General features: G+C 37.3%; 20 protein-coding genes across 20 annotated transcripts; 11 read left to right on the forward strand and 9 right to left on the reverse strand.

Annotated features, from left to right (window-relative positions):
• Nucleotides 1-241: 241 nt before the first annotated feature.
• EV154DRAFT_486856 (uncharacterized protein) lies at nt 242-758 on the reverse strand (the record flags this gene model as incomplete). The annotated part of the gene is made up of 3 exons (XM_051598904.1): nt 242-506; nt 569-615; nt 699-758. The coding sequence occupies 3 exons, from the start codon at nt 756-758 to the stop codon at nt 242-244; spliced, it is 372 nt and encodes a 123-aa protein (XP_051452017.1).
• A 6728-nt stretch (nt 759-7486) lies between these two features.
• On the forward strand, nt 7487-10003 carry EV154DRAFT_555976 (uncharacterized protein; the record flags this gene model as incomplete). The annotated part of the gene is made up of 9 exons (XM_051605319.1): nt 7487-7502; nt 7559-7621; nt 7650-7748; nt 7830-7939; nt 8131-8161; nt 8182-8321; nt 8766-8841; nt 9034-9104; nt 9461-10003. The coding sequence occupies 9 exons, from the start codon at nt 7487-7489 to the stop codon at nt 9560-9562; spliced, it is 708 nt and encodes a 235-aa protein (XP_051452018.1). The 3' UTR covers nt 9563-10003.
• A 552-nt stretch (nt 10004-10555) lies between these two features.
• EV154DRAFT_430295 (copper fist DNA binding domain-containing protein) lies at nt 10556-10854 on the forward strand (the record flags this gene model as incomplete). The annotated part of the gene is made up of 2 exons (XM_051596531.1): nt 10556-10600; nt 10675-10854. 2 exons carry the CDS (start codon nt 10556-10558, stop codon nt 10852-10854), a joined length of 225 nt encoding a protein of 74 aa, XP_051452019.1.
• Nucleotides 10855-11432: 578 nt separating this feature from the next.
• Nucleotides 11433-12349, forward strand: EV154DRAFT_526999 (uncharacterized protein). The gene has a single exon (XM_051603448.1). The coding sequence runs from the start codon at nt 11486-11488 to the stop codon at nt 12074-12076; it is 591 nt and encodes a 196-aa protein (XP_051452020.1). The 5' UTR covers nt 11433-11485; the 3' UTR covers nt 12077-12349.
• Nucleotides 12350-12472: 123 nt separating this feature from the next.
• Nucleotides 12473-13299, forward strand: EV154DRAFT_83275 (calmodulin). Its single transcript, XM_051607795.1, has 4 exons — nt 12473-12497; nt 12558-12778; nt 12848-12963; nt 13023-13299. The coding sequence occupies exons 1-4, from the start codon at nt 12495-12497 to the stop codon at nt 13145-13147; spliced, it is 465 nt and encodes a 154-aa protein (XP_051452021.1). The 5' UTR covers nt 12473-12494; the 3' UTR covers nt 13148-13299.
• Nucleotides 13300-15590: 2291 nt separating this feature from the next.
• Nucleotides 15591-18192, reverse strand: EV154DRAFT_527002 (Sodium:sulfate symporter transmembrane region-domain-containing protein). The gene is made up of 4 exons (XM_051603449.1): nt 18076-18192; nt 17155-18019; nt 16000-17094; nt 15591-15927 (listed from the first exon to the last, which is right to left on the reverse strand). The coding sequence occupies exons 1-4, from the start codon at nt 18135-18137 to the stop codon at nt 15724-15726; spliced, it is 2226 nt and encodes a 741-aa protein (XP_051452022.1). The 5' UTR covers nt 18138-18192; the 3' UTR covers nt 15591-15723.
• A 7-nt stretch (nt 18193-18199) lies between these two features.
• Nucleotides 18200-19373, reverse strand: EV154DRAFT_83288 (Adenosylcobalamin biosynthesis, ATP:cob(I)alamin adenosyltransferase-like protein). The gene is made up of 8 exons (XM_051607796.1): nt 19247-19373; nt 19117-19179; nt 19027-19057; nt 18905-18968; nt 18770-18842; nt 18590-18693; nt 18410-18534; nt 18200-18331 (listed from the first exon to the last, which is right to left on the reverse strand). The coding sequence occupies exons 1-8, from the start codon at nt 19275-19277 to the stop codon at nt 18256-18258; spliced, it is 567 nt and encodes a 188-aa protein (XP_051452023.1). The 5' UTR covers nt 19278-19373; the 3' UTR covers nt 18200-18255.
• A 656-nt stretch (nt 19374-20029) lies between these two features.
• Nucleotides 20030-21497, reverse strand: EV154DRAFT_545962 (mitochondrial carrier domain-containing protein). The gene is made up of 4 exons (XM_051604679.1): nt 21108-21497; nt 20765-21047; nt 20501-20709; nt 20030-20441 (listed from the first exon to the last, which is right to left on the reverse strand). The coding sequence occupies exons 1-4, from the start codon at nt 21405-21407 to the stop codon at nt 20190-20192; spliced, it is 1044 nt and encodes a 347-aa protein (XP_051452024.1). The 5' UTR covers nt 21408-21497; the 3' UTR covers nt 20030-20189.
• A 1392-nt stretch (nt 21498-22889) lies between these two features.
• On the forward strand, nt 22890-25546 carry EV154DRAFT_527007 (WD40-repeat-containing domain protein). Its single transcript, XM_051603450.1, has 3 exons — nt 22890-23322; nt 23386-25121; nt 25183-25546. Exons 1-3 carry the CDS (start codon nt 22969-22971, stop codon nt 25235-25237), a joined length of 2145 nt encoding a protein of 714 aa, XP_051452025.1. The 5' UTR covers nt 22890-22968; the 3' UTR covers nt 25238-25546.
• A 194-nt stretch (nt 25547-25740) lies between these two features.
• Nucleotides 25741-29023, reverse strand: EV154DRAFT_527009 (6-phosphofructokinase). Its single transcript, XM_051603451.1, has 4 exons — nt 28594-29023; nt 28199-28505; nt 28073-28140; nt 25741-28005 (listed from the first exon to the last, which is right to left on the reverse strand). The coding sequence occupies exons 1-4, from the start codon at nt 28861-28863 to the stop codon at nt 25900-25902; spliced, it is 2751 nt and encodes a 916-aa protein (XP_051452026.1). The 5' UTR covers nt 28864-29023; the 3' UTR covers nt 25741-25899.
• A 4566-nt stretch (nt 29024-33589) lies between these two features.
• EV154DRAFT_555983 (uncharacterized protein) lies at nt 33590-35401 on the forward strand (the record flags this gene model as incomplete). The annotated part of the gene is made up of 8 exons (XM_051605320.1): nt 33590-33637; nt 33666-33680; nt 33864-33923; nt 34122-34386; nt 34443-34499; nt 34557-34670; nt 34739-34989; nt 35041-35401. Coding segments are annotated over 8 exons (1170 nt in total), but the record flags the coding sequence as incomplete, so codon positions are not given.
• A 4270-nt stretch (nt 35402-39671) lies between these two features.
• EV154DRAFT_555984 (uncharacterized protein) lies at nt 39672-41069 on the forward strand (the record flags this gene model as incomplete). The annotated part of the gene is made up of 7 exons (XM_051605321.1): nt 39672-39705; nt 39804-39858; nt 39914-40178; nt 40235-40291; nt 40349-40462; nt 40531-40784; nt 40836-41069. Exons 2-7 carry the CDS (start codon nt 39808-39810, stop codon nt 41067-41069), a joined length of 975 nt encoding a protein of 324 aa, XP_051452028.1. The 5' UTR covers nt 39672-39705; nt 39804-39807.
• A 2407-nt stretch (nt 41070-43476) lies between these two features.
• Nucleotides 43477-44426, reverse strand: EV154DRAFT_527023 (uncharacterized protein). Its single transcript, XM_051603452.1, has 7 exons — nt 44357-44426; nt 44274-44296; nt 44155-44215; nt 44019-44090; nt 43900-43956; nt 43748-43839; nt 43477-43693 (listed from the first exon to the last, which is right to left on the reverse strand). The coding sequence occupies exons 1-7, from the start codon at nt 44407-44409 to the stop codon at nt 43617-43619; spliced, it is 435 nt and encodes a 144-aa protein (XP_051452029.1). The 5' UTR covers nt 44410-44426; the 3' UTR covers nt 43477-43616.
• A 767-nt stretch (nt 44427-45193) lies between these two features.
• EV154DRAFT_430323 (uncharacterized protein) lies at nt 45194-50148 on the forward strand (the record flags this gene model as incomplete). Its single annotated transcript, XM_051596533.1, has 6 exons — nt 45194-45396; nt 45460-45698; nt 46124-48690; nt 49348-49788; nt 49856-49859; nt 49880-50148. Coding segments are annotated over 6 exons (3723 nt in total), but the record flags the coding sequence as incomplete, so codon positions are not given.
• Nucleotides 50149-50584: 436 nt separating this feature from the next.
• EV154DRAFT_578307 (kinase-like domain-containing protein) lies at nt 50585-52402 on the forward strand (the record flags this gene model as incomplete). Its single annotated transcript, XM_051606553.1, has 6 exons — nt 50585-51322; nt 51384-51493; nt 51548-51614; nt 51675-51763; nt 51828-52227; nt 52320-52402. The coding sequence occupies exons 1-6, from the start codon at nt 50590-50592 to the stop codon at nt 52400-52402; spliced, it is 1482 nt and encodes a 493-aa protein (XP_051452031.1). The 5' UTR covers nt 50585-50589.
• A 12-nt stretch (nt 52403-52414) lies between these two features.
• On the reverse strand, nt 52415-55230 carry EV154DRAFT_527029 (uncharacterized protein). Its single transcript, XM_051603453.1, has 8 exons — nt 55025-55230; nt 54919-54950; nt 54581-54857; nt 54408-54503; nt 54109-54350; nt 53871-54025; nt 52750-53785; nt 52415-52690 (listed from the first exon to the last, which is right to left on the reverse strand). The coding sequence occupies exons 1-8, from the start codon at nt 55169-55171 to the stop codon at nt 52423-52425; spliced, it is 2253 nt and encodes a 750-aa protein (XP_051452032.1). The 5' UTR covers nt 55172-55230; the 3' UTR covers nt 52415-52422.
• Nucleotides 55231-56421, reverse strand: EV154DRAFT_451965 (mitochondrial carrier domain-containing protein). The gene is made up of 4 exons (XM_051597258.1): nt 56330-56421; nt 56096-56248; nt 55383-56027; nt 55231-55320 (listed from the first exon to the last, which is right to left on the reverse strand). Exons 1-4 carry the CDS (start codon nt 56402-56404, stop codon nt 55288-55290), a joined length of 906 nt encoding a protein of 301 aa, XP_051452033.1. The 5' UTR covers nt 56405-56421; the 3' UTR covers nt 55231-55287.
• A 1059-nt stretch (nt 56422-57480) lies between these two features.
• On the forward strand, nt 57481-59300 carry EV154DRAFT_569687 (uncharacterized protein; the record flags this gene model as incomplete). Its single annotated transcript, XM_051606150.1, has 10 exons — nt 57481-57560; nt 57637-57706; nt 57778-57798; nt 57860-57952; nt 58013-58164; nt 58237-58394; nt 58454-58573; nt 58636-58720; nt 58790-58865; nt 58929-59300. The coding sequence occupies 10 exons, from the start codon at nt 57481-57483 to the stop codon at nt 59298-59300; spliced, it is 1227 nt and encodes a 408-aa protein (XP_051452034.1).
• Nucleotides 59301-60073: 773 nt separating this feature from the next.
• Nucleotides 60074-62131, forward strand: EV154DRAFT_430334 (uncharacterized protein; the record flags this gene model as incomplete). The annotated part of the gene is made up of 8 exons (XM_051596534.1): nt 60074-60121; nt 60373-60493; nt 60777-60903; nt 60997-61288; nt 61319-61446; nt 61522-61625; nt 61759-61919; nt 62060-62131. 8 exons carry the CDS (start codon nt 60074-60076, stop codon nt 62129-62131), a joined length of 1053 nt encoding a protein of 350 aa, XP_051452035.1.
• A 779-nt stretch (nt 62132-62910) lies between these two features.
• Nucleotides 62911-65294, reverse strand: EV154DRAFT_430311 (pseudouridine synthase; the record flags this gene model as incomplete). Its single annotated transcript, XM_051596532.1, has 6 exons — nt 62911-63603; nt 63791-64016; nt 64307-64568; nt 64628-64717; nt 64796-65146; nt 65225-65294. 6 exons carry the CDS (start codon nt 65292-65294, stop codon nt 62911-62913), a joined length of 1692 nt encoding a protein of 563 aa, XP_051452036.1.
• Between the last annotated feature and the right edge of the window lie 10 nt (nt 65295-65304).

A 65304-nucleotide genomic window follows, 5' to 3' on the forward strand; every position in this document is an offset into this window, starting at 1 on the left:
AAAGTTACTGTTGCTGGCCAACAACTTTGGTATATTATTCAACAAGTGTTGATTGCTGATTTGTTTATCGCTTCTGGTGTCACGATTTTTCTATTCTCAACCAGACATTTGCTCGGCGTTTGAGATTCATTCACGTCATTTTGTCCATGTTTATTTTTATTTCTATTTCTATTTCTATATTTCTTAAAGGTTACTCGCATTCCCCCATCTTTGAGTATAGCAATTCCCAAATAATGTGACGCTATATGACTGTGTAATAATTTTCAGCCATGGTGTATTGGACATGGCCAACGTTACAAACGATATCTTTGAAGCGACAAATAACATTCTTATGTTGATCAGGGCGACGTAAGACCACCTTTGGCATGAGCCTGTTGTATTCTACCACGCCATGTAATTCAACCACATCAGTTGAGACAAGAAAATCATTCACGCCATCAAATGTCGTCTTAAAAAAGAAGGTGTTGGAACCGACATAACGTAGACTCGTTAAATTGTTGTAGTGGCTATAAAGGTTCAAAAAAATTGTCTGTACAACTAAATAATGACGATAAGCAACCAATCTTACTTTAGGTGGGATGCAGCAAACAAAACATAGTTATTGCCTCTTCTGGGCTCGTTGATATGATCTTTGAAAAAGAGGAGATATAAACAATATCATCAAACCAGGTCTGACCGGGCATTGACTACACCATTACTTGTTTTGACAAGCTTGTGAGAACCGGAATATGTTCCGCGGTACTACTGTTGTGAAGCATAAATAGTTGTCTTTCTGATACACTAGATAGAATTCGGATTTTAGGTCACAAAACCAAATAAAACTGGCGCAAGCCCAATATTTATTTTTTACATTTTCTTCCTTTCTTTCTTCTTAAACTCACTTAAAAAAATACTAAGGATATATGGTAACTTTATTTCCCAATGTAATATGTGTGTCTATTAACGATGCTGGCTTTGTTTTTAGCTTCAAGAGGACCTTCTATTAATAACCCCAACGTGTTTCTAACGCTCTTTGCATATATGTAAGGTACTGAAATAAGAGTATGCGAGTAGTATTGGCGGGATAAAGAGTATTTCTTTAAATAAAATAGGGTTTAGTAAAGAAGGTCCTTATAATTGCGAGTTGAGTGAGCACCACAGCTAGTTTAAACAGAAGCTGAACTGTTAGAAAATAAATGGATTTAAGTATAGCTTATATGCTTATAAATAATAGATACGATGATAAAAATGTAATCAAGGGATCAATCAGAATGATAATAGAGCTGAATAATATATAAAACTAATAAGTCAAAGTGTTGAAATATGAGTAAAATAATAGATGAGGATTTTTATTTAGGAGAGGTCTTATGGATGCCTATTTATAGTGATGGACGTATAATCCAGTCACTGAAATTAAAGAAATTGGGGAAATTTATAGAAGAGATTGAGGTAATTGCGCCTACTAAGAGGTCACAGATCTGAGGATAAGAAAAAGATGAAAAGAAGTAGTTTTGACAGGTGCAAACCCGAAGAGGTGTATTGCACTTTAGTAGGTGTTTAAAAAGAAAGAAAAATTGGAAATGCGCTCGATTTGTCGCATAACAGTACTCAACTTCCAATTTGAAGCGTCCTGTTTTGAGTTTTTGTTATCTACATAACTAACAACGCTTCTCACTCAGGTAGTCTCGTAGTAGCTTTTGCTCTTTATATAGGCTGCTACTATACTCCTTTATCTCTTTTTAAAAAAAGAAGTCGTACTTTAGATAAAGCTGTAAGTTTTCTCATATACTTCCTAAATTAAAAGACTAATGTGGACCACCTCAATTATTTTTCTAAATTAGAACACTCTTTATTTAAAGATGTTATGGTATGTCTTTTGAACTTATATATCGTTTTAATAATCGGTCACATATTGTTTTATTATTTTTTTAAGACCAACGGTACGTCTGCTTTATCATGGACGGTCAAAGTAAGGTTGATATTACTCTAGATCGCTTCTTTGTGCTTCTAATTTTGTTTTTTTAGAGGATCAATACATTCATATGAAGCACTCTTTCTTGGTTTTATGTTTCGTTCGAGGTCGGGTGCAAAAGAATTCAAAGTTTATTAAATGTGTATATGTCATCCATTTTTATATAGAGATTATTAGTGCCCTATTTGCAGTTATTCCGTCTATCAGAACGAATGTTAAAAAATACTATTTGCCTTATTATCATTAAAGATATTTCTGCTTCTCAATAGCCATTGTATATACGATAATAAAATCTGTTTCATAGTTTATCATGGGTTTTATATAAAATAATGAATGAATGATAATGAAATCAAGAACCATTGGTTGACCTCTTCGAAATGTGGGTGATATAGTAGGCGAGTCTAGTCAGTTCAGAAAATCGGATTGACGCGCTTGATTCCAGTAAAAATTGGTGTTTACTTAAAGCCTGTTGTCCAGTCAAAGAGGTGGAGACATCACGTAGGTTATAGTTAAAATTCCCAGTGATGATTGTTCGAGAGTAAAGTTCAAGAATTACTAGATACGTTGTCGGAGGGAGTATCTTCTCTGGAACGAATTATAGGCATCTCGACGATACGAGAAACAAATTGCTGACGTTCAGAGAGTTGTGCCGGAGCATAAATGATAACAATAGTTATAGGATCAAAGGTACGTCGAGAATGGGATATAGTACACTTTATCACCTGTTGATCAATTTTTATGAAATCAAGTGTTAAAACAAACAACGTCCCCAATGCTTGCTCCAGACTGTTTGTTTAGTTTGGAATAAACTATCCAGAGCTAGCTTCAGTTTAGTAGTGGAAGCGTGTGTTTCTTGTAAAATAATAATATCTAGAGGTGGGTTTCGTTTACGCAGAAAACGAATAACGTTTTGACGACGAGAGGGATCCTTGATTTTGATAAGACTGCGACAGTTTAAAGTAGCAATCCTGATGGTAATTGAAAGGAAAGAGTGGGCCAAGAATGGATCTTGGTTAATTGGAGGAAGAGGAGAAGATGTTGATCCTGTTGTTGTAGTAGGATGAGGATTAGTGGTGGTTGTGTAATTTGAATTATGTAAATTCATAAGTAATATAGATTTTTTTTTTAATCTGCCCCCTCATCAGGCAGACGTCTTCCGAGAAGAAGATGTCGGTATAGAGGAGGAAGGGTCATATTTGTCAAGCTGCTTAAAGTTGGTATTTTGTTGTATAAATACAAAGATAACTTATCGCTTGAGGACTTTGAGCAACCCAATTTTGCAATTTCTGTAAATAGAGCTAATTTACTTGCTGCAGTACATTTCATCTGTTGCTCGAAAATTCTATTCTTCTTGATATTACTTCCAATAATGCTCAACCCACTTCAAATGTTGCAGATTCAAATGCAACAGTACCCTCAAGAGTACTTAAAGATGCATTCCATTTGTTAGACCTCATAAAAGTATCTCCTCGACGCGGTTTAAGCAATGATTTTATCCGTAGATTTTGTGACACTTTGTTTGTTTTTGACAGTGACGATAGACATAGGGTAGAAGCATATCTAATCTCGATTGGTACAGATTGAAATACTCGTTTATTATTTTGGATCGTGTCAGAAGATACATCCCCCCTCCAGCGGAGCTGTATCCCATTGTCAAGCTAATTGTGTTCAAGAGTTAGCGCTGCTTCATAAACTAACTGAGTAATCAACGCATGCGTGATGTGCCGTACGTCTCTTTTTTCTCTGGATCATCCACGTTTTAGTCTTTATACGTATCAATTCATCTTCAAGTAATAAAATATTAATAAATCTTATTTTGAAATAATCAAAAAACTGCAACCGAATTTTTTTTTTAACGAATGAACGTATTCAATGATTAAATGTGTATAAATACAATTTTTAATTTGGTTGAAGGCCGAGTGGAAGAGCTGATTTTTTCTTGTGCACCTGCATAATTATGTATTCAATTCATCTTAACAGGTAAATGGGTATACGCTTACTGAAAATTCGTCCCAAAGGAGTAGAAAGGTAAATTTACCTAATCCGTTTTTACTGAGTAAATGGGTAAACACTTACTAAAAATCCGTCAAAATGGATGGATTAGAGGAGAAAATCTAGCTTTGATGTTTTCCTTGGCCGCTTGTTTTGTAAATGTATAGCACTCACACTTGTATAAATCGTATCGTGTAATGCTGCAATCCCTTGTTACTGTTTTATTGTAACCTTATGTCATGTTTATAGTACTAGCTATCTATATTGGGAAAATGATTACTAAATCACGCCTGATATATATATATATATGTCATGTATGTAAAAATATCTATTGTAGCAATAATATGACAGATCACCACAATCACACTGGACTTTCTTGCGTTACTTAAAAAGTACGTTGTATCTGTACTAATTTGTGGTTCTATTATAGAGTGCAGATTTTATTGTTTATAAACACCTACAGTAACAAGAAAAAGACACGTTGTCATTATGCGTACGCTACAATTTTACTAATACTCGATTTTGTTTACTGTACAGCTGTTTGTTTAGCATTAGTTGCTTGAATCAACTTTGAAGATTTACATTTTTTTTTTTTAATTAGTTATAAAAATTCAAAACAAAAAAAACTTGATCTCTCTTCAATCGTTTTATAAGACCAGTCGAAACATGAGCCTCATCATTTTCTTTATCAAACATCTCTTCGGAACAAACAGAAAGCGGAAGGGGGTCGACTCAGTTACGGGAAAAACGGTAGAAGTTTTTTTTTTTCTGAACAAAGAAGACCAGTAGCAGAAAATTTGGTCCACTTCGAGGTCCTGACTTCTTCAACCCAGTCCAAGTGGAACTCAGTAGTTTTCAATTCCAACAGCTTAACCAAGATAGTCGACTCGCACTCTCACAACGTGAGGTACCATTGGGTATTTCACAACTTTGTTATATTACAACAATTAAAAACAGCGAACAACCCAAAACCAGCAAAGTTCATGATCTGTACGAGATCTGTTCCACAGTCTTCCAAAGAGATCATTCTTTTATGCTCACTTACTGAAAGCGACCAAGATGCATGACGACCAATAAAGAGAACTCTGTTACAAATGGCTGCAATTATTTTCACAACTCGGGCAAATAAACCATGATTATGCGCATTATTATTCCACAAGACTGCTTCTTCTACTGTTTCTAATTGACTGATTTTGGTGGTTTGAAACCCCCCCCCCCCCATTCGCTTGATCCAGTTGTTCGTGAAAATTTGTTTTTTCAGCAGTTCTTGATCTCACTTAAAAGTTTTGGGATGTGTTGTTACTAAATCAGTTGGGGAGGTAAAACGGGGTAGAGTAGTTGAGGTGGGAGACGAAGCTGTTGATACAAGAGTTGTTACATCTTGGGATGTTGATGCTTAATGAACTACCGAAGGTCGAATTACTCTCGAAGAAGGGGTTTGCGTTTTTCCCAAGAACCCCCTTGAAAAACAAGCGATTGCTCTTTTCGACATTAAAAATTCTCTCTATCGTCCTTGTCAATAGCTGTGTAAAATATCAGAATTGAATAATACTATAAATAATCAAAACAGTACTTACCAATCGCTTTGAGATTTCTTTCCAAATAACTTTCCCTCAACGACGGCAAGACCAAGGTTTTGGGTAATTTCTGCGGTATACAGCTCAGGTTCTTCTTCTTTCTATTGTTTCAAGATGCCTTTGATTCCATACTTCATCCACATGAAATCTATTTCGGCAAATCGTTAGCGGTCTTCGGTATTGAGCATCTGGCATAACAGTTGGTTTAAATATATTTTTATATTTACATTAAAAAAAACACGAACAGTAATATTAGAAAATATGAAGAAAAGAAAAACTTTTTGCTGTATAAACAGATCGCACAAACAAAATCATGCCTGATAAAACTTTGTGGTGTATCTAAGTTCGCTCAGTGGACTTCTATACACTACATACAACAAAAAATAAAAGATCAATAAAATACATAAATAAAGCAACATGAAAAAACAACATTTATTTCTAATCTAAACGTCGTCTCTTAGAAACAATGGTGTTTCCAAAGGAAAGGAAGAAAGAGGTTTAACCACCCCTTCTTTAAACTTTAAGTCACCAATTATGGGTGACACAGACCCATCAAGACCACCAGAACCAACATCCTCAGTGATTGATGAAAAATCACTGGCAACAGGTCCCGAAGACAAACAACCAACAACAGACAGCGAATCCACACCAAGAGGTTATTTCTCTACTTAATTCAATCAATAAAAATGTAATGCAAAAATTAAAAAAGACAAATGTATAAAAACATGCAGCATAACATTTTTGTCTGTTAAGGGTAAAATCTTATTTTCCACCAGACCAGATTTACTGTACTTAACCAAAATTTTATAGAGTGGGATGTACCACTGGTAATTGATTTCGACGTTTTTTAAATCATCTCTATGAACTTTTTGAAGTTCATTTAAAAACTCTTGCAATTTTTTTAAAGGATAATTCTTTAATTTTTTAGTCGAAAACAGGGCAAGAACACCCAAGCCAGCCTTATCAAACATCTTGAAAATGTCAACTCAAATTAATTGTATATCTATGAAATATGTTCAAGTGTGCTTTTCTAAGATCAGAAAGATATCGACTTTTATTGAAAGCACCGTCTAATTTCGCGATAGTGTATGAAACAAAACAATCAAGTCTTGACGACATTGAAAAAAAGTAAGCCTGTTGGCAGTTTGAATCTGCAATTTTCATGTTACACAAAAGCTTAATCAGTGCTGGTTGGCTATACTTTTGTGGCTGAAAAGATTGAAAGGTCTACCCAGGTACGTGGCGCAAAAATTCCAACTGCTTGATCAAAGAATCTTTTGTGAGTAAAGTCAGCTCTGTTTCTTCAACATGATAGGCTTGATAATTACGATTGCTGTTAATTGAGGCTTGGAGGGAAGGAGAAGAAATAGGAAAGCGAGAGGGACTGGCAGCAGGAGATAGACTGGTAACAGGGAAGGGATTGTCAATAGGGGAGGGACTGACAGCACAAGAATCACCGGCAGCTTCAAGAGTAGCGACAGAAGCAGAAGTCACTTCTTGTGGTGGGGTGTATCTTGACGGCGGGAAATGATAGCAGTGGTAAGGGCAAGATCTATTTTTTGAAGACATTCATTCAAGAAACTCATGCTAAACACAATTACCATGAATTTTTTTTTGCAATTCAGCAATACGTACAAAGACATCAGAGGCCTTGAAATCGATTAACAACCCAGAACTATTTCAAGTACGAAATAATTACATATTCTCATTCAACGTCATTACTTTTTGTTGGACAAATTCTGGTTCTACAGGTGTGCGTGTTATATCACGCATTGTTTCCTGAATTTAGAATAACCAACCTTCAAAGTTCAATTCGAGGAAAAGCATTTCAAATTGAATTTTCTTGGCAACGCGACAAGAAATTGAGGGCATGGATATCGAAAAATAAAACATTCGAAAGAAAGAAATAAAGTACACACTTAATTTGACGTAAGATCTTAAAATCTCTACTCAAAGAAAAGCCACAATGCCTAACATGTTTGGTGAGATTTTGCGACAGTCAAAAGATTGCTATATTGATATCTTTTGATGCTTTTAGAAAGTCTGACCGATGTTGAAGGGCGTCTTTTTAAGACCATCTCAACTAAAACAATGACAGACAGTAATATTGCATTTAAAGCTCCGAATAGAGTGTCCTTCGAAGGATCAAATGTTTGTAACTCACAACCTGTCTGTGTCTCTGTTACGAGGACAAAGATCTTCTGCAGACAAATTAAATCCTGAAACAGGTGCGTCACCATTTACTTCAAGTATCAGGGTATCGAATGCATAAGTATAATGCTCCCTTGTTCTTTCTTAATAATGTGAAGTACCATCTGCAATAACTCTGACGTTGAAAAAGATGGGAAAAAACAAAGTGAAATTCAAAGGAATAAATTCTGGATACTTTAAACTCATTTACGACCACCAAAAAGGACAGGTAAAGTTAAGTTAGTCGCTTGTGTTAGATAGTGACGAATTTCGAACACCATCCGTAGTTCATTTCTGGCATAATATCAAGTTGATCTATCTGTATACTCTCTGTATAGAATACATCGATCTGTAACACATAATACCAGAAGTATCCTTGTTTCCATTTTTCTTGAAACATACTATTCTATGACATGTCAGTATGCAATAATTGTAATCTTTATTGAAGCAGGTATGTTTTTGGCGAGCAAGGGACATGGACATATATTTCAACACAGATCTGGGCAGGAAGTGAGCATCCAGCTGTTTATTCTTGGCCCAAACGGAGAGATTACCAGACAGAATGTTATCGTCTGCTTTCCTTGTCGGTGATACGGTTAAAGAGCTTTACAGTAAGGAAAAAACTTATAAATATCCATCTGTACCTTGTCTTCTTTTTTATAATAACCCGTCCAAAAAAGGTAAGGTCATGTTTGAATGTGAGTTTTGATTCGTCTGAATAAAAAAAAACTGATTTTAAAGTGTGTCCCTGATTTTATGTATCCAGGCTTTTTCGCTTTAAATCAAGTCAGACTACTTGAACCCAGAATCAACATAGTAAATATATTTCTTCTTTTAAAGCGACCTGCAAAAGCTGACTGCTTAAAGAAAAGCTATGCTGGAATTTGCTTGTTACCTTAATGAAACGCTGGCCTTGCATTGCTGAGACATTTAGAGCTTCTCAAATCGAGGATTTTCTGTCGTGGATGTGTACCCAAGGGAATTTTAGCCTAAATAAAAAGAGTATACTTCTGTCATTCTCATCATCACCGCATTTGTAACCTTGCTTATAACAGCCCGAAGAATGCATCTATCGGTACAATTATGGTCTAAAATCTGTAAATTGGAAAAAGACTAAGCGTCTGCAAGGAGGTTAAAGAAAGAAAGAAAAAAGGTACTCAGTGGCCGGCTGGCTGGGGGACGGGGGGTTTTAATGAGGACTTGAAAAATGTAATCTGTCATAAAGTATTTCTCTTCTGTTTCTTCCTATTTTTCTTTCGCAAATTAGTCGTGATAAAATACATACTGTACTTTTGTTAGTGAAACATCTACATTGTATATCAGATGTGTTTGGCCCTTGGGCCCTGGCGGGTACGTATAATTTTAAAGAAGCGGCTCATCTGCAACCCATTAAGGTTTTTTTCTTACTTCTAAAAAAATGCCTCATTCTGTATACAAGAAAAAGATTGTTACTCCATCTTTTTGTAACAATTGGTTATGTCAAACACAAGTTTAAACAGTTTGAGCTCCTCGCAGTAATTTTTTAAAAAAAAAGAAGACTTATCGAGCATTAACAGCATCAATAATGACAGTAGCAAACTACGGTTGCCACGGAACGCCGGAGAGTTAAAAAGGCTGATGTGACATGAAAACTTTTTTGTGTGTCTGTGTTCAATTGAACAACAATCCGAAATTGCCTCATAAGCACGGTGCCTCCGATAATTTTTTTTATTTTTTTGTTAAAAATTAGTGAATTCATTGATCGCAATAGATGGAAGAGTGTAAGGACTCTCTCGTGTGGGAAGGACGCGTCTTTTGGGATGAATTGGGGTGGGGGTCAGATGTGACTTCGTCATTTGTGGGACATAAATAAAAGAAGGTAAAAAAAAAAAATGTGGACATGGCACGACATGTTGTTGGTTTACTACAAGATGTAGGAGAGTGAATTCAAGTGATGCACAATCAATTTGTAGCGGAAGAATGCTAACCGTTTTATTTTCTCAATTTTCCTTTTTTTTGTCTTGTAGACATTAGTCACCATGACAAGAGCATTAAGTATGGAAACCGAGTGTACGGGCTCGCCGTCACGCTCCAAAAAGAAATAGCTTCAAGTCACATTCGCACACGTGCAAAAGGACAGTATTTATTCAAGGAGATACTCCAACTAAAAGCGAGGGATTGCGGTGATATCGCCATTGAAAGGCATTTTTTTAGGGGAGATTTTCCATATTTTTTAATTTTTTTTTTTTATTCTTTATTATGTGAGTGATTTTAGCCGGTTTAAATTGTACTTATCATATAACGAATTCTCCTTGTTGTTGTTGTTGTTGTGCAAACTAATTAAACTCATAATATATTTATTTAGTAATAAAAGGGGACCCAACATCATCATCACTCTAAATTCTTTTTTATTCGCCTTAAAAATACATTTTAGCATAGTTGATCGACGACGGGGAATCTTATTTAATCTCTCTCTTTTTCTTTTTTTCTTTTCTTTTTCTCTCCCTCTCTCTCACTTTTCAATCCCATTCTCTAATCGATAGTAGTTTACTCTCATTGTAAGTGTTTATTTGCTCTTCCTTTTTTCTTTTTTCCAAAAAAAATCCCCAAAAAAATAGAGTGTTTAGTGATAATCATTCTTTTATCACTCTCCTCGCCACCCTCCCTCTTCCGTTTTCCTCCCAAATTACTATGATATTTGATATATTCAAATAATACAGTGTGTATTTTTCCTTCTCTCTTTCTATACTCCATACACCAAAAAAGAAAAAAAAAGACCCCTATATATAAATATATACATATATAAAAACCCCAAAAACAAGAATATAATCTCATCAAGATTAAAACCATCATCAACAATAACAAAATGCTTATAAACGGCATTAAATTTGCATGTAATACATGTGTCAAGGTAATACAAAATCAATCTATACAAGTTTTTTTTTTATTTTTTTTATATATTGCATGCTAAATAATCTTTATAAGGGTCATCGATCTTCCAGCTGTAACCATATTGAACGTCCTTTATTCGAGATACGTAAAAAAGGAAGACCTGTGACTCAATGTGCCTTTTGTAGAGATTTGAGAAAGACCAGACAAATCCATATTAAATGCACCTGTACAGATAAAACAAAAAGTAAATACTCACAAACAAAAACAAATTAGTTCATAAACTCACCCACTTGTTGTTCATCTAACAGATATTGAAAATACAGCCATACAATGCTATCAATGTCCATCTACTAGCAAAGTGCTTGAGGAACAAGGAATAGCTTATTCTGATTTAATCCAAAATTCCATCCTCAATAATAAATTAAATCAAGATACTGCCATTCAATGTACTTGTCATGAGGCTGCAAACAAGATATTACAACAAGAAACTTACGCTTGGCCTACCACCACCAAAAACATCAGCACCAACACTACGAATGCTAGTCAAACTCCTATTTTACCTGTCAGACCTCGGGGCATGATCATTGAAGATTCTTTCTCATCTAAATCATCACTGCGTTTTTTGGGAGGACAAACAAAGAGTCCCAGAAGAAGATCATCCGCCGGTAGTAACAAAAAGAGATCAAACGGACATCAAAAACAGGATGATATGATGGTAGATATGCAATCCTTTTTATTTAATCACCAACAGCAAAGCTCGACCGAAATGGAAACCGAACGTCCAGTTGCATTTCCTTCTAATTCCACTTCTTCTACAAGCACGCCCAACTCAAATTACAATCACAATGGCATTTTGGCTGAGGAAAAAGAAAATAATGGATACAGTGATCACGATATTGGATTTATGATGAGCACAACAAATACAGATGAATTAACTAGCTTATTGAATAATGTATTGGATAACAGCAAGAGACAAAAGGAGAGAGAGGAAGAGGAGGTCATGAATACAATGGATGCAAGCACGCATATCATGGCATCCGACATGGCTAGATCAACTACTACCAATTCATTTTCATCCTCGTCGTCTACTAATGCAGGTAATTTTATTGTTCCACAACATCAAATTGTTTGCGGCAGTTTTACACCCCATTCAAATTGCTCTCCAGCCATCGATACACAAGGAGAATCGGTTGTAATTACCATTACGCCACTATCTACCTTGTTTACATCGGATGAAGAACGACAGGATAAGATGATAAACCAGTCAAACAAGCCAGTGACACGTATTGTAACTTGTTATTGTGGTAATTCGTGTATTTGTCCTGGATGCTTTGTTCATCCAAATAATTACATTCAACAACAACAATACAATATGCAACAGCAGCAATATAACATGCAGATACAACAAACATCATCTAATTCTTCTTCTTATAGTTCAGATGATGAGGATCAGCATCATTTAAACTATTCTGCTACCAATTATTCCCTTCTTTAAAAAAAAAAATCTCATATGCAGCTTGTTATTATACTACGCAACTCTCCTTTTTTTTTTACCCTTACAAAAAATGTACATACCCTAAATTTTTTTTTTTATACTATATTTCACTTTAAACCTATGCCCTTACTACCATCGTATTATATATAGAGATCATTTTTTAAACCCCTCCCCCATGTCCCCCACTACTTTATCCTCGTCTCGAAAAAAATAAATAAATAAATCCTTCTTTATGCATGACGTGCTAATGGGCTCATGCAATTAAAAATCTAATTTTATCTTGGAATCGCGACAGACATGGTAACACGTACAGTACATCACGTGGGCATCTTCAAAACGCCCTTTTATATATTTTTTTTCCAGCCCTTTCTTTCTTCTTTCTTTGTTTTTGTATACAACACAAATATATATAAAAAAAATGGTAAAAAAAAAAAAAAAATGCATAGAGACAATGTATGCATACTAACAAAGAATTATCTAGGCCGATCAACTCAACTCTACACAATTATCAGAGTTTAAGGAAACTTTTGCATTATTCGATAAGGATAACAATGGTTCAATCAATATTAGTGAGCTTGGTGCCGTGATGCAGTCTTTGGGTCACGATGCTAGTGACCAAGAATTAAAGGATATGATTTCCGAAGTTGATGCTAACGGTAACGGAACTATTGACTTTGAAGAATTTTTACAACTGATGCCCAAGTACGTATATATTCTCCTTTTTCCCATCTTTCTTGGGGGTGAACCTAACACTTTTTTTAAAAAAAATAGGATGTCCGGTGCTGCTGACACGGAAGATGACTTATTAGACGCTTTCAAAGTGTTTGACAAGGATAACGATGGATTTATCACCCACGATGAGCTTCGTCAAGTGATGAAACAACTCGGTAAATATATATCATAAAGGCATAGCGTGTGCAAATACTTATTTTCTCGTCTCTATCAGGCCAAAAATTATCTGAAGAAGAAGTTAATGAGATGATCAAGGAGGCTGATGCCGATAATGATGGAAAAATTGACTACAAAGAGTTTGGAAAGATGATGGTAATAACGGTCAATCTACTTGTTTGATAATTTTTTTTTTTGTGTGTTAAACTTTTCTCTCGTAGGCTCCCAAGTAAAAATTACAGATAGAAGATTCAAGAATAAAAAAAAAATAGCCCAATCAAACCATTTTGGACAATTGACGCGCTTCCCCAAAAAATATTTTTCTTTTTGTGTGTGTGTGTGTAATATTTTTGAATGTTTACGTAAAAAACCGACGGAGATCATATTTATGACGTAAATGTAACATCAGATGAGTTCCTGACTGGAAAATGATGCATTTTATGCAATGTTTCGTTCCTAAAATTTGAAGTTTCCGAGAATATGACCTATGAACAAAAACGGTAGTAACACCCCGTCATCCTTTGAGATGTTCTCTGCTAACCCCCAACCTTACAAATTTAACCTTCTCCATAAACGTTCGGGCATTCTTTTAAAAAGCTTACATAGGATCTCAAGATCTTTTGGACTTGCGGTGATATTATGCTTTAATTACACCAATGGAGATATGTGTCAATTTTTTAGGCAAAAGCGTCCCAAAGTTTACAGGCTATCTCTTTTTGGAGAAATATAGCTATCGGTTAATTCCTTGGATCATACCATATGCCATAAACTATAATGTCATACTTCTTATAGATAACTTGTATGGCTATACTGTTAGAATGTCGATACGATAGGACGCAAAGATGGTTATAAGACCATGACAAAAACGCAGAAATTGTGGCAACAAGCAATGTAAAAGTAGAACCAGTAGATCTAGAATTAATGTTTTTAGATTTAGACTCGTTCTTACATATTAGTTTTATAGCTCATGACGGCAACTTGATTTCAATGACGGGATTCATGAACTCTAAAAGTTAAAAAGTTAATGACGATGAACAAGCGGCAAAATGTTTTTAATAAATTATCGAATTCTACGTATTTTCCATACAAATAGTTCTTTATCCGCTGTCTTCAGAAGAGGAAACATATGTTTCTTCTAGGCGTATTCTTTCGAGCCTTTCTTTTTCGGCATACTGCTTCTCGAGAAAAGCTGTGAGATTATCATTTTGGCGGCCGATCAAAAAGTTATTTAAGACTATACAGACACGATAATCCAGCCACTTGCATATTTAACATCCAATTTTCCTCCAATTAACACGCTCATTTTATTGAGGCTTAGAAAGCGGGTCCTGAGCATATCAAAAGCGTGTTCAACCTTGATCCGCATCTGTAAGATGTAGTTATTGAAGCGTTCGGTATCACTGTCTTCAGTATTCTTGCTTACGGGTACCAGAAAGGGATACGGAATGTAGTTATCATCACCAAGGACATATTCGTCATCTTTAATACTCACTGTCAACACCATATTTTTGAGAAAGTTTGTCTAACGAGGTGTTAATACCTTTAGTACCTAATCTTTTAAGGACAACTGTCATTTGAAGTCTAATGTCTATTTGAGGTTTTTGGTGTGTTGATTGGTCCTCGATTAATTAGAACAACGCCTCAAACGAATCCCTATCCATTCTAATTTCGCTGACAAAATTGTCATTGTCAACTTGAAATAAAGATTTCAATCTATTTTCCCTTAGATTTGGCGTGCTTCCCAGAAACTATATATCTTAAACTTGATATATTTCATCAATTGTCTATCGACGTAATGCTTTAATTAAATTTGTAGAAACTCGTCAAAATTATCGTAGTCGTTGCCACTGTGAGAATCCAAATAAGCTATTTCTTCAATGAGTGAGGATTTTTTGTATGTGATAACGCTACTTAAAATGTCTGTATGTTTTCTGCTCGAAAGATTGACCCTTCACTGTCCAGCTCTTTTTAAGAGCAGGATCCTTTTATGCGGGGTCAAGTTCAGTGTTCACCTCTTGTTTTTCTGAGACGTTTGTATTATCACAAGTGAGTACTGGTTGTTCAATAATGTATGTAATGAGAACAAAAAGATTGAAAGGTGGAACTGTCACTTGAGTGTATAGAGCTGTAATTCGTTTAAATGGAAGGAAAGCGACTGTTACTATACTTCCTTCCCACCTTCCAGAAGACAACGGAACAAACAATCTATTTTTAAATGACAATATTTTATTTCAAACATGATAATTCTGCCACCCGAGAACTTTATTGTTTCACTAAAGCTACATATGAAGAAGTTAGTCTGATATGAAGCATGTCCTGAACACAAAATATTTCTTTTTATAATTATACAAATACATATGCCAACACGTCTCTTGTAAGTTTTTGGATTTAGTAATTGAGCAGACTTTGGCTCTACTTATTGCAGTAAAGAGCCCTTTTTTTGTACATCTAATATCATTTCCGGCAGCCTAATTTATTACAGTCATTACTTTCCTGCATGATCGTTTGTGCATTTACCATTTAGAATAATAAATTAAACCATACAGCACGTTTTCACTTCAGTTTCTGTTAAAAACCTCCTTAAACTTTATCTCGCAGTTGCAGATTCCCCATGTTTCATAAAAGAGCAATTAACAATGAGCCATTTAAAAAGTAGGTGAAGGGGGTTGTATTCGAATATCAAGCAATGTTAAAACAGAATACATTAGGTAATACACACATACGTCCTCAATGTAATTAAATTTATTCAAGTAACACACTTAAATGCCTGTCAATTCCATTAACACATAACCTAGTGTGACAATGCACAACATGATTAAAATACTACAGGGAACTCCGTTTTTAAGGAAGTCCTTTGTTTTTAAATAAGGTGTCCCCAGTGCGTTTTCTTGTGAAATGGCAGTCATGTTGGGGAATCCAGATACAGGTAAACCCATGGCAGCAGAACAGACAAAGGCAGTTCCCTACAATGATTTGAATAAAAATAAAGAAGATCAATATTTACGTGGGAGATGGGAGATGAAATAAACATGTACCATAATTAGCAGTCTTGGATTAGGGTCCGTGAGATGCAAGCCCACCTTTGCAACAATGGGTATCACAATCAGAGCTGCTACCGTGTGACTAATAAAGGTAGCAATGACCAAAACCAAACAGCTAAAGATAAACAAGACTTGGAATGAAGAGAGACCCATCACTCGCTCAGATATATGCAGCGCAATTGTATGCAATAGACCAGAACTCTCCACTGCTTTTCCTAATGCAATACCTCCCATTGCCAAGATAATTACGTTCCATAGGAAATTGTTAAATTCATCCTTAGTCAAGATGCCGGTACCAAAAAATGCAATCAGGGGTATAATTGCAATTACTCCCATATCACCTAAAGTGTCTCGATAGGTGCGGGCAATACACCACAGTAGAATAGTAAACAAAGTGACACACGCAATGTAAATCTGAGTCGGAGTGATTTTGCCACCATTGTTTGTTGTTGTTGTTGTTGCTGCTGTAGGTATCGGATTTTCATTTTTGATTTTGTAACTTTTTAATAACCAAAGCCAAACAATAAGGTTACCTAATAAACAAAGAGGTATTGAGACGCAAAACCAGTCCGCCCAAGAAGGGGGTGGTGACATGTTTTGAATAGCTATCACATTTTGAGGTGAGGCGATGGGAGAAGCGATACCGCCTAGATTTGAAGCCAATGCGATTCCCATAATTAGACAAGGCCCAAAAGAAGAGTCAGGAGGTAAAGTCCGTAAAATAGGCTGGATTAAAGAGAGACAAAGAACGGGTGCGGCTACGTTACTAATCCACATACTTGCCATAGATGCAACCAGCATATTAACAATCAAAACATTTGAGGGGCGCGAGCCCGCCTTTGACAGTACGAATGATGCTAACGATTTTGCTATACCGTATTTGTTTAAGGCCGCTGCAATAGCAAAGCCACCTAGTAGCAACATAATGACTGGGGACAGCATTGACGCAAAAACTGTCTTTGAAGCTTCCATTGCACTAAGTCGGGTATAAATTATTCTTCCGTCGTCACTTTCATCTTCTGATCGAATGACTCGTAAAACAATCACCAAAAAGGGGACAAGCAACGCTGTAACGAATAAAGGCATCAACTGATACAAACAATTTTTTTGTTAGTCATTACATAATAACCATAATATATGAACACCCACCTCTGTTGCCCATAATATACTAGCAAAAACCAGAACAGCAAAGCATCTTGTTTGTTCCACTTGTTCGAATAATGAGCTATTTAGTAAATAAACAAAAATAGTTACACTCATCAATGCTATTCCAATAAAGGGTAACCTGTCCCTGGCTTCTGTTCCAGAAATTGAGAGATCATTGAATTTCTTTTCTTCCCTAATTCTGTCCATCCAAATCATTTTTTGGTCATTGGTCGCTTTTTCAGTCAGTAAAACTGACAAATCGACAACCCCGTCTTTTTTGTTGCTGTTGTATATTTGTTCCACCCGTCCAATCAGATCGTTTAAATAATCGCGCGTCTGTGCTTGAAAAGGATAAGCTTCTGTTACCTTGCGAAAGATGTAGATTTGGCTTTGTTTAGTGTCCATCACCTTGTCATATTTTTTTAGAATTTTTTTAAATGCAGTCAAATTTAAAGAAACAAATGATTTAAGCTTGGATAAATAGATGTAAAGATCGATCAATTTCGTCCTTGCACCCGCCATTAGATCTGGATCATCTTTCAGGTCCATTGTAATTGAAGTGGCGGAGGATCTATCAGTATCTGTAGTAGAAGAGGAGGAACCATGCGGAAGATCCGGATTTAAGTCCTGAATTGCAATCATCGCAGGCTCTGGCGGATAAAAACATGTCAAAATATGGTCCAATTCGACATTGGCCTCGCATTCTTTTTCAGTGTAGAATTGAATTATCTTTGCCAGCGAATCATCCAATGCTTGTATAAAACGGCCATGATCAGTATTACCAATAGGCAAAAGTGCAGTGGATTCATTCAATGAGGATTTTTTCTCTATTTCTAATGTGTAGATCAACGCCTTGAGCTGATGGTATCTAAGAACCGAACAAATAAATACATATTTTTTTTTTTCGAAACCAAGAATACTTACTGCAAATAATATTCAGACCACTCGGGAACAGCAGTGGATTGAATATAACGTGCAAATTTCATGTTTTATGTAAATAAATAGAAAGGAAAGAAACAAATAGAAAGAAGAAAAAAAGGGATGCAAGTTTCTTTTTTAAAGTGTTTTGATGTTGGTTTTTATTAATAAACAGTGACATCAAATCTACTTGTAAATTCTTTCGGGGATTCCTTGAGATTGCGCAGCCCATCTAGCGGCAATGAAGAGGAAATCACTTAATCTATTATTGAAAGCATTAGAAAAATAGATGTCATATAAACAAACAAACAACATAAAAAAAATAGAAGTTTCTTCTTACCTATTTAAAAAGATAGCAACTGATTTATCACAAAGACGGTCTCGAACCAAAGGCTGAACACGTCTCTCTGCACGACGACAGATTGTACGGGAAACATGCAATGTAGCACTCGCCTTGCCACCAGACTATTTTACAAGTAAATACATTGAAGCAACAAAAATAATTAGAGATAACACTTACGGGTAAAATGAATTGAGTCAATTTGGGTAATTCCTCATCATAGCCATCAATCCACTCTTCCAACATGGCAACGTCTTTTCCTTCCACATCAAAACTGGTTTTAGCTGAGACAAAATTCTTTTAGAAAACAATGGTTGCATCTCTATTTGTCTCCAGTACAAAAAAAAATTCAATATTTACCTAATCGAGCCTCATCAGATTGCTCACGAGGTGTTGCGAGGTTAGAGCCAACATCTTGTAAAAGACTTTGGATCTACGAAATCATTTCGTTACTATATACTTTAACAAGATAATAACAATATAAAAAAAACGAACCTTGACCAAACGCTCAATCAATTCATATCCCCAGTCAACATCTTCTAAATGTTCCATGGCCAAACTGAAAATATAAAAAACAGTTGTTAGTATTAGTATACTATCGATGTTTATTTATTTACCCAAGGTTAGATGTCAATTCATCAGTGGTACCTATTGAACACAAATATATCAATATACACATTCTTGTATATACATAGCACTCAACTGACCTAATGCCTCAAATATTTCATCATCCTTATCACGGCGGTCACCATTATACAAACTTGAGGTTCCTACGCCATTTTTATTAGAAACCCTTTCTTCTCCTTCTCTATATTTATCAAGAATGACGTGTTTTACCCTTGTCGCCTGTTTTCGTGTAGATCTTCATTGTTATATTTTTTAAAAGAAGTTGATTAAGAAAGACACGTTTTTTAAATTTGACACTTTTTTATCTTTTTTTTTTGCTTGAAAGTGCTAAAAAAAGATCATCTACTTTGAATGACGAATATCAAAAAAAAAGGACTGCTCAATGTCCGGCCGTCATACGTGTAACACGATTCCGAAATAGCTTCGGTCGTTGAATGCCGCCCTGATGGTACAAAGTAATCAAGAATATTTACAGTGCATGTTTCAGGTTTTCAGGGAAAGGAAAGGACCATTCTATTTTTCTTTAATACTCACATGATAAAATGGAAAATCAAAGGGTTACAGTTATTCTTTCTTTAAATACAAACCGAATCAACAAACCTAATCTGGCCAGACTCTGATGAACTGTGATACAAAACAGCAAAATCTTTTGTAGATGAGCACAACCATAACGATTCATTACAATAAACCAATTCATTATAGTAGATGGTTTTCTCTAAACAGAGCTAAATTGTCTTTGAATGACTAAACATTGTGCTATTTACTTGCTAGTCTAAAGTTACGTTCGTTCCCTATTTAGGCCACTGTTTTAGGATCGGCCTTTGAAGGGCAGATCTGTTCTTGACGAATAGGCCCTTTGTCTGTCATCTTCTTTTATATCAACTTGAGTTTTAATGACAATGATCGCCAAAGAATTTTGATGACATTCAACTTTGATACAAAAGAAAGATCTTGACCATAAAATATGAAAACGAAGGATCCGTGGACCAATATACAATTTAGCAAAGACAATGTGTCAGTTTATTACAATGGAGAAACTTTTTTTTCTTGGAGAGTTGGGTGGGGATATTAAAGAGGGGGATAAGGTTATATAAAATGAGTAAGTGAAAGAATTATATGGACAAATGTATGAATATTTTAAAGGTTTGAGGATCTAAAGTTCCTTTTGTTTGGAGAAGAATATTTTTCCCATTTCATAGCTGCTAACCATGATTGCACAAGAGGGGCCAATTTTAGCTACTCTGGGGGTTAATCCTCTGAATAAGCCCCTAACACCATCTTGCCGATAGATTTGTTTGAGGATAGCAGGAACTCTAGAGTCGCCTAATGAGGGTGTCTCTCTACCAACATCAACTTGTCTTCTAGTCTTTGCAACATCAAATGGTGTTGTAATGGCAGCAGCAAACTATAAAATATATGTTAATATATACTTTTTTATACAACCTAAGAGTTAATTGTACGTACCATGCCTGAAATGGCACCCGCAGCAAAAGAAACTTCGAGTTCGCTCAAAGCCAGGCGGTTAGACGATTCAAGAGTCACTTTGCATCTTTCATAACCCATCCAATAAATGGCAGAGAATGGGACATCTCTCCATAAGGTAGGAGGCAATCCTCTCCAGAGGGCTTTTGAACCGTCTTTTAATACCATGTTTCTAACACCATCAAGCACATCTATAAAAGGAAATTAGTATGCAAACGTGCACAAACATAGTGAGATAATAATTACGTTTAAAATCATTGACACCAGTAGTTGCAGTTGCTTGAAGTCTAGTGCGGAATAACTCAATAGGTGAGATCATCGTGACGGCAACTGTTCTTGCGAATGCACCAGCCAATAGGGGTGAATAATCAGCTTGGTTCGTTTGAGTAAAAGGTTGAATGATGTCTTTCAAATAGTCATAACCCACGAAATAAATGACATTGGCCGGAACAGACATCAACAATGCTGGTGATAATCCCTTCCATAATGCAGCTACACCTTCATATTTCACAATTTTGTAAATACCATCCTATTTGCATGGTTAAGTAACTTGATGGTTTTTAAAAAAGTGGTCCAAATTTATACTTACAAAGGTTCCTTTGAAAATTTGAGAATTTATTGCGGTACGTTGTAGAGCACATTCATGTAGTTTGGCTACTTGTACTTTTCCTCTGCTCGAAAAGGTCTTTTTGGTGAACTTCATGGCCTGCGTTAATGTACAACGGTCGAATGTTAAACAACAAGTGTTTTTTGCAAGGGGAGTGTAAACGTTTTGGGTCTGCAGTCTCATCTTTATAACGTCCATAGGTGTTACCATAATCGAAGTAACGAGAGCACCCCCACAAGCTGATAAAAGCTTTTCTGAGGAAGTCGTAGTGTATGTTGACATTATTTTTGTGGATAAAAAAGAATTAAAACAGAAAAACAGAAAATCTGATAAAGATAATATTTTGGGGGTCGAGGTAAATTCGTTTCATCTCCGACAGAAAGTGACTTCTGATGCACCAATCATGAATTGTATGCATGTTGCATGCAACTAAAAAGTTTAGACAAAAGAAACACTCATTAGCTATGATTTAAGTTAACAGTAATAAGTACCAGAGAATTATCTAAGCAAACATACACACGTAATAATACTTCACATACATATCACTGCTTGAGAGCAGGTGTACGGCAGATCTTACTAGTAAAAACGTACTTGTGGCATTTATTAAGTACGCTAAATGTTGCAGCGTTATTCTAAGAGACAGCCAGTTTTTTCTTTAGTTACAGCTAAAACTCACGTAGTTATAGCGTGAGATTAAGCATACTGGCTGACCTTAAGGCTTGGATACAGGAATATACAATAAGTGATAATGTGATGGCTACGGATGAATATATATCGACCAATTTGTATTGGTCATGATAACTTAACTGCTATTCGTTTACCCCTGTGCTTGTTTGATGTTAACATCGGGGATAAATACTACGAGAAAGTCGAAACGAGACATTGAAAGTAAGCTAAATACACACAGAAAGGATCATCAAATGTTTATGGTAGTGAATTCGCACATAATGTAAGGCGAAAGGTATACTAACCTTTTAATGACATCCCCTAACTCGAGATTTTGAGCTTTTCTTTGATCGGTGCAGCAAAATTTACTGTCTAAAATCATGCTGTGGCTTTGTCCTTTTATTTCGGTCAGGAGTTCAAAAGTTTTTTATCACTTTGTCTTACTTATCACTGCCATTAATTAGCCAAAGTTCTATAAATTATTTTGAATGAAGGATCAATTATTGATTAAATATACAGAGATAGAACACTGAATGGTTTTTACTGTGGTTATGGAAAGACTTGTAATTTTACCAAACCCCGAGTTTTCATCATTCTAATACTCTTCTTCACTATAGTAACAAAACCTAAATTTCAAAAGGGCAGCTATCGTTCTTCGAAAGTGGTGAGTGAAAGGCTTTTTTTTTTTTTACTTAATTCATGTTCTGTAGTTAAGTCATAGTGTAACTGTCATCACTTACGACATGCACGCTGTAATCACTACAAGATTGAAATGGGGTATTATCCTTTCGGTAAAGTCCGGACCGAACAGTAAATCTTCCGTTTTTTCTCCTTTTTCTGGGTTTGTATATTATCGGGATCTGTTGGATGAATGTGAGTGACATGGGACGGATTTCTGTGGAACCATCTCCAAAACGAAGGCCTGAAAAGGAAATGCATTAGTTGTGGAAAAAGACGTTCTTGCTTTGGGATTGTGTGTATGTGTGTGTTCTACATCTGTGTGTGTGTGTGTGTGTGTGTGTGTGTGTGTATGTGTGCGCGTGTGTGTAAATTGGTCTGCAAAATATGCTACACGCACTTTTGTTATGGCCCCTTCTTTTCTCCCTTCTTTTTTTTATAATTTTTTTTTATTCTTTGTATTACCTTTTTGTTTCTTTTTTTTTCTCTTTATAATAAAATGAGGAGTACACCAGGAGTACCGTTAACAATAGCGGAACTTCAGCTATCGTCGCCTCTACCTTCACCAAGTCGACAATCTGTATTAAATAATCATGCTCATACCCTTTCAAATATAATCAATAATAAATCTTCATCGTCATCATCTTTAGCAACTAATTCCTACAATTCAACACCTGATCTTGCATCCATCTCGACATTATCCAAATCAGTGATGCTTCCTCCTTTACAATTCGAACAACCCAACTCACTTCATCCTGATCTATACCCTTTAACTACCGCTAATACACCCAATGCCATGAAGAAGTTTACTTTCTTGGTTGATGGAAGACCTTGTTTATTTGAAGAAGTTAACGTATGGTTTTTATTTATTTATAAATAAAGATATAAAATTGCTTATTAATAATTAAAATAATAGACAAGCACAGTTACAAATACACCAAGAAAAAGATCTGCGTCTATATGGGATGACGATAGAAGTTTTAAACGCACAGAATTAGATAATGAAGCCCCTGATAATTTACCAACAAATGCTTCTTCACCCAACGACAATATGCCGGATAGTCCTAATTCTGCGCTACCATCACCTGTGTCAGATTTGGATGAATCATTTTATAGCGTAGAAGAAGATGAAGACATGATGATTGAACAGCAAATTACTGCTACGGAATTAACAACAACAACAGCAACAACAACAACGACAGCAGCAATGGACACGGATAGTTTGATAGATACATTTGATATGCTTCCAGACAATATTCAAACATATTTTATGTTTCAATTATTAAAAAGATCACCTCGTCACGCACTTCGATTAGCCAATGCGACAATTATGCAAGTCTTAAAATCGGACATCTTACTCAAATTACCACCCAAATTAGCAACCATTGTTCTTAGCTATCTCGATGTTAGATCCTTATGTCGTGCTGCATCCGTCAACAAGATGTGGTATACACTAATTGAAAATGCATCGACTGTTTGGGAATTAAAAATGCGACACGCAGATTTTAAACCTTCAACTAAAGAATTAATGGAGGCTGATTTTAAAAAGATTGTAAAAAGACACACCATCATGAGACGCAATTGGAAGCTAAATAGACATGACAAACTCATCCTGCAAGGCCATGAAGAAGATTTAGTTACCTGTTTACAATTCGATGACGAAAAAATTATTACCACAGGATCAGATGATCATAGCATTAATGTGTACGACATCAAAACTGGCGAATCCATTACAAAGCTTACGGGTCATGATGGCGGAGTCTGGGCCCTACAATACGTCGGTAACACGCTGGTGACAGGGTCTATCGATCGTACTGTACGCGTATGGGATATCAAAGAAGGACGTTGTAGATATATTTTGCGAGGGCATTTAAGTACCGTAAGATGCCTCAAAATAGTCATGCCAGAAATGATTGTCCAACCCGACGGTTCATCACGTTTAGAACCTAGTGAACCCATCATTATTAGTGGCTCAAGAGATACAACCATCAGGGTATGGAAATTACCAAACTTGGAGACAGAAGATGATATGCCATTGTCCACTTGTGTCGAAGATGACATGATATCTGAAGGTTTTTTAAAATACAAGTTGGCTGAGCATGACCATTCTGTACGTGATCTAGCTGTGCATGGAAATATTCTGGTGAGTGGAAGCTATGACAACAGTGTTATTGTATGGGATCTTGAAACTGGTACAAATGTACACACTCTCAAAGGTCACACGATGAAAGTATACTGTGTATCTATCGATCCCAAACGTCGACATTGCATCAGTGGAAGCTTAGATGCATCTGTTCGAATCTGGGGTCTCGACGATGGTGAATGCAAATTCGTCTTGCAAGGTCATTCCATCTTAGTCGGTCTATTAGGTCTAGTCGACGACTGCCTAGTCAGTGCTGCTGCTGATACTACATTAAGGATCTGGGATCCCTCTAATGGGGATCGTTTACATATTTTGGCTGGATCTTCCGGCCATCAAGGTCCTATTACTTCTTTTCAACATGATCGACATAAAATCATTTCTGGGTCTGAAGGAGGCGTGAAAATGTGGGACACTCAGACTGGTAAATTATTGCATGATCTTGTTGAAGGCGCTGCTAGTATCTGGAGGGTTTCTTTCGACGAAAGAAGATGTATTGCTGCCGTTAAGAAGTAAGTTTATCATTTTTTAATTTATATTTTGGTAGAAATCGTTACTCAACCTTTTTAGTAGTGATAACAAAACTCAACTTGTTGTGCTAGATTACGGTGTTTACGGCTTAGAATAAATTACTCAAATTTCGCTATCATACCCTCGCTACCTTTTTCTCTATCTATATTTTATAGAAAAAGAGTACTTATTATTATAAATCATTGCTTATTACGTATTTCAGTTTAGTTTGGATTGTTATATTTCTGTTTTCTTTTTGGTGGACCAATGGAAAATGAATGGAGCAGACAATGTAATTATGTGTTTCTAAAAAGACAAGTTTACACTAGTATGTTTACTACTTTTAATTGTCAAGAAAGCTGTATTTTGTGAGACAATGTTATTTCAATGGCATTGACACAAGACATACATTTATTACGATACTTGCTTAATTTAGCCATCGTTTTTCTGTTTTTATAATTAATGAAGTCATGAGAATTTATAGTCTTAACAAGCAATGTCAAATTGTTATCGATGGTCTTTACATAATTGACCCAGCTAAAGACAGTGGGCTCAACTTTTGCGTAATATTTTCTTGTTTTCGGTATGTCCATATGTAAACTAGGGAAACAATCCGCGCACTTTAATTTATACAAAAGCTGTCCGATTTGTGATTTAGTCTTGTTCATACATGAAAACAGCTCACAGAAATTAATCAACGCAAAAAAAAAAGTGTTTTATGAATTAAAATGCTTCTATATGAAATAATGAAAATGTGATTACAATAAAAATACGAAAGAGTTATTTTTCGATCTTAAAATGACCACGGCCAGCTAACATATCAATGATAGGTCTGTGTTCAGCCCACCAAGCGTTACGAGGTTTACGGTTCTTCATATCAGTAATGGGTAATAAATCAGTGACGGGTGTGAAGATAGCAGCACTACCACTGATACCAGCGACTGTCACAGATGCCTTGGAGTTTGTCAATTCAATAGGAACGGGGGATCCTGACTCGTGTGCCTTATCAAGCGCCTCAGCTGTATGTTCTTCAAAGAATTGGATGGAGCGAGTAGCAAGTCGGGTAGCTCTAATACGATCAAGAGGGGAAGGAGTTACACCTTGTTGAATATGACCCAAAACGGCTGTACGAGAATCAAACATTTCATCACCTTCTTCTTTAAGAATATCAGAAATAACTTCGGTAGTATAGGTCTTGGAGACATCTTCGGTACGCAAAATGATTCTGCCTTCACTCTTATCGGGATCATCATCGGTATACATGGCTCTTAAATGTTCAACATCGGATTGGAGACGACCGAGATTAATACCTTCCTCAGGGATGTATACTGTATTAGCACCCACAACAAGACCACCTTCCACAGCCAAATAGCCACTACGACCACCCATGACTTCAACAACAAACACACGACGACGCGATGACTGAGCAGATTGAACGATAGCATCACAAGAGTTGACAATAGCGTTTAAAGAAGTATCTGAACCAAGAGAGTAATCGGTACCAGGAACGTTATTGGAGATGGTGGCAGGAATTAAAGTGATGGGGATACGGAGACTAGGGTATTGATCACGAGATGCCTCCAACTTTTCAATAGCAACAAAGGCTTCGAAACCACCCACAATCATAAGGGCTTGAATATTATTCTTTTGGATTTGATATGTCACCATACCCATATCAATATCCTCACCAGGAACAGCACGGTTTGTACCTAATTCTGATCCACCAAGTGCGGTCCAACCATCCACACCCATCCAGGTCATTTCACTCATTGATCCACGAGCAAGACCAGCAAAACCATTGTTGACGGCAATAGGTGTATGGCCACGGTTAAGACAGTAACGGACAGCTGTACGAGTGGCAGCGTTCATACCACCAGCAGGTGCACCCATGTGAATAATAGCAATACGTAATTGTTGATGAGCTGGTAAACCAAGAGAGCAATCATCCAAGATTGTGGTTGCATGATAGGCTTCATATTCCTCAGCGAATTGGGGATCACGAAGTTCCATAGCACGGGCAAAGTTCTTTTTACTGATGGCTTCAGCTACTTCATGGGTCAAGGCAACAGCCTTCATAAGAGGGAAACGAGTGATTTTGTTATCAGTCATGCCAATCATGGGAGAAGGTGTATCAGCAGTAGCTTCAAGTACGGCATCCACAGCTTCAAGACCTTGTGTAGTGGCCAAAAGACGATCAAAGAAAGCGGGGGCACCACCACGTTGAGTATGACCCAAGATAGTAACACGAGTATCAAGACCAAGGCGGTCGGTCAAGATGTCCTTGAGATAATCAGCCTTGATTGGGTTCAAGTTTTTATCGATAGCACCTTCAGCAACAATAACAACCGTCTTTCTCTTACCTAAATGACGATGACGTTCCACAACTGAACACATCAAAGACTCCCAATCTTCTTCCTTGGGTGGCTTCTCAGGAATGAAAACGAAATCCGCACCCGTAGCAATACCAGCCATCAGAGCTAACCAACCACAATGACGACCCATCACTTCAATAACAAATGCACGAGAATGAGATAAAGCGGTAGTAGAAACGGCATCCACGGATTCACAGATACGATGAAGAGATGTTACAGCACCAATGGTGATGTCAGTAGATGACATATCGTTATCAATCGAACCGACAAGACCAACAATGGTCAAAACATGATAGGCATTTGCCTGTTCCTGACTGATACGCTTGGTCTTTAAAAGTTCATCCACTAATCCTCCCCATTCATTACGGAAAAGATCAGCGCCGGTTAAGGAACCATCACCACCGCAAACAATCAAGGCATCAATACCGTTTAAAACAAGATTCTCGGCTGCCTTAAGACGACCTTCACGGGTCTTAAAGGGCATACAACGAGCTGTACCGATGGTTGTACCACCCTACCAAAAACTCGGTTATTATTTCCCCCTCTCTATTTCGGTTTAACTCAACCCCATGTATACTTACAACCGCTAACCATCCACGAACACTCTTCCAATCCATCTTTTTCAAGAGATCACCACCATCCACAAGACCTGTTTAAAGCTCAGTAAGACTTATGTGACGGTTTCCAAGAAGAAAAAAATGATTTACCTTGATAACCTTCATACACAGCAAAAATATCACAGCCCTTGGTGATACCATAACGAACAACGGCACGAACAACAGCGTTCATACCGGGCGCATCACCACCTGAGGTGAGGACAGCAATCTTTTGACGCTTACCAGAAGCGGTGGCGGTTTCAACAGCAGCGGCAGCACTTGTTGCTTTTAAAATGGCAGGCTTGTTTGTTAAAAGAATGATATTGTTCAAAGGATCTAATACATAAAGTTTTGTTGAGTTTTTGTCGGAATGATCTTGATCAGGTGCATCCAACTCCTTCAATTTAGATTTGACAGCCTAAAAAAAAAAAGATCTGTGAATAAAAAATTTCATTCTCTTCTTATCGATGAAATATAATAAATACAAAAAAAAAAAAAAAACTTACGTCAATGTTATTGATGCTAAATGCAAGAGCATGCTCTTCTAATGACCAATCAGTATCACCTGCAGGTTTGCGTTGTGGGATAGCGGAGGCGGTCAAAATAACTTTGATGGATACGGTGGAAGCTAATTTCAACCAAGCAACCCTGGTATCCTCTTCAGGTGAATCCGTAATGCTCTTGAATCCAAGAGACTTGTAAAAAATTAAAGTGCGTTCAAAATCTTCCTTATTAGACGCGTTGAAAATGATATGCGAAAGACCTTGAGCAAGCATTTTTTATATATATCGGGTTGTATAATAAGATAAAGAAGAAAAAAAAAGAGGGAAAACTGAATCCGAAAAGATGAGATTTTATATATCGATTATGAGACCTTTTTTAGACTTGCATTCATGGGTTTATCATTTGAATACAGTGGGATGATTTTGTGTGACGTTGCTTTTTTTTTTTTTTTTTTTTTTTTTTTTTTAAAAAAAAACCTTTTAGGCAACAAGCTTGACAGGACTCTGTCTTTCTAGAAAATTTAAAAATAATGTATGCAGAATGCCTTTAAATGAATGGCCATAAAATCTTGGCTGGCCTGAGCGTTATAGAGTCAAAATGAATAAAATGACAGGTGCCAAAAGATTTCTCAAAGATAAGATTGTTCTACACAAGTGCACAATCGATTACATCGATAGTGCACCTGTTTCATGAACGTATCATATTTTCTCTATTTTTTTCTCTCTCGTTCTTTAGAAGACTTTAACTTTTAATTTACTTGCTGAAGGTAATGCCGTAAACGCCTGGTCAGTACAACATCTGTCTTTTATAAACTACTTGTACCAACCGTAAAGTGATCATTATCAAGCGGGGATGAAACAGATTTGGTTGCCCGCCACTGATACATTTCGTCATTGCCCCAACACAGATATGCATTAAGTTTTTTTAGGGACGTGATTTTTTTTTGTAATAAACATTTTGACTTCAGCATATCTGATGCAGTAGCGGCAAACGAGTAATTCTCATTAAAGTTTTATATACAGCTTTTTAAATAAATATGCCCATACAAAGACAACTTTTTATTATTATCCGACTTCTTCAGCCATGATACGCTTAACATCAGCTGAACTACACAAATATAAGCGTATTTTAGATAAGATTGTTTGTTAAATTACAACAGCTGCTATACTGAAAACCCAAATACGTGATCAAATCACTAGATAAATTTATCGGACAGTGTTACAGCCAAAATGGTCATCAGCAACATCATAAAAAAAAGTATCCGTATTTTCATCCTTCGTCCCTAAACGCTTAAATGAGTCTGTTTTAGCAGATTCAAAACTAGGCCAATGTGTTTGGCAACAGTGATTCTCAAATGTAAGACGGAAGTTATAACTTATTACTCATGGGAAACGAAATCCTTTCAAGGTGAAAGGTACCTTTAATTTTTTTTTAAACAACAGCAGCCACTTTAATCATAGAAACAATAAGGCGCTGTGCTTTCTTATTTTCAACCTCTTATGTAGATCATCCGATTTAGAAGAAAGAACCTTTGAAAGGATGCAGATGAAAGACTATTGTTAAAATGTTGACTGAACAACATAGTTGTAATAAGCCAAACAAATAAGTTATTTGCCATTATCAATAAAATTTAAAAGAAAGGGACAAGAGTGTTTCACATCATGCTTAATCTAATCAGAATAAGCATTTATTTTCTGAAAAAACTATTCTATTCAACAAATTACGTCCAACTTTACATTACAAGGCGTTTAAAATTGTTGTTATTAATGAATGCGATATAAAATAATGCAAAGACGTTTTTCATGTACAAATCGATTACAATCCTTTCTATTCCCAAGTTGATGTGAGCCTTTACCGTGCAACAAATTATTTGCTAGTCTACTCTTGCCAATAAGTGATTGGAAATCCAATGTGAAAAAACTTCATATTTTACCCCTAACAGCCGGATCTCGTTCATTCACAGTGGAAACCTTTAATTTAAAATTTTTACTACACTATGTTTTAGTGGAAAATATGCATTAAAAGCTGCTTCTTACTCCCGTAAAACAACAAAGTATCTGATGCTATAACCCAGTATTCGACTTTTATTTTGCCATGTTCCATTTTTTTCACTTGGCATGCTATTTCCGTTTGAACTTTTCATACAATAAACCGTCGTCCCCGTAAGTACCAAAAAGCCAAAGAAAAAAAAGTTCAGAATTGTTTAAAATATTATATGTATTGGATTGCTAGGTTTTGATTTTAAGATTTTTTCCAAAAGACGTCAAAGCAGAAAGGGTATATCTCGAGTAAAATGACAAAATTTACAAATGTACCCTTTAGGACCTCTTCTTGTGGATTTTCTAAAAAGTGTTTTTAGGTAACTAGAACCAAATTTAACGTTTTTCTATTGGTAGCATTAGTGAAGCAGTTTTACTATAACAACAATTAAATCTAGTGCATAATTAGAAATACAGTTTTTACTAGACATGTCAGTTTGCTTTGTAAAATATACGAAACAATGCGCCCTTTAATTAAAAATGTTTTGTACATACATTTATTTTGATTAAATTATAGTATCCAACGACTTTGCATGGACACGAAATTTATGCAATGTTGTTTTTAATCAAACTGAATATATAAAAAAAAGAATACTCCACAGGCATCGTAATTTAAAACAGTATCACCCTTTATGGGTTATTTTTGACAGTTTTGTGTACTATGAGGTTGTCCTGGAGTAAATAACTGAAGATGGGATAATTTTTCTCAAAAACGTGGCAGAGTTGGCCTATAGTTTAAAATAACTGCATGGTCCTTGTTTTACATTATTTTTTTCAAGCAAGAAGCTACTATAAAACTAAAATGTTGAAAGTTATTGTGGATTAGAAATATGTCTCATAATATCCAAGTAGTGGTATTATGATTTCGCTTAACTGGATAATCCGTATCAAATTTTAGTACGACACTCCTTTTTTCTTATTTGGTAGCGTATTGGGTTCAATATTACTTCAAATGTTCTCCCAGCTCCCCTTACAAAAAGACTAATATTCTAAATTCATCAATTGACCAAACTTTAAATTTTTTTTTGGGGGCATTTTCTTTTATAAAAATCTTGTGTCAATTAATTCCTGATATGTGGGACCACTTACAGAGATAAAAAAAGCATCGGCTTTGCTTGAGTCTGCTCAGCATCATGTACCACCATAAATCGAAGTCTAATAAGACATGGAATATGGGTGGTTTCACCAAATATCTCGACTTTGTATATTTTTATACACATGGTATTAAAAAATGGATATAAGTTCGTGAATTTTCGAAATAAAAAGCTAAGTCAGGTGCGGGACCACAGTTTGGGCATTTGATGAGTGCTACAAATGCATATTCCTCAGCCTAATAAATTTCATTCATAATACTTATTATATGTATGGGTGATTAGAGATATGTACTCGTTTAATATGTTTATTATATAGACCACATTGTAGGGTACATTGGATGAGCGTCTTTAAAAATTTGAGTTGGTTTTTGGCAGGCAGAGCAACAAGATGTGCTTTCTATGATCGCAGCGATCAACATTTCAATTTTTGCCCGAATATAGATAGTCATTTTAAACTACTTATTTGTGTAGAACATAAGCTGTTTACTTTCAGGTTTCTATCTTAAGAACACCCTATCCTATAATCATCTGAAAAAAGACAACGATTTAGGCCTTAGCATTTTTGTTTAAATCGCAATTACTGGTTTACTGGTAGTGTTTAGCTCTAACATAATATAAAGGGATTTTAAGTTTTATTTTAGGACGTTTGAACCACGTTGCTGCGGTTGACACTATTTTTAAATAAATTTCTGTTTATTCTCAGTGTTTGTCTGTGTACACATTGTAGCGCAACTTCAAGGGATTACATCATTTGCTAGATCGTTATAAGGTTTGGTGGGGAAGCGTATTAGGATAACACATATTGTAACAACGGTTGTTAACCTTTCTTTATCAGTATTTCACTACTTAATTATTTTTATAACAAACTAGAAAATAAGAAAACATGCCAATCATGAGGCGCGTAGTTGGCTTACGAAAACTAAATTAATTGATACATCTCTGGTAGGAAACGTGGGTTCTTGTTTTTATGTGCACAATGCAGACACGTGATTGTGCAACTAATTGGATTACGTGTGTACAACAAATTGTCTTCCGGCTTTGTAAGTATGCACATTTAGGTGATGTATCACGATTTGGCCTTACTGGTAAAACTTCATTTAACGTAAAATCCTATGCATCGTTAAAATTAAATGCTAGAGGATTGTCTGTTGGTGTAAATCTAAAATCTTTCTTGTAATGACTTTTCTAGCAAAACATTCTAGATTTCCAGAATATGTCCCTCAGGCAGCAGTTGAAACAGTTATAAAACCTATTGTGGAAGTGAAACTGTTGGATTTATTAGCGTAGGCATTGGTGATGGAGGTGATATGCAGCGGCACTGGGGGTGGTCACTGTTACGCTACACTAAATATCATAAATTAAAGTGCCTGATTGTTAAAAAAAATAATAGAGGTGTAAGATCGCATATTAAATGTCTCTAAAATTTAAAGTAGCAGTGCTCACATTCGAAAAAGGACATGCTCAGCATTAAGGGCTACGTTTTGGTGTATCAAAGAATCAAAAGATTGCTCCGATTACTGTTGGAATAAAATGCATATAGAGATCAAGATCTCGGATTCATTTTTGTAACTAACTAAAAAACGGTAATTCAGCGAGTATTTAATCGTCATTTTTTTTCGAAGAATATATGTTCGGACTGCCGTGCTACAAATTACTCTTTCTCTAAAGTTTAGGTTTTTGTATTTTTTAATCTTAGCAACGATTTACTTAAAAAATGCACATAATTGGTGAAAGTTGAAGTTCGAACATAACTTTCCACTATCTTTGTGCAACAACAACGAATTTTATAGCGGTGAGCCCACTACTTAGGGCGGTGAAAACCAGCCCCCATAACTCACTGTTGATATCTATACAAACGCATTATAATGACTGTTACAGTTGGCTTAGCTACTGTCACTAGCTCTATTCGTCATGTGATTTTGTTTTTTAATTTATTTTTAGAATAAAGTAACACTAGTAAGCAAGCAAGCCAATCAGGGAGATATAAACGGTTTTATTGAGCTAACCCGCTTTAATTGATATTCATTTTTTAAAAATATATCGTTTGTAAGGTACAGCGTTCTCAATTTGTATGTGTACAGTATAGACACATGATTGTGCAACGGAAAACATTATGTGTATATAAAAACTGGTTTGTAGATTCGAGACATTTCCCCACACAATAAACTTGTTTACTACTTTTCAATTAAAATTTCATTTGTAAGTTACTTTATTTATTTCAGGGATTTTATTTGAAGGAGCAAGAAAAACTAATGTCAACTGCCTTTATAAAGTTGCTTTTAACGTAGTTAAATGGTACCTAGATTAAACAGCACATTTGAAATATCATCTGCTAAGCAATTGGTTTGTAGTTTAGTTTATCAAGAGGAAAATAGACCTTTACTGACTTTCTAAAAGCACTCCAAACGAATCGAACCGAGCTCTGTTATACCTGTCAATTCCAGGTATGGTCATACGGCTACATTTGATCCCAGCAGAAAAATTATTTATTATTTGGGTGGTCAAGAATTCCTGAATGATCCTGATACTATGACATATACGAGTACTTATGTCGATTTTACGAAAATTCTGCATTACAACACAGAAATGGGCATATGGGACACAAAAATTACAGGTGGCTCCGTGTTCCCAACAAACAGGATGTTTCATACTGCTAATTTAGGTACATATAGTTTCATTATTTTTAGTGAATCCTCATTAACATTTTTTTGCATTTAGCTCATGACTCGGACTGTATAATCATATACGGAGGTGCCGAATCTGATAGTAATGGTGGTAGGTAGATTTAATAGTTCGTGTTACATGCCATTGTGTTAAACAATTAAATTACAGATTATACGCCAGTCGCCGACTATTTATATACCTACAATATTGAATTAAATACATTTGACATTGTTCTTATTAAAGAAGCACAAATAGACGCTGGACCACGATATGGCCATACAGGTAAAGCACCCCCAAAAAATGTGATTGCACGTCGTCCTAATACTCATCTGATTTCTTTCATAAAAAAGCCGTTATCGTCAATAAGAACGCATTATTCATTACGTCTGGCATAAATTCCACATTGATAGCTTCACCTGATTCCTTTGTTCTGGATCTCGAAGATTATTCCTGGCAGAAGAACGACTACTATTTTAATACCACGCCTAATGACACTTTCAAAAGCTCAATTAATGTACAATCCCATGCATTGTTAAAAAGAGAAATTGGAGGACTGCCTGATGGTCTTTTTGCTGCACTCATGGCTCTTGTGTTTCTTTTGGTAATATGCACTATTTTCGAATTATATCCAGTTGCTCATTTTCTTTTTCAGTTTGCTGGATTAGCAATAGTATTTTGGCGTAAGTCAAAAAGAAACAAATCACCTCCAAAAACAAAACCATATCAAGAAAGTCATGGTAACAGAACGCACCATGGCGGTGCTATTATTGGCTTTGGTGGTGTAGGCCATAGTGGTGGTGGAGGAGGCTATAATGGTGGTGGAGGAGGCTATAATGGAGGTGGAGGAGGCGATGGAGCAGTCTATAGTGGAGGTGGAGGAGGCGATGGAGCAGTCTATAGTGGAGGTGGAGGAGGCGATGGAGCAGTCTATAGTGGAGGTGGAGGAGTCGATGGAGGAGGCTTTATTGGAGGTGGAGGAGTCGATGGAGGAGGCTATATTGGAGGTGGAGGAGGCCATAGTGGAGGTGGAGGAGGCCATAGTGGTGGTGGAGGAGGCCATAGTGGAGGAGGTGTAGGCCATAGTGGTGGTGGAGGAGGCCATAGTGGAGGTGGAGGAGGCGACGGAGGAGGCTATAGTGGAGGTGGAGGAGTCGATGCCGGAGGAGGAGGAGGCGGCGGCGGCGGCGGAGGCTGGTAATACAATGAAGACTTATAATAAATAAATCATACATTTTCTTAGCACCAAAAAGCTTATTCAATACGATTATCTACAAAAAAAGTTTTGTCTGGATCAATTCAAACACTTTCTTCAGAAATGTAATAAATAAGAACATTGTAATCGGTTACAGGCTAAACTTCTTATTAGATGTGACATTATTATTCACAGAAGGCATGGCTAGCTGTAACAAAAAATGAAAGGTGCGAGATTTCCTTAACTGTAATAACGTGCCATGGAAACTCATGGACACTCAAGAAAAGCCACAGGAAAACCGTCATAGATGATGATCTACACAAAAAACTTGGCTTCTGAAAAGTATAAAAGCAGACCAATTTTAACTCCATTTTCATTTTTTTTCTCCTTTTTTTTTCTCTTCATGCTGGGTCTGGGGCTTTTGGGTTGTTCTCATTTGTGGGGGTGTACTTTGAGGTCTCCTGTGCGGGTCTCCAGTGGGCTTCTGTGGCTATCTTCGGGTATTTTCAGCGGCTCTCTGTCGGCACGAGCAAGGGATTTCTAACAACTTTATTTATCTAATAAAAATGAAAAGAAACCACTAACAAATCATGTTATATGTTAGTATCGAATATTAAGAAATTTAAATCTAGAGCTCATTAAACATGATCGTTTTTTTATATTTGATGCATTGCTGATCATGTCTATCGAAAATAAAAACCTTAAATTTAGAACTTTTGCTATGCAGTTCCCTAGTGCAAAAAATGCTCTGAAAGCGTCTCACGTTCCCATGATGAGAAAAAGGTTCTAGTAATATCAGTGTCTCTTTTTGTTTTGTCCCTTTTTTATCACCTGATATGACGTTTTCAATTGCATTTTTCATATATGCAGTAAAGCATTAAACCCCCCAAAAAAATCTTAGAATTATCTAAAATATCATATGGGATCGTTAGGTTTTGATTTTAAGATTTTTTCCAAAAGACCAAAGCACAAAGGGTATACCTCGAGGAAAATGTCAAAATTTACAAATGTACCGTTTAAAACCTCTTCTTGTAAATTTAATGAAAAGCTTTATTAGGTGACTAAAACCAGAATCTAACGTTTTTTCTATTGGTAGCATATTGAGGCAGTTTTACTATAACAACAATTAAATCTAGTGTGTAATTAAAAACATGGTTTCTGTTAGACAAAGTTTATTTTTTTACATATTAATTTGCTTTGTAAAATATACGAAACAATGCGCCCTTTTATTACAAATGTTTTTTATAGACATTTATCTTGCCAAATTAAAGTATCCCACGACTATGCATTGACACGAAAATTATATAATGTTGCTTTTAATCAAACTAAATAAGAAAAAGAATACGCCACGGACCTCGGAATTTAAAAAGGGTATCGCCCTTTATGGGTTATTTTTGACAGTTTTGTGTACCATGTGGTTGTCCTAGAGTAAATATCTGAAGATGAGATAATTTTTCTCAAAAACATGGCAGAGTTGGCTTATAGTTTAAAATAACTGTATGATCCTTGTTTTGCATTATTTTTCTCAAGCAAGAAGCTATTATACAACTAAAATGTTGAAAGTTATTGTGGATTTGAAATCCGTCTCATGATATCCAAGTGGTGATTATCATTTCTCTTATCTGGATAATCTGTACCAAATCGTAGTACGACGCTCCTTTTTTCTTACTTAATAGCGTATTGCATTTAATACTACTTCAAAATGTTTTCCCAGCTCCCCTTACCAGAAGGCTGGTATTCTTGATTCATCGATTGAACAAGTTTTAAATTTTGTTCTGGGGTATTTATTAAAAGACCTAGTATCGTGTCATATTAATTCCTGGTATGTGGGACCAGTTACAGAGATCAAAATCATTATCGGCTTTGCTTGAGTTTGCTCAGCATTATGTACCACCATAAATCGAAGTCTAAGAAGACATGGGATATGGGTGGTTTCACCAAATATCTCGACTTTGCAAAAATTTATACATGCGGTATTAAAAAATGGATATAAGTTCGTGACTTTTCAAAATAAAAAACCACGTCAGGTGCGGGGCCACAGTTTGGGCATTTGATGAGTGTTACAAATGCATACTCCTCAGCCTACTAAATTTCATTTATGATTCTTATTATAAACATGAGTGATTAGAGATATGCACTCGTTTATCATATTTAGTATATAGACCACATTGTTGGATACATTGGATGAGCGTGTTTAAAATTTTGATGTGGTTCTTGACAGGCAAAGCAACAATAGGTGCTCTCAATGATGGACCCATTTCGGAGCGATCGACATTTTGATTTTTTGCCCAAATTTAGATGGATATTTCAAACAATTTTAGTATTATTTCTGGTGTAAAATTGGGCTGTTTACTTTCGTTTTTTCATCGAATGTTTAATCCCATAATTACCTGAAAAAAGACGACGATTTAGGCCTTATCTTCGACGTTTACATCGTAATTGCTGGTACAATTTAAATAGATTCCAAGTTTTATTTTTAGGTAGTTTGGATCACGTTGCTGTGATAGCTGTTATTTTCAAATAACGTTTTATTGATTCTTAGTGTTTGTTTATATACATATTGTAGTGCAACTTCAAGCGATTACATCATTTGCTGGATTGTTATGAGGTTCGATAGGAAGTGAGCAAATTGGAATATCACGCTATTAACTAGATCAATGATTTATAGCGTAGCAACGGTCGCTAGCTTTTTTTATCAGCTTTCCACTACTTATTTATTTTTAGAACAAACTGAAACACAAGAAAAAATGTCAATCATGAGGCAAAAACAGTTGCGTGGGGTTAGCAGACTACAGTTAAATGAATTGATACATATGTGGTAGGAAATTTTGGTTCTAATTTTTATGTGCACAATGCAGACACGTGATAGTGCAATTAATTGGAGTACGTGTGTACAACAAATTGTCTTACGACCTTGTAAGTAAGCACTAAAAGGCACATGTAGATGATGGATCACGATTTGGCCATACAGGTAAAACTTCATTTGGCGTAATATTCTATGTATCGTTAAAATTTAATGCTTGAGGATTGTCTGTTGGCGTAAATCTTACGACTTTTCCTGTTATAGCCTTTCTACCAACATATTCTAGCTTTCCAGAATGTATAAAGACACTAACAGTTTCTATTTACCTCATTCTAAACCCCAGGCAGCGGTTAAAACAGTCATTAAAAAACCTATTACGGCAATGGAGTTGTTGGCTTTATTTCCGCATATATTAATGACGGAGGTAATTTGAGGCGTCAGTGAGTGTATTGACTGTTAATTTACATTATATGTCATGAATAAAAGTACCTGGCTGTTAAAAAAATTAAAGAGATGTGTGATCGCATTATACATATTATATCTCTAAAATCCAAAGTAGCGGTATTTACATTTGAGAAAGGACACGGTCAGCATTAAGTGTTACTTTTTGGTCTGCCAAAAAGTTAACGGACTATTAAAATTACTGTTGGAAAAGAATGGCTACAGAGATACTTGATCTATGATTCATTTTTGTAACTAACTAAAGGGTAATTCAGCGAATACTTCATCACTATTTTTTTCCGAAGACTATATGGGTCGGACTGTTGAACAACAAAATACTTTGTCTTTAAAGTTCTGGTTTTTGTCTTTTTAATCGTAGGATTATAGACTAAGTCAGAACAAATACAAAATTGATAAAGGTTAAAGTTCGAACATAATTTCCACTATCTTTGTGCAACAACGAATTTTATAGCGGTGAAAACCACTTCTTAGGGTGGTGAAAACCAGCCCCCATAACTCTGGTGATTTCTATATAAACGCATCATAATGTCTGTTAAAGTTGGCTTAGCTACTGTCACTAGCTCTATTGGTCATGTGATTTTGTTTTTTACTTATTTTTAGAATAAAGTAACACTATTAAGCAAGCAAGCCAATCAAGGAGACATAAATGGTTTTATGGAGCTAACTAGTTTTAATTGATATTCATTTTTTAAAAAATATATCGCTTGTAAGGTACAGCGTTCTCAATTTGTACGTGTACAGTATAGACACATGATTGTGCAACGGAGAACATTATGTGTATATAAAAAACTGGTTTTTAGATTTAAGACATTTCCCTACACAATAAACTTTTTTACTACTTCGCAATCTAAATTTCATTTGTAAGTTACCTTTATTTCTTTTAAAATTACATCAGAGCTTTTATTTGAATGAGCAAGGAAAACTAATGTCAATTGTCTTTATAATATCTACTTTGAAGATAAATGGTATCTAGATTAAACAACACAACTGAAATGTTATCTGCTAAGCAATTGGTTTGTAGCTTGATTTATCAAGAGGAAAATAATCCCTTTACTGACTTTATAAAAGCATTCCAAACGAATCAAACCAAGGTCTGTTATACCTGTCAATTCCAGGTATGGTCATACGGCTACATTTGATCCCAGCAGAAGATTTATCTATTATTTGGGTGGTCAAGAATTCCTGAATGATCCTGATACTATGACATATACGAGTACTTATGTCGATTTTACGAACATTCTGCATTACAACACAGAAATGGGCATATGGGACACAAAAATTACAGGTGGCTCCGTGTTCCCAACAAACAGGATGTTTCATACTGCTAATTTAGGTACATATAGTTTCATTATTTTTAGTGAATCATCATTAACATTTTTTTGCATTTAGCTCATGACTCGGACTGTATAATCATATACGGAGGTGCCGAATCTGATAGTAATGGTGGTAGGTAGATTTAATAGTTCGTGTTACATGCCATTGTGTTAAACAATTAAATTACAGATTATACGCCAGTCGCCGACTATTTATATACCTACAATATTGAATCAAATACGTTTGACATTGTTCATATCAAAGAAGCCCAAATAGAAGCTGGACCACGATATGGCCATACAGGTAAAGCACCCCCAAAAAATGTCATTGTACGTCGTCTTAATATTCATTTGATTTCTTTCATAAAAAAGCCGTTATCGTCAATAACAACGCATTATTCATTACGTCTGGCATAAATTCCACATTGATAGCTTCACCTGATTCCTTTGTTCTGGATCTCGAAGATTATTCCTGGCAGAAGAACGACTACTATGTTAATACCACGCCTAATGACAATTTTAAAAATTCTCTTTATGTACAACCCCATACATTGTTAAAAAGAGATATTATTGGAGGACTGCCTGACAGTATTTTTGTTATAATCATCGTTATTGTGTTATTTTTGGTAATATATACTTTTTTTCGATTTATATTCAGTTGCTAATGTTTTTTAAAGCTCCTTGGTTTAGCAACAGTATTTTGCTGTAAACTAGAAAGAAATCCATCACCAAAAACAATACCATATCGAGAAGATCGTGGTAACAAAACGAATCATTACCACATGTTTGTTGCCCATGGCGCAGGAACTGATGGCGGAGGTGGAGGAGGAGGCGGAGGAGGCGATGGCGGAGGTGGAGGAGGATGCGGAGGAGGCGATGGCGGAGGCGGAGGCGGAGGCGGAGGTTGTTAACACAATGAAGACTTATAATAAATAAAACATACATTTTTTATCACCAAAAAGCTTATTCGATACGATTATCTACATAGAAAAATTTGTCTGGATCGATTCAGGCGATGTCTTCAGAAATGAAATAAAAAAGAGTATTGTAAACGGATACGGGCCAAGCTTCTTATTAGATGTGATATTATTATTCACAGAGAGCATGGCTAGATATGACAAAAAATGAAAGGTGCGAGATTTCCTTAACTGTAATAAAGTGCCATGGAAACTCATGGACACTCAAGAAAAGCCACAGGAAAACCGTCATAGAGGATGATCTACACAAATAAATTGGCTTCTGAAAAGTATAAAAGCAGACCAATTTTAACTCCATTTTCATTTTTTTTCTCCTTTTTTTCTCTTCATGCTGGGTCTGGGGTTTTGGGTTACTCTCACCTGTGGGGATACCTTGAGGTCTCCTGTGAGGATCTCCAGTGGGCTTCTGGGGGGTATCTTTGGGTATTTTCAACGGTTTCCCGTCGATGCAAGCAGGAGATTTCTAACGATCTTATTTTATAGAATGAAAATGAAAAAAACCGCTTATTAAACATGACCTTTTTTCTATAATTGATGCATTACTGATTATGTTTATTGAAAGTAAAGATCTAAAATTCAAGACTTTTGATATACTTATTCAAGCGTTTACACGCTCCCGTGATGAGAAAAAAATGCATACCGAATATCAGTTTCTCTTTTGTTTTGTTCCTTTTTATCACTTGATATGCTGTTTTGAATTGAATTTTACATATAGTAAACTGTCGTCCCCATATGTCCTTTCAAGCCAAAAAAATGCTCAGAATCATCTAAAATATAATATTGGATCATTAGGTTTTGATTTCAAGTTTTTTTTTAGAAGACCTAAAATTGACCAAAACACAAAGGGTATACCTCGAGGAAAATTCGAAATTTTGCAAATGCACCTTTTAAATACCCTTCCTGTAGATTTCATAAAAAGTGTTCTTAGATAACTATAGCCTAAATTTAATGCCTTTTACACTGGTGTTGCTTCTAGAGCAATTTGATTATTAGAAACATTATATTCAACGCATAGTTGAATAAATAGTTTCTGTTAGACAAAGTATTTTGTTTGCATATGGAATTAGTTTTTTAAATACATCAAAAGATGCACTTAAAAATTTGGCACATTTTGGGTATATAATTATCTTAGAAAAAGTTTGATATCCAGCGACTTTACATTGGCATGAAAATTACAAAATCTCATTTTTGTTCAATTCGGTTCCAAAAAAAAAAAATGAATCAATACGCCACATGGCCCGGAGTTTGAAAGCTGCAGCTTCTGGCTATGGCCACCAGTAAAGGTATGATACTTCAATGCTGCCCTTGTGGATAACTAATGTGGTTGTCAATTACCGGGATCAACGTTGGGAGTCTAAAAGACTTACTAAATGGACGTGTGTGTCACATTGTTGTTACATAATACCCCTCCTCCGCCATACTTTTTGCAACGTTTGCTAGTTTCGAACTTGTCTTTATACAAATATGTGTGTCTTAACCTCTTTTTCTCAAAAAAGAACGACCCTGCCAATGTTCACTTAAATAAGCTAATTTTGAAATGGATGCACGATTAAAGCTTTCTTTCGTTGTCAATGTAAACACTTTATTGGGGATTAATACAATATAATTTCGCGAACTTGAGTTTTGTGAGATTTCGACACGGCGATTGTCCTGAACTATTAAATAAATTGAGTAGCTTTCCTGAGTCAAAAAGAATGCATTGTGTTCGGTTGAGTTGGTCTTTTAGTGGGTTTGTCGCTTTTGGTTCAGGTACATGCTGCCTTCTTTTAAGGTAGAGTCGTTTTACTTTTACTATAGAAAGCGCACCTTTAAAAGCTGGAGGTAGGACTGTGTGTACGCCACTTTTGCCTTATTGAGAACGCGAGTTTTAGAAAGTGTAGATACTGCTTTTATAGTCTCTATAAGTATTATACACAGCTTTACAACTATATTTTTACATGCAGTTCACTGTCAGAAATGATGTCAATTTCACATCAGAAACTGCCTGTAATTGTTTCATTAAAGTGTGCGTGTGTGTGTATTTGTACACTTGCAAAAAGCTTAAATTCAATGTCATCTAACACCGTCTACCAAACCGTGAGAGCGATCAAATAAGAATGACGATAATCAGCATCCAACTATTATTGACTAAGAATAAAAAGCAAAGGGAAAGTAATTTTTTATAAATTTGTAACGGTAATTTAATCCATTTGGCAAAGAAGCATCCTTGGCAAGAAAAGACTTTGTTGAGTTTAAAACCTTTTAATGCTTGTGTTACTCGAGCGCCCCTTTCAATCAAACTTTCTGTATTTAAGAAAATCTTATTTTATGCCATTGCACCCACAACGTGACCTTTGATACAATGAGACATATATTTTCATATAATAGAGCAGTAGCAAAGAGAGACACTGTACATTAAAGAATTTGTTACTCTTTATTTAGCTCCATCCCCCCTTTTTTTTAATGTTTGACAGGAATTAATTTATTAAGAGAATAGAGTTATTAAACGACATTATCGACACCAGTACCACCCAAAATTTTTGTACTGGCATGAGGTTGATTCTTGAGCCCAGCAATGACTACAATAAAAAAATTAGATACATATAAGCATCAGAAATAAAAAATGCGTTTACCATAAGAAAGAAAGGTCAGTAATAATGTGACGGCAGGAACAACCAGTGTTGTTGTTTTGACAACGGTTGATATAAACATGATGACGGAGAAACTGTAGGACAAGAGGAGATTTTTAGAAATGGGAATGTCAGACTTTTTCTGCTAAACTTACAGCAAATACATGGCACCGCGAAAGTACGAGTTTTCAAATCGAGCTACGAATCCATCACTTTGTATAAGAAAAAAAAAAGTGTTATTGAGTATACATTACTAACAATATGCGTTACTTACAATCGTGGACTTGTAGGGCAGAATTTGGTACATAATGGTACCTCAACAAAAAATAAGATGAATGCTATCACCCTTTACAGAAAAAATATAAGTACATTTTATATAGCACAAGGGGTGAGGGTGTATCTTATCTTACCATCCTAAAATAGCAAAAATAGGATTGCCAAGCACGTTGATAACGCCAAGAGCAATCAAGACTATTGATAAAATGAGTGTTTGCGCTTTTATTTTATTTTATTTGGAGAGGGTACTTACGAGCTATGGAAGCCACGCCTAACCTGAGAAAAGAAGGGGAGGGTGTTAAGGAACCATGTATAGAATTTCTTTCTGATGCTTACCATTGAGCATAGAGAGAGAAATTACGTGACTTAAATTCTTCGAGCACACCCATTAGAGAAATACGAGAGATGAATAAGAGATAAAAGAAGAAAAAAAAGGAAAGGGAGCCAATCAAGGCGAATAAGTAATTCTCACTTTAATTGACGTCAGCTTTTTTTTTTTTTTGGGATATTTTTTTTTTTATTTTTATTTCTTTTTTCTTTTTGAATATTTCCAACAAAATGTCTTTTCTTTCAAATTACTTTTCTAAAAAAAAAAAATTCAAAAATTGGACTCAATGAGCGTTGCAGGCTCCACATCTTCTCAAGGAACGCATTCTCGCTCACCTTCACGATCCCGTTCCCCACCTTACAGCGATGGAAGATATCCGCCTTCTTCTAGATATGCCTCTCGTTACGATTCATATAATTATAGACCTAATCGCAATGGTATGTCGGCAGCCTTGGACGATTACAGAGACTTACGAGATAGAGAACGTGATCGCGACAGAGACAGATCCATGGGGTTAATGAGAGACGATAGATACTTATCTCGTGGAAGAGACAGGTATGTTGTATTTATTTATTTATTTTAAACAGCATGGGAATATTTAATTTTTTTTTTTTTTTTTTTTTTTTTTTTTTCATATACAACAGCCATGACCGATACACACCTTCCTATTATCGTGACGACATACCTCCCTCTCACCATTACTCTTCTTCATCTTCCAACATTGCTCGAGATTACCCAAAAACTAATCCCTTACGTCGTGATGGTAATTTTTTTTTTTTCTTTCTTGTAAATCTAAATGTGGGGGGAATACCAACCTTAAATTTATAGTGAGTTCTGACCAAGCAAAAGACAGCAACAATAATAAAATCACCAGTTCTTCCAGTAGTTCCAGTGTCAAGGATTTAAAAGAAGATAATAAACCCAACACACCTACCTCAGAATACACACCTTCCAACCGCTATATGGACTGGCGTGACAGAGACCGCGACAGAGACCGTGATCGTAGATACCGAGAAGAAGATCGCCGTCGAGACTATGATAGACGAGGGTAATTTTTTTTTTGTTCTTTTTCGCATATTTGAAGTTTACTCACACGCATGAACGCTGTTAGCTATATGCGTGATTTGCGCTATGATTCACCTTCTTACGGTGCGCCACCACCTCCGCCACCCATGAACTACCAAATTCCTCCATTCAATGGCGATTCGTACCGTCCAGACCGTGATCGAGACCGTGATATGCCTCCTTCGCCCAACATACCCTACTATGAACGAGACCGTCTGGATGATCGTGATTTTTACAGACCGGGTCGTAACAACACTGCACCAAACAACAATAACAATAATACGAGTAGCAACAACAACATTAATAATAGTAATAATAGTAGTAGTTCTATTCCTGATTATGATCGTTATCGTGCTAGACCTGTTCGACCCAATTGGACCTCTCCTGCCGCTACCACCACCAAACGAGATGACTCGCCCCCTTCTTCTCGACGTCTGGATAGGGACCGTCCCGAACGCATCATCACAGACACAACAACTTCCAGTGAACGTACATCTCCTGTAAAAGAACAGGAGAAAGCCCTAGAGAAAAAGGAAGATCAAGCATCTGCAGAAGAATTAAGTATGCTGGATTTCTTACCACATAGAAAACTCCCCCTTTGTTATTCTAACCTGTTCTTTATTTCATCACAGATTCACCAATGACAGAAGACACACACATGGCCGATCCTTCATCTGAAGGTTTGGAGACGGGTGAACTTCCGATTGAAGAGAAAATCATTGAGCCTGTGGTCGCTTCTACACCTGCATCTGCATCTGCGCCTGCTGCTGTTGTCACTTCAACTGCAACCACAAACGCCACTCCCACGACACCTCCCATGGTCACATCTCCCGCAACCACATCACCCACGACTACATCTCCTATTGCCCCAGCAGCAACAGCAGCTACGACATCTACAACAATTACGACAGCTACAACGTCTACAACAGCTACAACGTCTACAACAGCTACAACGTCTACAACAGCTACAACGTCTACAACAGCTGCAATAGCCACAACAGCTACAACAGCTATAACGGCTTCAGCAGCACCAGCAGCTTCAGTAGCCGCAACTCCTGCTACCAGCGTTGAGAAGGAAGCCACACCCACCTCTCCGCAAATCGAGCAAGGCGAAGTGATTGAGATGGAACTCCCGGTGATGACACAAGAGCAAATCGTGAACCGTATTGACGACATTGAAAACGAGTTATCGATGGAAGAAGAATTATTAGCACTTGCGGAGAAACGGGAGCGCGAAGCTATTGAGCAAGAGAATGCGAATGCGGATGACGAAGATGAGACGGCGGAAGAGGAAGCGGCCGAGAATAAAGAAGAGGCGAAAAAGCAAGCGTTGCAGGCCATGGAAAACGATCCTTGTGTGAATAACATGATGGATTTCTCCGACGAACTGGCGTCGCCCATGATGATGCGTAAACGACCTCAGCTGCTGATCAATCAACTTCGGGCTAAAAATGACGAGGAGGAGGATCGTTTGTATGAGAAGATCTTGGAAGAGAATCGACAGGTGGCCAAGAAGAATGCGGGCGGCGATGGTGAAGATTGGTCGGATGAAGAGAGTTGGAAAAAGCCCTTGTATCCCTCGTTGGCTGACTATCCTTGTTATAAGGAAAATATAGCTAAATTCGATCAGTTGCGTATTCATATCTCACACTCTTTGGCCACTCAAAAGGTAGCGCTTGTGAAAAAGGAAAAGTTTCTCAAGAAGGAGTACAAGGCGTTATACGAACAATGGAAGGAAAAGAATTTGGCCCTCGATCGTATTCGAGATATCGAACGTAAAGGACCCGATAAATTTGGCGGACATCGTACATCCAGTCGTCGTATTCAAGAACAACAACCGGAGGAATATACCGACGGTGTCATCTTTACTGCCAATTCCGAAGATGCGCTTCGTTTCAGTAATGGCGGATCTTCTACGCCTTACAACAATAACGGTCTCTATACTTCTGATGCCGCACGTTCTGAAGCCGAATTACTCGAGATCATTCAATCCTTGGAATCCGCCGAGATGCGTAACCCTGAAAACCGAGCCAAAAAGACGACGGCCACGATCCCATCCATGATACTGGACGTACGTGAACGCATGCGTACCTATGACGATCGTAGTCGATTGGTCAAGGATCCGTTAACGTATTACCACACTGGACCGGATACGGGAGATGTTTGGAACCAACAAGAAGTCACAACCTTTATGGAGAGTTACATGATGTACCCCAAGCAATTCGAACGTATCTCCGTTGCCATTGGAACCAAAACAGCACCTCAATGTGTCTTATTTTATTACCGTAAAAAGAAGAAGATTGATTTCAAGGCCTTGATGAAGAAGGGACGGAGGGGTAAAGCCAACAAAAATAGAGATCGTATTGCAGCCGCTATCCGTATCGCTACCAATGATTCCTCGCCTACCGGAAGAAAGGCCAAGAGTAAAGGATCCGCTTTGATGACCGATATCGGCGAAGCTCAAAACTCGAGAAAGGCCAAAGAAAAAGATGCGGCTGAACGAAAAAGTAAAGAGTTACGGGATTTAGAGCAAGCCAATCAATATTGGGATAGTGTGGCCGAAAGAAAAAAGACAAAACGACCTACTGTACCTCCTATTTTCATGCCTAATATCCCTTCAGGTCCTCCCAGTAGTGCTTCGGATGATACTGATACCATGATGGTATCCACTCCTACAACCGCGACGACGACCACAGAAAAACGTAGAACAAACTCGGGCTCACAAGTGCCTCGTCGTAATAAAGGAAAATCGCCTCGTGATATTGAACCAGCCGTAACTGAACAGGTTCGCTCAACGGAAGAGACTACCACCACCACGATGGATAGTGCGGAAGATGAAGAGGATAAAACCGTACCGTATGCTGGGAACACGGCCTTGAACAGTGGCGTGGCCAAATGGTCCGACCGTGAAAAGGAAATGGCGGTGGAAGCATTTAAAGAACACCGTCGTGACTTTGTTCAAGTCTCTGCCCTTGTCAAATCCAAAACAGAGGAACAATGTCGTAACTTTTACCATAATTTCAAGCGTAAATTCGGTCCCAATGCCTTTGATGAAGAAGATGCGCGTCAACAGGAGATTGCACCCGATGTTCATTCTGAAGTCGCTCTGGCCGGAAGAACCGATTTGAAAGCAGAAGAAGAGGATGCTGCTGCTGCTTTAGTTGGTATGTTTCAAATGGGTGCGAACACAACTGTCAAGGACGAGTTATCTTCTCGATCAAGAACTCCCAGTAGTGACCTTGCACTTGTCTTACCCCCTTCTTCTGCATCATCCACTGTAACAGTACCATCTGCACCAGTAGCATCGCCTGCAGTACCTGTCGCACCGGTATTGCTACCTCCAGTAGTACCAGTAGCACCAGCAGCTGTAATAGCGCCACAACTACCAAAACAACAACAACAGCAACAACAGCAACAACAACAACAACAACAACAACAGCAACAGCAACAGCAACAGCAACAGCAACAGCAACAGCAACAGCAACAGCAACAGCAACAGCAACAGCAACAGCAACAGCAACAGCAACAGCAACAGCAACAGCAACAACAACAACAACAACAGCAACAACAACAACAACAACAACAACATCAACAACAGCAACAACAGCAACAACAGCAACAGCAACAGCAACATCAACAGCAACAACAACAACAACAGCAACAACAACAACAACAACAGCAGCAGCAACAAAAACAGCAGCAAAAACAGCAGCAACAACAACATCATCATCAACAACATCAACAACAACAACAAAGGGTGATAACGACTATGGCACCAGCAGTGACCACAATAGCGTTACCGCCTCAACAAGTGGTGTCACAGCCTCTGCCTGTTATGAATACCCCCATCAGTCCAGCGGTTGTATCCACACCACCTCTTGTGCTTCCATCTCCTTTGGCGGTGAACCCCAACCACCCATTGCAATCGCAACAGCAACAAAAGCGACGTAGGGTCCGATCCACGTCCAGCCGAGCCGAAAGTGTGAATGGGGATGAGACGCTTGCTTCGGAATGGGCGGATGCTGACTATGGTAGTAAGAACGGAGGGCGCAAATTAGGACGTACGACGTCACTGAGTGGGAGTAAACGTCCGGTGTATTCGTCGTATTGGTCTGTATCTGAGCGTAACGAATTCTTGAGGCTTCTGGGTGTGCATGGGCGTAACTGGGATCAAGTGGCAAACGAGATGAAGAGCAAGACGGTGATCCAAGTACGCAATTTCTATGTAAATAATGAAGAAAAGATGCAATTGAAGGATGTGGTGGATCGCTATCATTCGAATAAAAGTGAAAGTATGCCACCGATGGGTACATCATTTGATACGAGTGCAGCACATTTTCAAGCATTACAGAATTTTCCGTTTCCTTCACCGATTGTGGATCATCATGGGAATGGCGGAAGCTCGACACCGCCTCCATTATCACAGCCGGCAACAACAGCAGCATCGTCATCAGGAACTGTAGTAGCAGCAGCTGCAACGCCTAGTGCAACAGCAACATCTAGTGCGACATCAACGTCGTTGCATGGTTACCCAAGATCCGGTTACTTTTCTTCCACTCCACCACCAGCAGCAGCAGCAGCAGCAGCAGTGACAACGCCTAACAATAATTATCCGAGACCGAGTGCGGCACCGAGTGAAGCACCTTCTGCCGTGACCAAAGTGGCGGATCTCTTAAATAACGATGATCCTGCTGAACCTAGTCAGAGTAGTTGGGATTCTTGGTTTGGAACTTAGTCATTTACTCTCCTTCTCCCTCTTTTATGACCCCCAACCCCCTTCCTTTTTGTCCCAACCCCCCTTTTTTTTCTGCTTACTCTCTCTTTTTCTCTCAATTTTTTTTTCTTTTAACTGTATAATATAAATAATCTCACCACTTCAATAAGATTTTCTTTTCGTTTGATGACTATTGAAAAGAACGATGCAAAAACGCTATAGAGATTTTGATAAAATATGGGGAGAACCATGCTTAAACTTTTGCGGTTGAATATAAAAGAGGGGAAAAAAAAAGCTTTTTTTGTTGTTGTCATCGTTAATTTCTTATTATTTACTACTTACCCCCTTTGCGTACTATGGTAATGAAAAAAAAGGAGTTCTTATATAATCCTTTTACTACCCTTTTTTTTTTTTTTTCTTTTTCTTTTTCTCTTTTTCTCTAATTTCTCAACAAAAAACGATATGGATGACAGTATTCAATCTCCTTCTTCTTATGGCACACCCCATTTTTCACGCATCAAATCATTCTTCAACAGCTACAATCGTAAAGAAAGTTATTCGATTTCGAATTGTTCCACCGTCGTAGCCTTTGGACTACCCAATGATTTTGGAGAGATCCAAGCCGACACAAAGCACAGCAGTTGGTTCTCCAGTATGACCAAGACACCAGCCACAGCAGCAGCAGCAACAGCACCAGTAACAACAAAGGAAACCTACGGATCCAATCATCCTAAATCCATCCATCGTCGATCGTACGCCGCCAACAGTGTCAAAATTCGACAAGTGCAGGTGGGACCTGGCAGTTTTTCCAAGGTTCGAATGTTGGGCAAAGGTGATGTGGGTAAAGTCTACCTGGTCAAGCAAAAGGGCACAGATAAAACTATGGCGATGAAAGTGCTTTCGAAAAAAGAAATGCTGAGACGAAATAAGGTCAAGCGAGTGCTGGCAGAGCAAGAGATCCTGTCCAGTGCCAATCATCCATTCATTGTTTCCTTGTATCATTCGTTCCAGAGCAAGGATCATTTGTATTTTGTCATGGAGTATTGTCTAGGTGGCGAATTCTTTCGTGCTCTGCAATCAAGACCTGGCAAATGTCTGACAGAGGATGGCGCTAAATTCTATGCCGCAGAAGTCATTGCTGCGCTTGAATATCTTCATTTGCATGGATTCATCTATCGAGATTTAAAACCAGAAAGTAAAAACATTTTGGGGAGGTTAGATATATTAAAATTATGGGTCTAATACACACACTTTAGACATATTACTGCATCAAACAGGTCACCTCATGCTGACGGATTTCGATCTCTCGAAACAGTCTTTTCCACCTGGTCCACCGGCTATTGTCAAATCAAATTCGCCTCACATTGTAAACATCACATCTTCACTATTTAAAATTCCTCACTGATATCTTTATTCTTAGCCACCTTCAATTGATACCAGGACGTGTATCGCCCAATTAAGAACCAACAGCTTTGTTGGCACAGAAGGTATAGGAATTACACACTCTCTCTCTTTGTATTCATCAACTAACGAATAAAGTGATACAGAATACATCGCACCTGAAGTCATACGGGGATGGGGACACACCAGTGGAGTAGATTGGTGGACACTTGGAATTCTAATTTACGAAATGCTCGTAAGTGATTTGTTTAGCTTATCCCTCCTTTTTTTTTTATTGTTTTAATGTATGTCATATATAGTATGGCACTACACCTTTCAAGGGGCAGAACCGAAACGAGACGTTTTCCAACATTATCAAGTATGATATTCCGTTTCCACCCGTAGCAGAGACGAAACCGACAGTGGCACCGCAGGCGGTATCCAACGCATGTAAATCTTTAATACGACGCTTGTTAGAGAAACAAGAGAATAAGCGTTTGGGCTCAAAAGCAGGAGCTTCGGAAGTGAAGGCACATCCCTTCTTCAAGTCACTTAAATTTGCTTTATTACGACATATGACCCCGCCCATTGTACCCCGTTTGGCCGACCAGAGTCAGCAGCACTATCGTGGCAAGGACAGCATGAGTCTGGATCTTGACCGCGATGAATCCATTCTGATCTCAAAGCATCAGCAAGACCCTTTCTACAGGTTTAACTCAGGTATATATATATATATATGTTATGTCGCATTTCAATTTATACACTCAAAACTAACTCCCTATGGGGGCTACTCCCTAAAAAATCATACATAGTGACACTGTACCACGAAGGAGACTCTGATTCTGAAACAATCGCACTCAGTGATAGCGAGGAAGATGAGAAAAATTTCTCTTAATAAAAAAAAAACCTTAATTTTTATTTGACATAAAATCCTTGACTTTCTTGTATGGCCGTGTACAGCATTTTCTTCAGTTTTTCTTTGGTATGATACTTGTACAGGATCAATTGATTGAAACAAGTATGCGCCGACGGTAATCGATCGCTGTCTCCATTGTTACCACACGTGATCTTGAGGCTCATTTGAGTAGCACCTGTGGCGGGTATACGGTCACTCCCTGTGACAAACATGAGTAATTTACGCTGCATCTCCGGCTCCATAGCTTTCATGATGCTCCAAAAGTTTCTAATTTTAAGCATATAAGTCATCTGAGTCTATATCTATATACATACAAAAAGGCTTACACAATGGTTTCCTCGTTCTCGTCAAAACCAATGTACTCGGTCTGTCCCTTTAAATCATCAATTTCCAAGGGTTCATCACTTCCTCGCACCAGCAACTCAATTTCTTCGGGACGAAATAAGGACAGGGCGTTACCACCGCAGACATGATAGAAACCACGTTGAAACGCTCCAAATTGACGCTCGACACTTTGGTTGAGAATAAAGTCAACGTACAGCGCCACAAATTCGTGGCGATTGTCTTGTGTGACCATCTTCTTCTCTCCGCCCGGCACCAAGGGAACGCATTGACGCTGTCCAAACACTTCAATCTCGGCCACAAACGATCGGCAAAAGACGTTTTCGACATCACCCTCAAATGCGAGGAGTTGCGCAAATCCTTTGGCAAGTGCGGGACGAAACGAACGCATATCGTCCAGACCGATGGGTAAATGCAAGAGCTTTTTATAACAAGCGGTGGGTAAATGAACGTCCAGGATGGTTGAATTATAAATGGCCAAACCCAAGACCACGCCCACCAGAAAGAACTGATCCTCGTTTTCGAAACTGGCCGGGTTGAACCAACAGAGATTGGAATCCTCATCAAAGGTAAACATACCATATTGAGCGTCAAACAGTGAACGCACCAGCAGTAAAAACCATTCTTTGCGAAGTCCACCGGCATCCACGCCATCTTCACCCACGAATTCTATCCGCAGCGATTTCTTGAGGTCGGATTCGTTTTGCGCCAGCTGCCGTAAAGAATCTTCAATCAGGTTTTCGCGCGAGACACGTAATACGAGGTACGGGTTGGAGGCCTTTTGATGAAATAGCATGTTGAAGAAGGCTTCGCGCCATTTCGTCTCCATTTGTTGTTTGGCATCCGACTCCACAATCTTCATTTTGGAACCCATGCTAATCAGAAACGGGTATTGGCAAAAAGCAAATTTTCCTGACTGCGATTGCCATGATTCAAAGTCGCCCATGAGGTTAATGTAGTCGGCCATGGTATTATAGAATTCGGACAAATGCACCTTATTGGCCTGATTATTCGCTGCGACTAACACACACATACACACACACACACACATCAATTTTCAATCAATTTTTTTTTCTTTTTATTGGCATAAAAAACAACAACTTACATAGTAGGGCCATGACTCGTGCGGCACTGGCGATTTTCCAATCGGATTCATAGGCTGTGGGTAATGCTGATTGACTTCTTCTTGCTCTGGATATGCGATGACTGAGAAATGCATGAATCAAGTCAATTTTGGATTTGAATCCCTTGATCGGATAACTAAAAATAGGCTTGAGCCCAATGGTGTGAGTTGCAGGGATTTTTTTTAAAAAAAAAAAAAAATTTCTCTCTTTTTTTTGTACCTCGAAAACCATTGTACCAGCCCGTGATGACATTCGTTATTCAAGCAGCTGAGAATACCGAAAACGCGTTTCAGTAGATTGTGATGGTATTTTGTTTCGGCTGGAAAATTGTGTTGTGCCAGCAAAGGGTTCTCCAAAATGATCAGCAGGAACCTTATATCACTCATGCGTTTCAAAGGTACCGCAGGACGTTTTAGTAATCGATCGATGGCAGACATCATGACTCGAATCACATTGACTGGCTACACATTTCATTTGTTAGCGTCTTTTTTCGCATTCAACGAAGTATATCTTATTACCAGGTTCAATAGAATACGATAAGCATCCTTCACATCGGCCATATTCAACCCAATCTTTTCTTCCTCTTCCTCTTTTTCCTCTTCCCCCTCCTCCTCCTAGAGAAAAAAAAACAGATGATGTAAATAATGAAGTTGCTATAGAACCAAATCCAGCCTTCCTAATACTACGTTACATTGCAAAAGCTATGATTTAAGCAAACCCAACTACTAAAGATGGTTTCAATCAACTTTTCAACAGGTTCATAAATCTTTTCTCGTTCCTTTTCATCTACTTCTCTTTTCGTACGTTTGGCTCGTTCTTTTAATTTGCATTCATGCACACTCTTCTTCAACAGGCGCAAAGTCAATGGCTGGTTCGACAGTTGCTGTCGGATATGCGGTTTCAAATCATTGACTGTATCACATACGGGGCATCGAAATCGTGATACGGTATGTGGGTATTTTAATTCGCTAATTTTCTTGTTAGTAAAGATAAGTGTTGCTACCTTTCTTTTTCTTTTTTTTTTTTTACCTGTTGCAACACATGCATTTACCAGTGATGCTCTACATGTTTTAAAAAGAAAGGGTTGGTCTTAGTTGGAAAAGGGGGAGGGAATATGGCATGTCAATTGAGTTACCATGGCATCGGCTTGCGTGTCTCGAGAATCAATGATCGATGCAGGTTCGACAGATGATGAGGAATAAGGAGTAGGTAACGGTGAAGACCGATAAGAAGCTAATGTCTTTTCTGATTCAAAAGCAAGTGTTCCTTCAGAATCTGCCATTTATTTATACATGAAGAAAGAAAAATAAAAATAAAAAAGAACAAAAATAAAAATAAAAATGTTGATCCGGAAACTCTATTTGCCGCCCTTTTTTTTTTTTTTTTTTTTTTTATTAATTACGAGGAGCCCAAATAACGAGTTAAAAGTTCCTACAAAAGAGAGAGTGAGCAAGAGAAAGAAAAAGGGTAGAAAAGTGCAGTTGGATATTTACATAGGTCATAAAGATGATTGCATTTGCAGGTGCACTTTTGGCTGCCGTCATACCGCATCCGCGATAAAACCCTCCCATCCTAGCACCTCGATAAATCTCCTTGGCAACCTCTCTAAACGAGGAGGGTCCGGTGGAGATTTGCATGCGGGATTTAATCACGTCCACTGGAAAAAAAGACACGTTATAGGCAATGCCGCCGCATGCACCTGCCAGCATCAGCTCGGCCGCACTCAAATCTTTTTTTGTACGTATCCCATCACCACTGTTATGAAGCAGTATCCACCGACAGCTGTATTCATAGGCTCCAAACCAAAATGCACTACCACCTGTTTCTCGTACACATGTAGGCATAAATCCCTTGAAAAATCCACGCATCCCCTGCTGCTTGTAGATCTGCTTTATCAACTGACGTGGCCCTGTCGCACTCCTTTGTACCTGTAACCGACACTTGATCAATTCCACCGGTGTCAATACAAATGACACAATCGTACCTGCCATGGCACCTGCCAACACAAGTTGATTTAAGCTTAAAGGTTCTTCCGGAGGCGTCTGTGAATACGATCGAATGGCGCGTTGAATCTGTCGATAGCCTACAAATAAGATGGCGTTTTCCAGCATGGCTCCGATGATGGGCGAAGACATACCCTACTACAGAGGAAGAATATGTTTATATTTTAACCGAAGCAATCGTACATGATCATGTTCATACAAACCTTGAAGAGTCCAGGAAGACCGTCTTGACGTACAGTGGCTTTTAAACAAGCCATCGGTCCTGCATACAGAGGATGAAGCACAGACTGTGTTTGAAGCTTTACTTTGACCGTATCAAACGGATATTCAATCACTTTTCCAACCATGCCTGCGACCTAAGTCGTGTTTTTTTTTAAAGAAAAAGTTAGCCCTGTGGGAAGGGGGGGGGAGTGAATATCATTTTCTTGATTTGTTACCGAACCAAATGCTAAATCTTCCAACTGAAGTCGTACATTGGAGGGTTTGACACTTGATGGAGCAGTGGATTCCATAGCTAAAAGAGAGAGATAAGAAGAAGAAACATATAAAAAAAAAAGGCCGACGGAGGGTTTTTAAACATGTGTCAAATTAGAGTTTCAAATACACATTGTTTATCAAATACGTCCTTATTCGGGACTAATCCGCCGAAGCTGTCATTTATCTAGGTGGGCAATAAATAAGTATAGCGAGAGGCTTTTTATAACGGCAATCTGTGAAAAAATGACCATGATTTACAAGTCATTCAATGCATGAGCATATCAAAGAAAGCTCGATGGATGATTGATCAATGTTGAGAGAGAGCAAGGCCTTTTTTTTTTTATTTTCTGTTTTTCAACCTTTGTGTCGAGTTGAAATTACGCTGATGACGAACGTTAGTGTCAACTTTGTATAAACACAGCAAGGCTATTTGACTTGTCATATAACCTTCTTTTAAAAAAAGAAGGTAAATGAGTTCAATTCAATTACACGTTTTTAGCGTCTCCGTTACCGATTGCACCTTCAGTATCACCTAAGAACTGGTGGTATCCTAATAACAGTGCTTATTTGTGGTTTATAATAGCCTTCAAGAGGCAAAGGGCACACCGTCAAGGAAAAATAGAAAATTACAATAAGGCACCTTTTGTTTCTATAGTCTTTTTGACTTCTTTATTGAAAGCAGTTTTAAAATATCATTTGGCAAAGTCTTTGCCCGTCGGAGCAATGGTCTTAGCAAACGACCCGCTCTGGGCTACTTTTTTTGAACTTCATGTTGTTGTCAGAACGAAAAATAGTAGTATTCGGGCAAAAGGCATTGTCACACACCCATGTTGTAACAATCGGTAACGAGCCGTTTGTGAATTTTGGCTATAATGGCTGGCCGGGTCAGACTAATTTTTTTGATTGCGATAAAACAAGTTGTGACAACTTTTTTTTTTTTTTTTAGACGCACACAAAAATAGTCTAACGCTCACTAAAAAAATAAAAAGCGAGCAATAACAAATAGTGTATTCTCCCTTCTATTTTTTTTTTTTTTTTTTGTAACCCCTTTTTATTATTATTTAATTTTTATTTTTTTTATATAAACTAAAAGGATACAATTACATTAAACATGTCAAGTGCAGTGAACGAATCCATGGAAGAAGGAGGCAATCCTGCAAACACCATTTATGTGGGCAACCTCGATCAAAGGTGATTTTGTTGTTGTTGTTGTTGTTGTAATGGTATACACAAGGGTGCTAAACACTTTTACCCTATTATTCTGTAGAGTAACTGATACCATGTTACACGAGATTTTTGAAACGGTTGGTGCTGTTGTTAGTGTAAAGATTGTGTCTGTAAGTAAATTCTCTTTTTGTGTTGTCATTAAACAGTGGGCTAACTCCTTTCCCCCCCCCCCAATAACTAGGTCAGAAGACATACCTCTTATGTAGGTTTTATGTATAGACGCAAATACAAGATTAGCACTAAACTCTAAAAAAAAAAATTAGGCTGGTGTCAACTATGCTTTTGTTGAATTTGCTGATCAACGAGTAGCTGAACAAGCTATTCAAGACATGAATGGTAGAAAGATTTTCAACTATGTAAGATGAAAAAAAAAAGTTTTTTTTTTTTCTTTTTATTTTTCTTACACATCAATGTAGGAAATCAGAGCTAATTGGGCTCAACAAGCAAACAACAACCAAGTGCAAAAGGAAGATACAGCATCTCATTTCCACGTATTTGTTGGTGATATTGCACCAGAGATTACGGATGATGCTCTTGTTCAAGCCTTTTCTGTCTTTGGCACCATGTCGTAAGTTTTTTTTTTAATTTTTTTTTTTTTTTTAGTACAATGGTACTTTTGCTAATCTTGAACACAAAAAAGTGAGGCTCATGTCATGTGGGATCCAGTTTCAGGAAAATCCAGAGGTTTTGGTTTTGTTGCATTCCGAGACAAGACCGATGCTGAACAAGCTATTGCCACCATGAATGGTGAGTGGTTAGGATCCAGAGCTATTCGTTGTAACTGGGCCACACAAAAAGGTAATAAGACTGACTAGCATAATAGATATACGAAGGTAAGACTAAAAGAACTCTTGTAGGCCAAACTGCAACTCCTGCTCCTCAACCAGGTCAACAATTACCTTACGAAGTGGTCATTCATCAAACTCCTGCTTATGTGACCAGTATCTATATTGGTAATTTGCCTCCTAACGTTTCTCGTAAGTTCTCAACGCGCGTTTGTATGTACGCCCCTTAAATATTAACAAATGAAATGATGTAGAAACTGAATTGGTTCAACCCTTCCAAAGATTTGGTTATGTTCAAGAAGTCAAGCTTCAAGCAGATCGTGGATTTGCTTTTGTAAAGTAAGTTATCAAGGGGTGAGGGGGCAGAATAAATTAGGGGCAGAGAAAGATTAAATGCTTTGTATATAGGATGGATACGCATGAAAACGCAGCCAATGCCATTGTTCATTTGCAAAACATCAATTTGAACGGCAGTATTGCAAAGGTAAGATTTAAGAACTGAAATAAAGGGAGTAGAAATACTTACGGGAGCAAGTCTATTACTTAGCTTTCTTGGGGTAAAGATCGTCCCCCTCCCGGATGGCAAAACTATGGTGGTTACCATCAACAACCACAACAGAATTATGGAGCACCATCACCAATGGGATATGGAAATAATAATAATGGAGGCCGTAACGGACAAGGAGTAGGAGGAGGACCTGGCGGAAATAATAATGGAGGAAGAGGTGGTAATAATAACGTGTTTGGTGTCCCTGCACATTTAACAAATGGTTATGCTTTCCATAACGCCGGTAATATTCCCAGCCTGGACCCTCATGGTGGTTCAGCGGTTGCAGCTGCTCATGCTGCTCAATGGAATCAACAAGCCGCCGTGGCTCAACAACAAAAGTTATATGATCAATATAATAATGGTCCTTAATAACATATAAATATATTTCCACACACACAAACACACACCCACACACAGTTGAAAAAAAATAAAATAAACACTATGCTTTGCCGATTTACTTACATAAACAAACATAAAGTATTTTACTTATCTCTTTCAATTTATCACAGGCATTATAAAAAAAAGTGATCAATTGTAACTTGTGGTATTATCTCGAGCTCTATTTCATTTGATTTTGTACACAAAAGATCTATTCAAGTGTCAAAATGAGGCTAAATATTAGGGGGGTTCATTAACTATTTTCATTTTCTTACCCAAATCATCCAATCAAAGTTAATGACCCCCCAAGACCTAATTAATATAAGCATATTTATGTCCAATCAACTTTACATAATCCTCTTTAAAAAAAAAATACAAAAATCACAACCTCACTTATCAGCAACTGAAGCAGAAAAAAAAAAAACGTTGCGGGAAGCAGCATTCAAAGAGATGAAAATGAAATCATACACAATTATTTTGAACATACGGCTGTAAAATATTAGAAAGTTGTGGGTGCTCTAGGTATATAACTTTTATACGTCGATTGACGTGCCATATCGTCTAAACTTCATAGGATGATCGATTTTAGTTTTCAGTCATTCTGCAATTACTATTTTTTAACTGTAACTCTTTTTTTTTTTACAAGTGACCATGGACATTTCAAAATCCGACCAATATTTTCACAAAAAGTGTGTCCCAATTGACCTGTATCGCAGGATTTGGCTCTTTTTTTCTTAAAAAGCAATCTACATCAAAAAGAAGGAATGAATTCACTTTATCAAGTGGATGAGCTTGTCAAAGAGTACTTGCTGGTAAACCAAGATGTCACACACCATGGTTCTTTTTACACAAAGAAAGAGAAAGTGTGTTATTTAATATTTATAAAATAAACCCTTTACCTTTCATAGTTTCGAGGATTTACAGCAACATTTCGAGCATTGGAATCAGAAATCCGTTCTGACAAGGACAAGGGATTTCAAGTAAGTGTTCCTAATCTTACAAAAAAAAGAGGCATGCTTACATAAAAAAAAGGACCTTCTAAACAAAATTACACACTACACAGGTCGAGAAGATTATCGAGGAATTATTAGGTGCGATTGCCAATGGTGATATCCAAGCATTAATCGATTATTATCGCTATTTGGATGTTCGATTTTTTTCTCGGTTAGATAGTCGATTTCAACGTACCATCAAGAAATTTGAGCTGTGTTTGCTTCGACATTATCTGATCCATGGTAAAAAAAAAACTATATTTTGTTTGGTCCTACAATTTTCTGTATTGACCTCACATCAAAATAGCCATGCAACATAAAAAACGAGAAAAAGTCATTGAATTTTTCGATGTCTATGGACCTGAATTACACGGGAAACCAGAATGGTCACAGTGGTTTGGTAAAGTATGGGTATCTCAATCAAAAACACATGTTTGCTCAAAACCCTGCGCGGTCATCCGCTTATCTTATGTAGCACTCCCCTATATCAAGAATCCATCCAATGACTCCACTTTTGAAACATTCTTTTCGAAACAATGGGTGGATAATTATACCATATCTCTTCACAACTTTCTTGCCACCACCTTTCAAAATATGCGCAAGTTTTAGCCCCTTCTAAAAATTGTCCCCCTAAAGCCTTTTTTTTTTTTTTCTAATGCTGACCTTTTTCTTTCTTATTAAATAGCCTTACCAAGTCTACTCTCGTTCAATATCGACCGTATCCAACGCAAAACCCAACAAGGCGAAATTGAAACCCTCAAATCCACCGTGGAAAACCAAAAGGCCACGTTAGAATCTCGAGAGAATGATATTGCAAAGTTGAAACATCAAGTAGCAGAAACAAGGAAAGAAATGACGGATGGTATATCCATGATTCGTCGTCGTGCCGCCTCTTCTTCCACAGACCATCACTTATTAAAACCCACAACCTCTACTGCACTACCTAGAAAATCCAATTCAGAATCCACTCAACATTTGGCACCCATCGTTGTTCCCACCACCGTTTCCCCAACCAAGGAACATGAAGAACCCTTTCTTATTGTCAGTCAGGATGAATTTGCAGAACATGCGTCAGCTATCACGCATGCCAAATTCTCGAGTGAGGGAGAACTCATTGCCAGTTGTGATATGGATAACATTGTGCGGTAAGTGATCTATATATGTATTCAAAAAAAAAAAAAAAATAGGGGAGGGGTTTCTCATCATCGTATGAGAATTAGCATCTGGAGTTATAAAGGTCAATCCTTCAACCCACTCAAAATCAAAAATACCAGCTCCAATGTGCTATCTCTCGAATGGGATGCACGCTCGGATCGATTTGTAAGTCAAACTTTTTAAAAGGGTTTTTTGCGAAATGTTCAACTAAATCATCAAACTTTTTTTTTTTCAGCTTTACTTGGGGACAGATACCGGCTTAATTCGAGTGTACAATGTGGAATCCAAATCCATTGTACAAGAATTCATCATGGACGATCATTACCCTTGGGTCAACCAATTATCTTCCAGTCCCATTGAACCCATTTTTGTTTGTGCTGGATCGGGTAATAAAATTCATCCGGGAAGTAACACGTCGTCAAGCGCTTTGGTTGCCTGGAGCATGAAAACCATGTCAGCCTGTGTAATCTACATTTTTGAATTTTTTTTTTTTTTTTTTTTTTTTTTGCTTCTTCTTCTTCTAGACTGGGATCACTAATAGGATGCAAAATATAGGGTACGTTTCAAATGGATCATAGTGAGGCGAGTATAAACACCATCAAGTTGAACCATAACGGTCAAATGCTGGTAGCGGGTGATACGGATGGATTGATGCGCATTTTTGGTAAGTCTTGAATCGCCATGTTTTTATTTTTTAAAAAAAAAACGGCAGGTTATTTACCTGTTGGTTTAGACATTCGTAGTATGAAGTCCATTATCGAATGGAAAGCCTCACCTTCATGCACAGCGCAATTCAGTTTTGATGAAAACTCTATTTATTCCGCCGATAGCAACGGACAAGTGAGTTTATATATATATATTGAAAAAAAAAGAGAGAGAGAGAGAGAGAAAGACTGATGCTGTAGTTTGTTAAGCTGTCGCAATGGTCGATCCATAAACCCGGCACATGCCTATTCCAACGGTCACTGGAAGGTTTCCCACCTCCCGTGGTACCCAGGGAATCGATTTTATCCCATCATATACCAGCACAACAGCAAGACGACGGTGTTACACAATCGTTATTGTCAGTCTCACCTCGTTCTCAAATGGTGGCATTCAGCACTGATACAGACTACGTGTTATGTGCAGCGCAAGAAAAAAAAGACACAGAATGTGGGTCTATTTATCGTTTGACTGCCGAAAGTGGGGACCCCGTCTGTAAGTTTGGTCATCAACCTCGAGATCAGCATATTACGACAGTGGATTGGACCAATTCTTCCAATGCTTGTTTATTGGGTAGCGCAGATGGAAGTGTGAAAGTCACCAGCTTGATAAAAGTTTAAAAATTTCCCACACATTGGGCTTACATAAACAAAAAAAAATTCCCCGCTATTTGAGTGAAATGTGGGGGAGGGTAGGACAACCAAATAAAAAAAAGAAAATTATCGATTTTTTTATTAAGAGTGTATAGAAAATTAACTGGATTCTTTAAGAATTCTACGTCTTTCATAATTGTATTCATCTGTCTTTTGACCTAATCTGACTTGAACTTGAGTTTCACGTTCCAAAAGGACCAAAGCTTCATCCGCACACCAAGTGATTAATTCACCTAAACGCTTACGAACATCCCACAAATATTTCTGCATTGGAGAGTAATAGGCACCTGTATTATCTTGTTCCTTGACGTATTCTGTGGGTGATTTGAAACCCGGTAAATCTGGGTATAAACGACGAGCTTCTTGAAGACATTCAAAGGCGGTTTCAGGGAAATATACTTTACCAGCACCCATCGACTTTTCTTTGGCAGTGGATGCACGTAATTCCAAAATGGCCTCTAATAAAGCCATATCTGCTTCCTTGATCAATTCCTTGACCTTTTCAAGAATTTGGATCTTTTCGAAGAGATCAGTAGATTCGTCCTTGAGTTCTTGCAAGTCACTCTTCATGATGATTTGGCCAGCCAAAGCATCCATACCATTGAATAAATCATCCAGGTCCTCACGGTATTTTTGAAGGGTACGGTATTCAATTGCATATTTCTCGTTTTGGACCTCTACCTCATGGATCTTGTCCTTTTCGGATTGAACCTTTAAAGTAGATTCAGCAACTAGATCCGTTGCCTTCTTTAACCCACTAGCAGCATGATCCTTCTCTGCTTGTAAACCACACTATGCATATCTTCTTTAGTATTCCCATCTCTCTTTTTTTTTTCTTATACTACACTTACGGTCAACTTTAATAAAAGCCATTGAACAGACCAGCTCTCCAAATCCTTGATCGTTGTCTCCCACATGGTTCTAACGAAAAGAGATGAGTATTACTTTCTCTACTAATAGTAATAATAAAAACTTACACTTTCTTGACAGCATCCATGTATTCTTTATCAATAGGTTCCTTTGCGATCTCGAGCTTTTTGATCGTTAACAGGTTTTCGAGACAGGGTTGTTCGACATGAGCAATATTGGCAATGGCATGCACAAGTTCATCAATAGATTGTGTAGACATTTTTATAAAAAAAAAGTGTGTATTTATATAGAGAGAGAGTGGGAGAGAGAAAGAGAAGGTACAGGTAAGAAAAAGACTTTTTCTTTTATTCTTTTTTTTTTATTTGGTCTCCCCCGGGAAAAAGAATGTTTTCCATCCTTTTACCGCCTTTTGGAAATCATTTTTTTTTATGCCGCTAAAAACCCAGGAGGGGGGATGATATCAGTGTGTGTCACCCTTGGGAAGAGGTAAAATACCCGTAACTCGTGTCCAAATGAGAATCAATGGAAGCTAAAAATCTATCAAAACTTTAAAAAAATAAATGTTAAAAATTGATTTCTTCCCATATGGAGAATAAGTTTTTTTTTTTTTTTTTTTTTTTTTTACGTTTGTTCTGCCATTTCTTGTGCGAAAATCTGTTTATAAATATACTGTTTCTTAAACTGTGTAATGGCATCAGCGTACAGGCTAAAGTCAATACATGATCGGTTTGGAATGTCTTTGATACGCTCATTGTATAAACCAAATACAGGTCGATCTAATAAAAGACCCAACGCCGGTGCTTTAGGAATATTGATTTTAGTGGCATCAAAGGTCGTTTCCAAGAAAGAAAGTGGGGTGTTTGTACGTACAGAGTACATGGCCATGGCTAGTTTTTTGTGTGTGTTTAAATATCATTTTTAACAGAAAAAAAAAAGAAAAACTTACTAATCATTTTGCGGATTTGGTGTAGCATAAAGGATTGCCCATGAAGCTTGACACTGATCCATTCCATGCCTTCAATCATCATGGGCTCATCTACCTTTTTCATCGTAAGGCGGAAAAAGTGAATATAAAGAATGCGATAAAAAAAAGAACGTATATAAAAAAAAAGACTTACAGATATATCCATCATGAACCTTTTGCAAGAGGGATCTGCAAAGGGTTTGGCAATGGTATAATTATGAAAGTTATGAGTTCCTTGAAAAAGCTCCATAGCCTGTTTAAATTTGTCAAAGCTAGGCGTATCCACTCTGTACGCCTTGAGCACTTGAGGGTCTGTGGGTGCAATGTATTTGGTAACTGCACCATGCTCCGTCCTTGTCATATAATCCTTATCCGAGCTAGGCTCTAAAGTCCATTCTTTTCGTTCAAACGCATTCAAGGTATAGGAAGGTAGTAAATACTCATACACGCGAGAGTCACATTTTGTTTTCGCATGAAATGTACGTTGTGTCTCCACATAGCCTACATAGTTGTACATACACAATCAGCATTTAGACACACACACACACACACAAAAATGATCTAATTTTTTTTTTTTACCCCATATTCTGATATGATTAGGTAATACACGGTTTAGATTTTCAACAAGGTGCTCGTCTTGACAGATCATTTTAAGTGAA

The sequence above is a fragment of the Mucor mucedo genome, assembly GCF_025094135.1.
Source record: "Mucor mucedo strain NRRL 3635 chromosome Unknown EV154scaffold_160, whole genome shotgun sequence".
Classification (NCBI taxonomy): domain Eukaryota; kingdom Fungi; phylum Mucoromycota; class Mucoromycetes; order Mucorales; family Mucoraceae; genus Mucor; species Mucor mucedo.

What these genes read in the sequence shown, in the direction of transcription:
- EV154DRAFT_83275 (XM_051607795.1), top strand. An exon ending in TTTTTACAACTGATGCCCAA is followed by an intron (nt 12,779 to 12,847) that starts GTACGTATATAT and finishes TAAAAAAAATAG; the next exon opens with GATGTCCGGTGCTGCTGACA. An exon ending in TCAAGTGATGAAACAACTCG is followed by an intron (nt 12,964 to 13,022) that starts GTAAATATATAT and finishes CGTCTCTATCAG; the next exon opens with GCCAAAAATTATCTGAAGAA.
- EV154DRAFT_527002 (XM_051603449.1), bottom strand. Translation starts at nt 18,137, where the DNA reads ATGAAATTTGCACGTTATATTCAATCCACTGCTGTTCCCGAGTGGTCT. An exon ending in TGGTCTGAATATTATTTGCA is followed by an intron (nt 18,020 to 18,075) that starts GTAAGTATTCTT and finishes TTCGGTTCTTAG; the next exon opens with ATACCATCAGCTCAAGGCGT. An exon ending in ATCCAAGACTGCTAATTATG is followed by an intron (nt 15,928 to 15,999) that starts GTACATGTTTAT and finishes AAATCATTGTAG; the next exon opens with GGAACTGCCTTTGTCTGTTC.
- EV154DRAFT_527029 (XM_051603453.1), bottom strand. Translation starts at nt 55,171, where the DNA reads ATGGCAGATTCTGAAGGAACACTTGCTTTTGAATCAGAAAAGACATTA. An exon ending in TAAATCATAGCTTTTGCAAT is followed by an intron (nt 54,504 to 54,580) that starts GTAACGTAGTAT and finishes TTTTTTCTCTAG; the next exon opens with GAGGAGGAGGGGGAAGAGGA. An exon ending in ATCGTATTCTATTGAACCTG is followed by an intron (nt 54,351 to 54,407) that starts GTAATAAGATAT and finishes TGAAATGTGTAG; the next exon opens with CCAGTCAATGTGATTCGAGT.
- EV154DRAFT_527023 (XM_051603452.1), bottom strand. Translation starts at nt 44,409, where the DNA reads ATGGGTGTGCTCGAAGAATTTAAGTCACGTAATTTCTCTCTCTATGCT. An exon ending in TGCCCTACAAGTCCACGATT is followed by an intron (nt 43,957 to 44,018) that starts GTAAGTAACGCA and finishes TCTTATACAAAG; the next exon opens with TGATGGATTCGTAGCTCGAT. An exon ending in CGCGGTGCCATGTATTTGCT is followed by an intron (nt 43,840 to 43,899) that starts GTAAGTTTAGCA and finishes CTTGTCCTACAG; the next exon opens with TTTCTCCGTCATCATGTTTA.
- EV154DRAFT_83288 (XM_051607796.1), bottom strand. Translation starts at nt 19,277, where the DNA reads ATGAAGATCTACACGAAAACAGGCGACAAGG. An exon ending in GAATTGACATCTAACCTTGG is followed by an intron (nt 18,969 to 19,026) that starts GTAAATAAATAA and finishes TTATATTTTCAG; the next exon opens with TTTGGCCATGGAACATTTAG. An exon ending in ATCTGATGAGGCTCGATTAG is followed by an intron (nt 18,694 to 18,769) that starts GTAAATATTGAA and finishes ATTTTGTCTCAG; the next exon opens with CTAAAACCAGTTTTGATGTG.
- EV154DRAFT_527007 (XM_051603450.1), top strand. Translation starts at nt 22,969, where the DNA reads ATGAGGAGTACACCAGGAGTACCGTTAACAATAGCGGAACTTCAGCTA. An exon ending in GTTTATTTGAAGAAGTTAAC is followed by an intron (nt 23,323 to 23,385) that starts GTATGGTTTTTA and finishes TTAAAATAATAG; the next exon opens with ACAAGCACAGTTACAAATAC. An exon ending in TGTATTGCTGCCGTTAAGAA is followed by an intron (nt 25,122 to 25,182) that starts GTAAGTTTATCA and finishes CCTTTTTAGTAG; the next exon opens with TGATAACAAAACTCAACTTG.
- EV154DRAFT_526999 (XM_051603448.1), top strand. Translation starts at nt 11,486, where the DNA reads ATGATGAGCACAACAAATACAGATGAATTAACTAGCTTATTGAATAAT.
- EV154DRAFT_451965 (XM_051597258.1), bottom strand. Translation starts at nt 56,404, where the DNA reads ATGGAATCCACTGCTCCATCAAGTGTCAAACCCTCCAATGTACGACTT. An exon ending in AAGATTTAGCATTTGGTTCG is followed by an intron (nt 56,249 to 56,329) that starts GTAACAAATCAA and finishes AACACGACTTAG; the next exon opens with GTCGCAGGCATGGTTGGAAA. An exon ending in CAATCATCTTTATGACCTAT is followed by an intron (nt 55,321 to 55,382) that starts GTAAATATCCAA and finishes TCTCTTTTGTAG; the next exon opens with GAACTTTTAACTCGTTATTT.
- EV154DRAFT_545962 (XM_051604679.1), bottom strand. Translation starts at nt 21,407, where the DNA reads ATGTCAACATACACTACGACTTCCTCAGAAAAGCTTTTATCAGCTTGT. An exon ending in AAATTTTCAAAGGAACCTTT is followed by an intron (nt 21,048 to 21,107) that starts GTAAGTATAAAT and finishes CCATGCAAATAG; the next exon opens with GATGGTATTTACAAAATTGT. An exon ending in CGGGTGCCATTTCAGGCATG is followed by an intron (nt 20,442 to 20,500) that starts GTACGTACAATT and finishes TATATTTTATAG; the next exon opens with TTTGCTGCTGCCATTACAAC.
- EV154DRAFT_527009 (XM_051603451.1), bottom strand. Translation starts at nt 28,863, where the DNA reads ATGCTTGCTCAAGGTCTTTCGCATATCATTTTCAACGCGTCTAATAAG. An exon ending in TGTGTATGAAGGTTATCAAG is followed by an intron (nt 28,141 to 28,198) that starts GTAAATCATTTT and finishes AGCTTTAAACAG; the next exon opens with GTCTTGTGGATGGTGGTGAT. An exon ending in TTCGTGGATGGTTAGCGGTT is followed by an intron (nt 28,006 to 28,072) that starts GTAAGTATACAT and finishes AGTTTTTGGTAG; the next exon opens with GGTGGTACAACCATCGGTAC.